The sequence below is a fragment of the Zalophus californianus genome, chromosome 4 (assembly GCF_009762305.2).
Source record: "Zalophus californianus isolate mZalCal1 chromosome 4, mZalCal1.pri.v2, whole genome shotgun sequence".
Taxonomy (NCBI): domain Eukaryota; kingdom Metazoa; phylum Chordata; class Mammalia; order Carnivora; family Otariidae; genus Zalophus; species Zalophus californianus.
Genome location: NC_045598.1, coordinates 93,187,628 through 93,259,716, shown reverse-complemented (window position 1 = coordinate 93,259,716; position 72,089 = coordinate 93,187,628). Strand labels below are relative to the sequence as shown.

General features: G+C 40.4%; 2 pseudogenes; both read left to right on the top strand.

Moving 5' to 3' along the window:
- Positions 1-252: 252 nt before the first annotated feature.
- On the top strand, positions 253-1,047 carry LOC113916730 (annotated as a pseudogene).
- A 24,989-nt stretch (positions 1,048-26,036) lies between these two features.
- Positions 26,037-49,665, top strand: LOC113926423 (annotated as a pseudogene).
- Positions 49,666-72,089: the final 22,424 nt, after the last annotated feature.

The following is a 72,089-nucleotide window of genomic DNA, read 5'->3' as shown; positions in this document are numbered from 1 at the left end:
TATGTCACTGATATGACTATAGCTACACCAGCTTTTGTTTTATTTTCATTTGCATGGAATATCTATCTCCATCCCATCACTTTCAGTATGTGTGTGTCCTCACTTCTGGAGTGAGTCTCTTGTAGGCAGTATATATATGTATCTTTTTTTTTATCCATCCAGCCACTCTACATCTTTTAATTGGAAAATTTAGTCTATTTACATTTAAAGGAATTATTGATGGTATGGGTTGGAGCCACCTCTGCCAGCAACATGTTCAAGGTAATTCAGAGGTCTGTGGGGCAGCCAGCCTGAGTCTGCACACCTTCAAAGTCTATGCATCACCGGAGACAGACTCACCTCACAAAACTGTCATGAAAGTTAATGGGTTTTCACTCTATTCCGTTTCTTTTTTAAAAAGATTTTTTATTTATTTTAGAGAGAGAGAAAATGAGCAGAGGGAAGAGGCAGAGGGAGAGGGAGAAGCAGGCTTTCCACTGAGTAGGGAGCCTGATGCAGTACTCAATCTCAGGACCCTGGGATCATGACCTGAGCTGAAGGCAAACAACTGACTGAGCCACCCAGGCACCCCAAGCCACCCAAGCGCCCCACTCTACTCCATTCCTGAAGGTCAATCAAAACATGGAGAGGAGCCAAGGACCCAATTTGAAGAAAGCATCTCACATCTCCAACATTACTGCAAGCCATATACAAATTGGTGTCAAGAAGAAAGCACAAGATGCAGAGCTTAGTTCACTGGGGGTTAGACTGGTGTGATATTCCTAAAATATACCTCCTGGATTTTTTCCAAGACTTGGTGTCATTAGTTTTGCTGGCATTGTTGGACTTCTTTTGACTAGACATTCAAAAATAAAGAAGGTTGTATATACACCTGGGTTCATGAGATTATCTGCCTCTTTATTATCCATAACAAGCCATAGTATTTGTCCAGTGAGTGGGGAGAAGTTATATGACTGGGGTTTATGAGTATACATAGTCATAGAAAATTTATGGAAGGAGAACTTTCAAAAGTGAGGAAATGTGAAGAATTCACCTGGAAATAAGTAGCATGCTCCATGCTCTGCCCATTTTAATCAGTTATGGGTAAACATGGTAACTCCATGTAGTAAATCAGTATTTCTACAGAAAAATGGCAGAGAAGTCAGTACTGAATGTACTAAATTGACTTCCTTCTTCAGGAAAAGCTGTACTAGGCCTCTTTGTTATCTGGGTGATGCCATACTTCAAGTGGTCTAAGACTTCTGATACATGTTGATAAATTTTGACCACATAAGGTTGTCTACATTAGATTTTCACTAATAATATATGAGAGCTTTAGCATATCTCAGACAATATTATTATTAAATTCTCATTTAAGTAGAAAACATATGTTATAGTTTAACTATAGTTTGGCTATTTAGTCTGCACTTAAAAATTAATAATAGACATAAGTAGAGTTAAGATGGTGGATTAGTAGGGGAACCCTATGCTTACCTAATCCTGTGAACACAGCTAGATAAATATCAAATCATTCTGAACACCCAAGAAATCAATCTGAGGACTGAGGGAACAAAATGCACAAATAGAGGAAGAAAAGAGGTCACATCATGGAAGGTAGGAGGTGCAGAGATGTGATGTTGGAGGAGAAAAGAATTGTGAGTGCTGTGTGGAGGGGAGGGAGCCTTGATCATAGAGGAGAGAAAGGGAGAGAGAAGAGCATGCAGGGTATTGCACAAGAAAAACATTTCCCCAAAATCATTTACTGGGAAAACAAGAGGGGCTGATTATAACAAATTTTTATATGCAGTGGAGCTCAAAGTCTGAAGTTATAGAAGTCTGCACCATCACTGGGGTGGAGCCTAGCAGGCCTAACAGTATTCCTGTGGAGAAGAAGGGTAGACGCCTAGAAGAGGACAGTGCAGTCTGAGGATCCCCTGGGCCACACTAGGAGAGATAGTTCTCCTTCTTGGAGAGCATTTGGGAGAGGTGGCAATGCCTCTCATGGTACAAAAGGGCCAGCGCACACCATTGAGCTGCCCTGTTCATTAGCATAGGCATGGGGGCACCTGCTGAGGGCAGCTAACCTGGACATTGGCTTTTTGCTACACATTACCATAAACTCCAAGCCCCTGCTCATTCATGTGACTGCCCTTCTGGGACAAACGGCAGCAGCCACAGTGCAGTGAGACCAAGAGGATTGGTGCGGGTCTGTATCGAACCAGGCCCCTAAAATTTGGAGTTTTGAAACCCAATTGGTACACCTGAAATAAAAGACAGGACCTGCACTGCACCACTGGGTGGTCAGTTGGCTCAGACACAGGGTGAAGGCAGGAATCTGAGGAACCCTGGGACACAAGAAGGGAGATTGTTTGCTTTTCTTTGAAGGCTTCCTGAACAGCAGTGTGCATGAACTCCCCTCTCCAGGAAAAAGAGTAGGCTGATGCCATTCTTATCCTCCCACCCATCAGCACGAGCAGACTTCAGTGAGCAGCACAACACTCCTCCACAGTGGAGGCTTGAGCCACTTACACCAAGCCCTGCCCTGCCCCTGCACTCTGCAGGTGCTTTTTAAACTAGGGCAAGTGTGCCTGAGAAGGAGTGCAGCAGCAGGCTCCTCCCCGAGAAGACCAACACAAACCACATGCACCACCAAGACGACTGACCATAGAGAGCTGCAAAACTTGAACTATAGTGGAAATTGGATGTAGTCTCTTTTAACAAGGAGACCAAAACACACCCATTTAACACTCACAGCACAGTGGAACAGGTCCAAAAATTCCCCAGTGTAGGCAAGGAGAAACTCTGCAGAGGACTGACCTGAGGGAAAGAGCAGCTGAAAAACAACAGAGGAGTTGTTTTGGTACACAGCATACACCAGAAACACTTCCTGAAGTGCTAGACTGTGGTAGTATATGATCTCTTCTTAATGTAGCCATTACTGTCAGGAACAGGAAACATACCACGCTTTTTGAACACACGGAAGACAAAGACCTGGGCAAAATGACAAGACAGAGGAATTCATCTCAAAAGAGAGAACAAGAAAAAGTTATGGTCAGGGATCTAATTGAAAAAGATGTAAGTAATATGCCGGAACCAGAATTTAAAAACAATCATAAGAACACTAGCTGGGCTAGAGAAAAGCATAGAAGATACCAGGGAATCACTTAGTACAGAGATAAACGACTTGAAAACTAGTCAGGCTGAAATAAAAAAATGCTATAATGGAGATGCAAAAACAATTGGATATAATGACCACAAGGACGGAAGCAACAGAGGAATAAATAAGTGATATAGAAGATAAGATTATGGTAAATAATGAAGTGGAAAAGAAGAGGGAAAGAAAAATATTGGATCACAAATGTAGACTTAGGGAATTCAGTGACTCCATGAAGTGTAATAACATTCATATCATAGGTGTCCCAGAAGAAGAAAAGAGGGGGAAAAAGGCAGAAGGTTTATTTGAGCAAATTATGGCAGAAAACTTCACTAATCTGGGGAAAAAAACAAACATCCAAATCCAGGAGGCCCAGAGAACTCCCATCAAAATCAAAAGCAGGCTTGAGGCCCCTGGGTGGCTCAGTGGGTTAGCATTCAACTCTTGATTTCAGCTCAAGTCATAATCTCAGGGTCATGAGATCGAGCCCCTTATCAGGCTCTATGCTCAGTGGAGTCTGCTTTTCTCCCTCTGCCTCTCCCCCTGCTCTCTTTCTCTGTCAAAATAAATAAATAATCTTTAGAAAGAAAAAAAATCAAAAGCAAGTCACACCAAAACATATCCACATTGTAGTACAATTTGCAATATACAGAAATAAAACATCCTGAGAGCAGCAAGGGAAAAGAAATCCTTAACTTACAAGGAAGACCCATAAGGCTAGCTGCAGACTTAGCAACAGGAACTTGGCAGGCCAGAAGGGAGTGGCATGATATATTCAACATGCTGAATGGGAAAAATCTGCAGCCAAGAATACTCTCTCCAGCAAGGCTGTCATTCAGAGTAGAAGGAGAGATAAAGATTTTCCCAACAAACAAAAACTAAAGGAGTTTGTGACCACTAAGCCAACCCTGCAAGAAATATTAAAGGGGACTCTTTGAGTGGGAAAGCAAGACCAAAAACAACAAAGACTAGAAAGGAACAAAGAAAATGTCCAGAAACAATGACTGTCAATAATCTATCAATTATCTATCAATAATCACTCTGAATGTGAATGGACTAAATGCTCTAATCAATAGACAAGGGTATCAGAATGGATTAAAAAAAAAAAACAAGACCCATCTATATGCTGCCTACAAGAGACTCATGTTAAACCTAAAGACACCTTCAGATTGAAAGTGAAGGAATGGAGAACCATTTATCATGCTAATGGACATCAAAAGAAAGCTGGGCTAGCCATCCTTATATCAGACAAAATAGATTTTAAACCAAACACTGTAGTGAGATGAATATGCACTATATCATAATAAAAGGGACTCTCCAACAAGAAGATCTAACAATTATAAATATGCCTCCAGCATGGGAGTACCCAAATATATAAATCAATTAATAACAAACATAAGCTCATTTATAATAATATATAATAGTAGGGAACTTTAACAGCCCACTTACAGCAATGGACAGGTCATTAAACAGAAAATCAACAAGGAAACAATGGCTGTGAATGACATATGGAACAATATGAACTTAACAGATATATTCAGAACATTTCATCCTAAAGCAGCAGAAAACACACTCTTTTCAAGTGCCCATGGAACATTCTCCAGAACAGATCACATACTAGGTCACAAATCAGGCTTCAACCAGTACCAAAGGACTGAGATCATACTATGCATATTTTCAGACCACAATGCCATGAAACCTGAAACCAACCACAAGTAGAAATTTGAAGACCACAAATATATGAAAGTTAAAGAACATCCTACTAAAGAATGAATGGGTTAACCAGGAAATTAAAGCAGAAATAAAGAAATCCATGGGAACAAATGAAAATGAAAACATGACAGTCCAAAACTTTAGAGATGCAGTAAAAGCAGTCATAAGAAGGAAGTATATAGCAATACAGGCCTTCCTCAAGAAGGAAGAAAAATTGCGAATACACAGCCTAACCTTACACCCAAAGGAGCTAGAAAAGGAACAGCAGGTAAAGCCTAAAGCCAGCAGCAGAAGGGAAATAATAAAGATTAGAGCAGAAATAAATAATATGGAAACAAACAACAACAAAAAAAGTAGAAAAATTCAGTGAAGCTAGGAACCTTTGAAACAAAGAACAACAACAAAAAAATTAAAAAAATTCAGTGGACCTTTGAAAGAACTAATAAAATTGATAAACCCCTAGCCAGACTAACAAAAAGAAAAGTGAAAGGACCAAAATAAATAAAATCATGAGTAAAGGGGAGAGACCACAACCAACACTGCAGAAATACAAACAACTATAAAAGAATATAATGAAAAATTATATGCCAAAAAACTGGGTAATCTGGAAGAAATGGATAAATTCCTAGAAACATACAAACTACCAAAACTGAAACAGGAAAAAATAGAAAATTTGAACAGGCCCATTAGAAATTTAATGAATAATCAAAAATCTTCCACCAAACAAAAACCCAAGGCTGGAGGGCTTGCTAGGAGAATTCTATCAGACATTTAAAGAAGAGTTGGTACCTATTCTTGTCAAACTGTTCAAAAAGAAAGAAAGAAAGAAGAAAGAAAGAAAGAAAGAAAGAAAGAAAGAAAGAAAGAAAGAAAGAAAGAAAGAAAGAAAGAAAGAAAGAGAAGAAAAGAAAGGAAAGGAAAGGAAAAGAAAGGAAAGGAAAGGAAAGGAAAGGAAAGGAAAGGAAAGGAAAGGAAGGAAAACTTCCAAACTCATTGTACAAAGCCAGCATTACCTTGATTCCAAAACCAGACAAAGACCCCATTAAAAAGGAGAATTACAGGCCAATATCCCTGATGAAGATGGATGCAAAAGTCCTCAACAAGATATTAGCAAGTCAAATCCAACAGTACATTAAAAGAATTATTCACCACTATCAAGTGGGATTTATTCCTGGGCTGCAGGGGTGGTTCAACATCTGAAAATCAGTCAACATCATACACCTCATCAATAAAAGAAAGGATAAGGACCATATGATCCTCTCAATAGATGCAGAAGAAGCATTTGACAAAATACAGCATCCATTCTTGATATAAAAAAAAAAGTCCTCAACAAAGTAGGTGTAGAGGGAACACACCTCAACATCATAAAAGCTATATATGAAAGACCCACAGCTAATATCATCCTCAATGGGGAAAAAACTGAAAGCTTTTTCTTTATGGTCAGGAATAAGACAGGGATATATACTCTCACCATTATTATTAAACATAGTACTGGAAGTCTTAGCCTTAGCAATCAATAACAAGAAATAAAAGGTGTCCCAATCAGCAAGGAAGAAGTAAAATTTTCACTGTTCACAGACGACATGATACTCTATGTAGAAAATCCAAAATACTCCACTAAAAAGTTGCTAGAACTGATGCATGAATTCAGCAAAGTCACAGGATATAAAATCAATGTACAGAAATCTGTTACTTTCTATACACTAATAATGAAGCAGCAGAAAAAGAAATCAATGAATGGATCCCATTTACAATTGCACCAAAAACCATAAGATACCTTGGAATAAACTTTACCAAAGACATGAAAGATCTGGACTCTGAAAACTATAGAACACTTATGAAAGAAATTAAAGATGACAGAAAGAAATGGAAAAAATCCTGTGCTCATGAATTGGAAGAACAAATATTGTTAAAATGTCTATACTACCCAAAGCACTCTACACTTAATACAATCTCTACCAAAATACTACCAGTATTTTTTACAGAATTAGAACAAATAATCCTAAAATTTGTACGGAACCACAAAAGACCCCAAATAGCCAAAGCAGTCTTGCAAAGGAAAAGCATAGCTGGAGGCATCACAATTCTGGACTTCAAGTTATATTACAAAGCTGTGGTGATCAAGACAGTATGGTACTGGCAAAAAAATAGACACATGGATCAATGGAACAGAATAGAAAACCCAGAAATGCACCCACAATTGTATGGTCAACTAATCTTCAACAAAGCAGGAAAGAATATCCAGTGGAAAAAAGACAGTCTCTTCAACAAGTGGTGTTGGAAAACTGGACAACAACATGGAAAAGAATGAAACTGGATGACTTTTTTTTACACCATACACAAAAATAAATTCAAAATTGATGAAATACCTCAATATGAGACAGGAAACCATCAAAATCCTAGAGAACACAGGCAGCAACCTCTTTGACATCCAGCTGTAGCAGCTTCTTACTGGGTATGTCTCTGGAGGCAAGAGAAATGAAAGCAAGAATGAATTCTTGGGACTTCATAAAGATAAAAAGCTTCTGCACAGCAAAGGAAACAATCAAAATAAAAGGCAGCTTTTGGAATAGGAAAAGATATTTGCAAATGGGAAAAGATATCTGATAAAAGGTTAGTATCATCAAACTCAACAACTGAAAAACAAATAATCCAGTCAAGAAATGGGCATAGGACATGAATAGGCATTTTTCCAAAGAACACATCCAGATGGCTAACAAACACATGAGAAGATACTCAATATCACTCATCATCAGGGAAATACGACTCAAAAGCATGATGAGGTACCACCTCATACCTGTCAGAATGGCTAAAATGAACAGCACAGGAAACAACAGATGTTGGCAAGGATGAGGAGAAAGGAGAACCCTCTTGCACTGTTGGTGGGAATGCAAACTGGAGCAGCCACTCTGGAAAACAATATAGAGAGTTCTCAAAAAGTTAAAAATAGCACTACCCTACAACCCAGCAATTGCACTTCTCAGTATTTACCCAAAGGTTAAAAAAATACTGATTTGAAGGGCGACACGCTCCCCAATGTTTATAGCAGCATAGTCACATTATCTATAATAGCCAAATAATGGAAAGAGCCCAAATGTTCATTGACTGATGAGTGGATAAAGATGTGGTGTGTGTGTTTGTGTGTGTGTGTGTGTGTTTGTGTGTGTGTGTGTGTGTGTGTGTGTACATTTATATATACTCAATCTTTTTACTCCTTATACTTCCCTACTTTGTTATTTTTAAGTTTTTATTTACATTCCACTTAGTTACCATACCTGCAATATTAGTGTCGGGTGTACAAAATAGTGATTCAACACTTATATATGACACTCGGTGCTCATCACAAGTGCACTCCTTAATCCCCATCACTTATTTAACCTATCCCCCCACCTACCTCCCCTCCAGTAACCATCACTTTGTTCTTTATAGATAAGAGTTGTTTCTTGGTTTTCCTTTCTTTTCTACCCTATGATTGTTAAATTCCACATATGCATGAAATTATATAGTATTTGTCTTTCTTTGACTGACTTATTTTGCTTAGCATAATACACTCTACCTCCATCAACATTGTTGCAAATGGCAAGATTTCATTCTTTTTATGGCTGAGTAATATTCCATTGTGTATATCTATCTATCATCTATTTATCTATCTATCATCTATCTACCTATCTATCATCTATCTAAACCCATCTTCTTTATCCATTCATCAGTTGATGGACATTTGGGCTCTTTCCATAATTTGGCTATTGTTGATAATGCTGCTATAAGCATCTATTTCTCATGTCCACTTGAAAAGAATGTGTATTTTGCTGCTTTAGGATAGAATGTTCTGAATATATCTGTTAAGTCCATCTGGTCCAGTGTGTCATTCAAAGCCATTGTTTCCTTGTTAACTTTCTGCTTAGATGTTCTGTCCATACATGTGGATGGGGTGTCAAGGTCCCCTACTATTATTGTATTATTATCATTATTTCCTTTATATTTGTTATTAATTGTTTTATATATTTGGGTGCTCCCTAGTTGGAAGCATAAATACTTACAATTGTTAAATCTTCTTGTTGGTTAGTCCCCTATATCATGATATAGTGTCCTTCTTCATCTCTTATTACAGTCTTTAAAGTCTAGTTTACCCAACATAAGTATTGTTACACTGGTTTTCTTTTGACTTCCATTTGCATGATAACTATTTCTCCATCTCCTCACTTTCAATCTGGAGGTGTCTTTAGGTTTAACATGAGTCTCTTGTAGGCAGCATGTAGATGGGTCTTGTTTTTTAATCTGGTCGATGTCTTTTGACTGGATCATTTATTCTATTTACACTCTAAGTAATGATTGTTTTGTTGTTTCTGGAGATTTTCTCTGTTCCTTTCTTGTCTTTGTCACTTTGGTCTTCCCTTTCCACTCAAATAGTTTCCTTTAATATTTCTTGCAGGGCTGCCTTAGTGGTCATGAACTTCTGTAGTTTTTGTTTGTTGGGAAAGACTTTATCTCCTCTTCTAATGTGAATGATAGCCTTGTTGGATTGAGTATTCTTGGCTGCAGATTTTTCCCATTCAGCACTTTGAATACATCTTGCCATTCTCTTCTGGCTTGCTGAGTTTCTATTGAGAGACTTGCAGCTAGCCTTATAGGTCTTCCCCTCTAAGTTAAGGACTCTTTTTGTCTTGCTGCTTTTAGGATTTTTTCTTTATGCGTATATTTTGCAAATTTAATTACAATATGTCTTGGTGTGGGCCAGCTTTTGTTGATTTTGATGGGAGTTCTCTGTGCCTCCTGGATCTGTATGTCTGTTTCCTTCCCCAGTTTAGGGAAGTTTTCAGCTGTTATTTCCTCAAATAAATTTTCTGCACCCTTTTCTCTCTTCTTCTTCTGGGATTCATATAATACAGTGTTATTATGTTTGATGGTGTTTGAGTTCCCTAAGTCTATCCTCATGTTCCATAATTCTATCTTTTATTCAGCTTCATTATTTTCCATTAATTTTTCCTCTGTCTCACTTATTCATTCCTCAATTTCTTCCAGACTTGTGTTCATTGCATCACGTCTGTGTCCAATTTCAGTTATTGCATTTTTCATTTCTGAGTGGTTATTTTTTAACTCTTTTATCTCTACAGTAAGGGCCTCCCTTATGTCTTCCATTCTTTTTATAAGCCCGGGGAGTATTCTCATGATTGTTGCTTTAAAACTCCAGGCTCTGGGGATGTCATGTGGGCAGGGGCCTGTGCTGGTCTTCTGGCGGAGGGCCCCACCATGCTAGGACTGAGGCAAGCTTGACCAAGAAAGGCAGTTGCATGAGAGCACAGGGGCATGCAACTTGGTGTAAGCAAGTTAGGCTGCCAGGGTCAGGGCCCGTGTCAGTGCCAAGCTTCTTTCCACAGGTGGCTCTGTGTTTATGCTGTGGGGCAAGGGAAGGAAATGGGACTGGCTGCCTCCTTTGTCCCCAGAGAGGTATCTCTCTGAATTTTGCCACTCAGAGATGCTTGCCAAGAAAAGTGAATAATGTGTCCCAAGCGTTTTTCAGATCGCTGTTTCCATGCTGTCTGCTCTCAGGTTGTTTGCCTGCCTTCTCTACAGGAGTAGGGAAGCACCCTCAGGGTTCTATCCTAGCCAAGCCCACCAACCTTTAAAATTCTAGCCTTTAAATTCCACTAGTTGCAAGAACTCATGAGAATCAGTCCCTCTCATTCTCCCAGCCCATAGCTTTGGGGAAATGTTCTCCTTGTGTGTTCCCTTGTGTGCTCCTCTCTTTCAACTCTTCTCCAAGACCACTGCACCCTTCCTACCACAGCACCCATGATCCATTTCTCTTCCAAACCATGTGTCTGCACTTACTACCTTCCTCAATGTGCCTTCTTCTCTCTCTTCAGTTGTGGAGTTTTCCTGTCAGTATTCAGGTTGATTTCTGGTGTTTTTAGAATGATTTGATTGTTACCTAGTTGTGTTGGAGGAATAAGATGAGCCAAAAGTCTTCCTACTCCACTGCCATCTTAAGGATATACCCTTTTAAGTTTTTGATGTCACCATTTACATCTTCTTATATTTGTATCCATTAAGAAATTGTTGAATCTATAGCTATTTTTAATACTTTTGTCCTTTAACCTTGATATTAAGATTAAATAGTTAATACTTAACATCATAACAATACTGTATTAGGGTATTCTGAATCTGACTATATGCTTACCTTTAACAGTGTGTTGCAAATTTTCATATGTTTTAAAGTTACTAAGTAGCAGTATTTTTGTTTTAGCTTGAAGAAGACCTCCTTTCAGCATTTCTTTTTTTTTAAATTTTTTATTGTTATGTTAATCAACATACATTACATCATTAGTTTTGGAAGTAGTGTTCCATGATTCATTGTTTGTGCATAACACCCAGTGCTCCACGCAGAATGTGCCCTCTTTAATACCCATCACCAGGCTAACCCTTCCCCCCACCCCCCTCCCCTCTAGAACCCTCAGTTTGTTTTTCAGAGTCCATCGTCTCTCATGGTTGGTCTTCCCCTCCGATTCCCCCCCCTTCATTCTTCCCCTCCTGCTATCTTCTTCTTCTTCTTTTTTTCTTAACATATATTGCAATATTTGTTTCAGAAGTACAGATCCGTGATTCATCAGTCTTGTACAATTCACAGTGCTCACCATAGCACATACCCTCCCCAATGTCTATCACGCAGCCACCCCATCCCTCCCACCCCCCACCACTCCAGCAACCCTCAGTTTGTTTCCTGAGATTAAGAATTCCTCATATCAGCTTTTTTTTAATCTTTTTATTGTTATGTTAATCACCATACATTACATCATTAGTTTTGGATGTAGTGTTCCATGATTCATTGTTTGTGCATAACACCTCCTTTCAGCATTTCTTATAAGGCAGGTTTATTGGTATTGAATTCCTTCAGCTTTTGTTTACTAAGGAGTCTTTTTATGCAAATTTTTTTAAAGATTTTATTTATTTATTTGATAGAGAGAAACACAGTGAGAGAGGGAACACAAGCAGGGGGAGTGGGGGAGGGAGAAGAAGGCTCTCTACAGAGCAGGGAGCCTGATGTGGGGCTTGATCCCAGGACCCCGGGATCATGACCTGAGCCGAAGGCAGACACTTAATGACTGAGCCACCCAGGTGTCCCTATGCAAATGTTTTATTTATTTAATTTTTTTACTTTTTAAGTAAGCTCCACACTCTATATGGAGCTTGAACTCATGATCCTGAGATCAAAAGTCGCATGCTCTACCAACTGAACCAGCCAAGCACCCCTATTAAGGAGTCTTTTTGTCTTTTTTCTACCTTCATTGAAGGACGGCTTTACTGGGTAGAGTATTCTTGGTTGGCAGTTTCTTTCAGCACTTTGAATACATCATTTCATTCTACCTTCACAAGGTCTCTGCTGAGAATCCACTAGTAGCTTTATGCAGGTTCCTTTGTGTAAGAGAATATTTTTCTCTTGCTGCTTTTAGAATGCTCTCTTTGTCTTTGATTTTTAGACAGTTTTATTTTTGTCTTGACTATTACTTTGGATTGAAAGTGTGAGGTGACCTATTAGCCTCATGACCTCAGATGTCCAAATCTCTCCCCAGGTTTAGAAAGCTGCCAGCCATTATTTCTTTATATAAGCTTTTTCCCCCCTTCTCTCTCTCTCTCTTTCTGGGATTCCAGTGATGAATAATTATTTCTTTTGATGGTGTTCCATAGACTTTCTTCATTCTTTTTCATTATTTTCAGTTGATCTGTCTGCTAGTTTATGGATACTTTTTTTCTGCTTCATGCAGTCTGTCATTGAAGCTCTCTATTGAATTTTTCAGTTAGGTCATTGTATTCTTCAGCTCGGAAATTTCTGTTTGGTTCTTTTTTATGTTTTCTGTCTCTGTTGAACTTCTAATTTTGTTCTTGAAATTTTTTTCTGATATTATTAAATTATTCATTTTATTATTAATTACTATTTAAAATAATTATTAATTATTAAATTATATATCTGTGCTCTTTTATAGCTCTCTGCCCACATTTAGAACAATTATCTTGAATTTTTTGTAGGGTAATTTCTGGATCTTCGTTTCTTTGGGGATCTGGAGATATACTGTAATTCCATTGATGGAGTCATGTTTCCCTGATTCTTCATGATTCTTATAATCTTGCACATATTTGCACATTTGAAAAAGCAACCACCTCTTTCAAACTTTAATGGAATTCCAAACTTTAAAGGGAACCTGTTACCCATGTGTGGGGGCATGCTGAATCATAGGCCTAGTGGTACAGGATGCCAAGTGTGTGGTTATGTGGTGGTACTAGGTTCTGGGGGACATGATGTCTCTTTGGCTCAGGCCAGTGGACTTCACAGCATTGACAACTGTGTGGTCCTTCACTAGCACTGCAGGGGGTTGGCAGGGGCTGTAAGGGCTGTTGGGGTCCTCAGCAACACCTCCAGGTCTGGTAGCTAGGGACCAGGGTAAGCAGCAGTGGTGGCCAGGGCCAGGGGTGTGCACACACTTGGCTGGAGGGGCCAGCTGCAGGAATCTATGTAGTGGCAGGGGCCAGTTGCAGACACACATAGTGATGGAAACCAAAGCAGGTGGCAAGGGCCAAGCTCAACTATGGTTGACCAAGACTTATTGGTAGCTGCAGAGGCCCTGGTGCTCCCATGCTCTCTTGTGGCTATATACTCTCCCCCTGGGTGTGCATACTGTAGCAGAGGTTGATGATGGGGGAGCTGGTCTGGGGGCATGCAAATGCACAATGGGAGGGACCAGTGACAGGTGGGCACAGTGATACTGGCTAGTGACAAAAGGCAAAACTGATCTGGGCCCACAGGCAGCTGTGAGGGCCCTAGATGTTGGTGTGCTCACCTGTGGCTGTATGTACACTTTCCTCTGGGGCATGTGTGCTGTCATGGAGGTGGGTGACAGGCCAGTGGGCAGAGGTGCACAGCTGGAGGGGCTGTGAGCATGAGCATAAGCATAAGCATGGCAGTGAGGGTCCGTGGGGGGAAATCTCAGGTGGCATCTTCCACTCATACAGCTATAGAGGACTTAGATGACTGCTGGTGTGGTTCCTGGGGTCTGGTGAGGAAGGGGGGCGGAGCAAGGAGGGACTCAGGTGGCTGGTTTTAACAAACATGAATACCTATGGGGCAGAAAGCTGGCAAAATCTGCAGGGGGTCTGTGGTGGTTGTGCTGGCCATTGGCTTTGTTGGTGGCAAAATGTGCTGAGTTTATCTGCAGAGCAAGTCTCTCTGAACGGCAATTATTCTCACTGTGCATTTGTTAATAATAGCCTCTGATTTTCTTCCTTCTTCCTAACCAGCTCTCTTTGTCTCAGCTTTACCAGTCTGGCTGGGATGAAAACAAAGTGGAGCCTTTGCACAGTGCCCTGAGAGACTGGAGAAGCTGGTTCCTCACTTCGGTATTGCTTTCCTGGTGAGAAGAAGTCCTTCTAGCTGGGAAGTTAGTTCTTGGTGCTGAACAATGGTAGCTTGTGGGATGGGATGATGAAGACAGAATGAAGCTGTCTTCTTTCTCTTTTAAAGATTTTTTTGTTTCACTGTGTTGCTTAAACTTCTTAAGTGGCCTCTGGAGGTCTCCCAGAGATGTTAATATTTTTTTAATGGATAGGTAGCTGTCCAGTTGTTGATCCTTATGGGAGAGCAGGGAAGCTGGGTTCTTCAACACTGACATTTTTCTACCACCATATTCTTTGTCTTAATGCAAGTGTGTGTGTGTGTGTGTGTGTGTGTGTGTGTCTCTGTGTTTCCTCTCTTCTTCTATGAGTTTATTTCTTTATGTATTAGCCAATATCAGTACCTTATTGGTAGTAGTTTTTATACCTTATTGGCATATGTTCAATAGAGCAAATCTTCCACCTTGTCTCTTTTTAAAAGTAGAGTCTTGAGTCCTAGCTATTCTTGACCATTTCATTTTTGTAAAAATATTAGAATCAAATTGTTTTAGTCCACATATATGTGTGTGCATACACACACACACAAGGAGTTAAGATTTTTAACTGAGTTTTATGAACGATGACTATGATCTCTTGCCATTTATTTAGATCTTTATTAATTATTAATTTATCTCACTAATGTCTTATAGTTTTCTAGAATCTAAATTCTCCCAGTAAATATTTTAAAAAAACTATAATGGCCTACAGACACATCTCCCCAAGCCTTGTTGCGATGAGAGCAACCTTATGCTAAGTTTAGTGGATTGAAGAGATACAAACAAGCCTGGGTTCTTGTGCTGTCTATAATCCATGGTATTGTCTCTGGATTGCTTACTTCTGAATATTTCAGTATTAGAACAAACCTAGAACTTACATTTTTAGAGATATGTTCCTAGATGCTATATGTTTAAGCTATTTCAAGTATAACATATTATTATTTTCTTTGCTGCTGATATACAGATATACAGTTGATTTGATGTATTTACGGTATCCAGAAATTTTTTCTGAGCTCATTTTTTAGTTCTAGTAATTTAACTATAGGTTCTTTTGAAATTCCTACATAGAAAATGATATCATCTATGAAAAATTACAGACTTGTTTTTTTCTAAATATACACTCCAAAATAAATTTAATCTCTTTTTAAAATAGTTATGGCTAGAGTTTTATCTTAAGAGCATTAAGAGTTTTATTTTGTTTTAAATAGAACTCAATACTGTATTCATAACTAGGACAGGCACAAAGACAGAAGATTCTGCTTTACTGAATCAAAGAGAATTAAAGGTGGAGGAAGTTCAGTACCTGGGACAGCTCACTGGAACTGCAGCTTGTTTGGCAGTGTGGAAAACCCCTTTTATCCTAAGAATGTGAGATTTATGTAGCTATATCTAATTATAACACTATTATTGGAGAATTCTTGCCATTTTTTTGCCATCTTTTTCCTATGGAAAAAAGCTATGGAATCAACTTCATAATTTCAGATTTTTCTTTGAAACAGGGGTCAATTTTGTAGACTGAAGGTCAGAGGCAAGGAAGTTAAACAAAAGGAAGATGTTGGTAAATATCAACGAGCATCTTGGAGAGTAGAGAAACTGCAGAATTTTATCCACTTGACTTTGTCCAAACACAGCATTCAGATTGGCATTTTTAATCAGAGACTATTCTAGATGTTACTAGCTGTTTTGTTTAACCCCTGAGTATATGTGATCTTAGCATGTCATTCAGACTTCAATAGCAACCTTGTTAAAAAGTTGTTTTCTTTCTTCCTCCCTTCCTTTCATTCCTTTCTTTTTTCTTCTATAGTTACTTTCCATTCTCTGAGGGCATGTGAGAAAAATACTGATGAAGCAGAGGAAGATGAACTTTTCATGGATTTGGACAGGAACTGCCCTAATGATGACGTTATGTTTCAATCACACTAAAGGAAACCAAAGTAAGCAAGAATAGAGTTTTACATTAACTAGTGTTTTAAAAGATTAAATATCTTTTGGGAACTATTTAAATAGTTTCTTCTTGTAAAATAAGTTGGCTAATCATAATTATCATAATTAACAAGAGAGAAATCTAAGTTCTCCCAGGAAATATTTAAAAAAACTATAATGGCCTACATACACATCTCCCCAAGCCATGTTGCAATGAGAACAACCTTATGCTAAGTTTAGTGGATTGAAGAGATACAAACAAGCCTGGGTCCTTGTGCTGTCTATAATCCATTGTATTGTCTCTGGATTGCTTACTTCTGAATATTTCAGTATTAGGAGAAATAAACCTAGAACTTTTTTTAAGGCACTTTAGAAGGTTTCTTAAACTCACAACTGAATATTTTCCTCTAAGAACTTAGGGTAGTGTTCAAGAAAATGGCAGCAGAGTAGGAGTATCCTATGCTCATCTCACCCCACGAACACAACTAGCTATCAAATCATCCTAAATACCCCCCAGAAATTGACCTGAAGACTGACAGAACAAACTCCACAACTAAAGGGAGAGAAGAGGCTACATCAAAGAAAGCAGGAAGTGTGAAGATGTATTTTAGGGGAGAAATGGACTGTGGGTGCTGTGGAGGGGAGGAACCATGGTCACAGAGAAGGGCAAGAGTGAGAGGAACACCCAGGGGAATGCACAAAGGAGAATGTTTCCCCAAAGCTATTGGCTTGGTTATGAGAGGGGCTGCATTTTGTGAGTTCTTGCAACCAACTAGGCTTAAAGCCTAGAGTTTTAAAGGTCAGTGAGCTTGGCTGGTATAGAGCCTAGAGACTTCTCTTCTCTTAAAAAGAAGGCAGGCAAACAACCCAAGGGTAGACAGACTGGAAACCCATGATCTGAAGACCACTTGGGGCACATAGTGGGAGATTATTCTCTGTCTTGAAGCTGGTCCCTGAGAGACAGCATTCACAGAGAGCTTCTCTGGGAACAAAGGAACTAGCTGGCACCATTTCCCTCTCCCACCCCTCAGCATAAACAGAGCCACCTGAGGGAAGCAACACAGCACTGACACTGGCTGCCTAACTTGCTTACGCTAAGCTCTATCCCCATGCACTCTGATGGGACTGCCCTTCTCAGTCAAGCTTGCCTCAGTCCTGGAGTGGTGGTCTCCTCCCTAAGAAGACCAGCACAAACCCCTGCCCACACCACATCTCCCAACCAGAGAGTTCTTGCAGGGCCTTGGTTCTGGTGGAAGGGGTATCAGGTCTCATTTCACAAGCAGACCAAAGCACACCTAGTTAAAACTCACCACATTCAGGCCAGGGACCAAACACAGATGACGAAAGGACAGAGCAAACAAAATACAGAGTGCATGCAGCACACACTGGAGACAGTCCCTGAGGCACCAGGCCCTCAACACTACATGATCTGTTTGTCAAAAAGCCATTGCTTTCAGGACCAGGAAACATAATGTTTCTAACCCAGAGAAGAAGACAGAAACTTAGGCAAAATGCAAAGATGGAGGAATTTATCCCAAATGAAAAAACAAGACAAGGCCATAGCCAGAGATCTAAGTGAAACAGATATAAGTAACATTCCTGATGGAAAATTTAAAACAACAATCATAAGGATACTTACTGGGCTTGAGAAAAAAAATGGAAGGCTTTAGTGAGACCCTTACCACAGAGATAAGAGTTGAAAAAGAATCAATCAGAGATGAAGAATGCAATAAACAAGATTGGAAACACATTTAATGCAATGAAAAAAACAGTCTGGAAGAAGCAAAGGAATGAATTAGTGATATAGAAGACAAAACAATGGAAAATAATAAATCTGAACAAAAGAGAGAAAGCAGATTATGCAACATGAGCATAGATTTAGGGAACTCAGTGCCTCATTCAAATGTAAAAACCTTCATATTATAGGAGTCTCAGAAGAAGAAGAGAGAGAAAGGGCGGAAGAAAATTTATATGAAGAAATAATAGCTGAAAACTTCCCTAAACTGGGGAGGGAAACAGACATCCAGACAAGGAAGCACAGAGAACTCCCATCAAAATCAATAAAAGCAGGCCAACACCAAGACATATCATAGTAGAATTTGGAAAATACAGTCATAGAGAAAAAAATCTTAAAAGCAGCAAGACAAAAGAAGCCCTTAACTTACAATGGAAGACCTATAAGGCTAGCTGCAGTTCTCTCAACAGAAACTTGTCAGGCAAGAAGGAAGTGGCAAGATGTGTTCAAAGTGCTGAATGGGAAAAATCTGTAGCCAAGAATACTCTCTCCAGAAAGGCTACCATTCAGAATAGAAGGGGAGACAAAGAGTTTCCCTACAAACAAAAACTAAAGCAGCTTATGACCGCTAAGCCAGCCCTGCAAGAAATATTAAAGGGGACTCTGTGAGTGGAAAGGAAAGACCAAAAGTGACAAAGACAAGAAAGGATCAGAGAAAATCTCCATGAACAATAAAAACATGTAATAAAGTGACAATGAATACATATCTATCGATCATTACTTTGAATGTAAATGGAATAAAATGCTCCAATCAAAAGACATAGGACATTAGACTGGATAAAAAAAACAAGACCCATCTATACGCTGCCTACAAGAGACTCATGAAAGTGAGGAGATGGAGAAACATTAGTATGCAAATGGATGTCAAAAGAAAGCCAGAGTAGCAATACTTCTATCAGACAAATTATATTTTAAACCAAAGAGTGTAACAAGAGATGAAGAAAGGAATTATATCATAATAAGAAGGGACCATTTAACAAGAATATCTAACAATTATAAATATTTATGCACCCAATATGGGAGCATCCAAATATATAAAACAATTAATAACAAATATATAGTAACTCTTGGTAATAATACAATGATAGTAAAGGACTTTAACACCCCACTCACACGGATGGGCAAATCATCTGAACAGAAAAACAACAAGGAAACAATGGCTTTGGATGACCCTGTGGACCAGATGGACTAACAGATATATTCAGAACATTCTATCATAAAGCAGCAAAATACACATTCTTTTTAAGTGCACATGAGACATTCTCCAGAATAGATCACATACTAGATCAGGGATCAACAAATACAAAAAGACTGAGATCATACCATGCATATTTTCTAACCACAGCACTATGAAACTTGAAGTGAACCACAAGGAAACATTTGGAAAGACCACAAATACCTGGAGGTTACACAGCATTCTACTAAACAATGAATGGGTCAACCAGGAAATTAAAAATTACATGAAAACGAATGAAAATGAAAACACAACAGTCCAAAGCCTTTGGGATTCAGCAAAAGTGATCCTACCAAGAGCATTTTTCACAGAGCTAGAACACACAATTCTAAAATTTGCATGGAACCACAAACGATCTTGAATAGCCAAAGTAACCTTGAAAAAGAAAAGCAAAGCTGGAGGCATCAGAATTCCAGACTTCAAGTTACATTACAAAGTTGTAGTGATCAAGACAGTATGGTACTGGCACAAAAACAAACATAGATCAGTAGAACAGAATAGAAAACTCAGAAATGAACCCACCACTGTATGGCCAATTAACCTTTGACAAAGCAGGTAATGGGAAAACGACAGTCTCTTCAACAAATGGTGTTGGGAAACTGGACAGCAACATGCAAAAGAATGAAACTGGACCACTTTCTTACACCATACACAAAAATTCAAAATGGATGGAAGACCTCAGTGTGAGACAGGAAACCATCAAAATCCTAAAGGAAAAGACAGGCAGTAACCTCTTTGATATGGGCTATAGCAGCTTCTTTCTAGATATGTTTCCTGAAGCAAGGGAAACAATAACAAAATAAACTACTGAGACTTCATCAAAATAAAAAAGCTCTGCACAGTGAAGGAAATAATCAACAAAACTAAAAGGCATCCTATAGAATGGGAGAATATATTTGCAAATGACATAGCTGATAAAGGGTTAGTATCCAAAATCTATAAAGAACTTATACAACTCAATACCCAAAAAACAAATAATCCAGTTAAGAAATGGGCAGAAGGAATGAATAGACATTTTTCCAAAGAAGACATCCAGATGGCCAGCAGACACATGAAAAGATGCTCAACACCATTCGTCACGAGGGAAATATAAATAAAAACTATAATGAAATAACACTTCACACCTGTCAGAATGGCTAAAATCAACAACACAAGAAACAAGTGTTGGTGAGGATGTGGAGAAAGGAGAACCTTCTTACGCTGTTGTTGGGAATGCAAACTGGTGCAGCCACTGTGGAAAACAGGATGGAGTTTCCTCAAAAAGTTAAAAATAGAACTACCCTATGACCCAGCAATTGCACTAGGTATTTACACAAAGAATAAAAAATACTTAATCAAAGGGATACATGCACCCCGATGTTTATAGCAGCATTATCTACAATGGTCAAATTATGGAAACAGCCCAAGTGTCTCTTGCCTGATGAATGAATAAGGAAGATGTAGTGTGTATATATAGATAGATATACACACAAAAGAATATTATTCAGCCAACAAAAAGAGTGAAATCTTGCCATTTGCAATGATATGGATGGAGCTAGAGAGTATTATGCTAAGCAAAATAAGTCAGAGAAAGACAAATACCATATGATTTCACTCATGTGAAATTTAAGAGACAAAACAACTGTGCAAAGGGCAAAAAGAGAGAGAGAAAAATGAAGAGGCTGACTATTCAGTCAAAAGAACAAACTGATGGTTACCAGAGGGGAAGTGTGCATGGGGATGCATTAAATAGGTGATGGGGATTAAGGAGGGCACTTGTTGTGATGAGCACCGGGTGATGTATGGAAGTGTTGAATCACTGTATTGTACACCTGAAATTAATATTACACTGTATATTAACTAAGTGGAATTTAAATAAAAAGTTTTTTTAAAAGGATTGTAGTCAGTATTGCATAACTGTGTTCATTAAGTATTTATTTATTTATGTACTTTCTATATGCTGGGCACTGTGTAACACCTGTGGATACAAAGAAGGTTGTTCTGAGTTTCTGAAGTGCACCTGCCTTATCTCTTTAACCTTTCAGAGGCTGTGATGGAAGAGATATTCCTTTGTCTTATCAGTCTTTGTGTGGTTGCAGAGAAAAACAGTACAATGAGTTTGGGGACTTTAAGAGATGTTACTTATTCTGATCACAGGTATTCTTTAGTGTAATAACCAGGAATTGACATAACATAGTGGTGAGGGGTATGGACTCTGGACCCATAGTAGGAGGTGCAAATTCTGGCTTTACCACATATGAATTGAAAGACCTTGAGTTAGTAAGTTGACCTGCTAAACCTCAGTTTATTCATCTATAAAATGAGAGTAACTATAGTACCTACCTCATGGATCTATTGTGTGGATTAAATGATCTAATATATACAAAGCACTCAACAGTGTCTCCCTGCGAGCTAAGTGCTCAAAATATGAGGCATTACTACTATTATTATTGTTACTTAGAAACATAAATAAAAATGTAGTTGTTGTCTACATGCATTAGAGAAGGGATGGATCATGGATTGTTCTAGAAAATGGAACAGTTGGGGTGGGTCAGGGAAAACTTCATGGAACACCTGTACTTCAGCAGCACCAATCTAATATTGGGCCAATTTGACCAAGAGCATCAGGGATCTAAACAAAAACCTGTTTACCCCCATTGCATGCTAGCCATCAACTAAGCTATTGGCTGTAGTGAGGGGTGCACATCCCAGACAGCTGGAGACCAACCCTGAGACTCATGATGTAGTGTCCTCATTGCCATCCAGCATCAGTATCAGAGGGATCAGTCAGCAGGCTTTCTGCCACGTGTCTACGTTTTGTACTTCCTGAGGGTGTCCATTCAAAATGTGAGTAACACACTGTCTCTTCAAAGAAGGAAAGCCTTAACTGGAACTGCTCCATCATTCACAGTCCCTCGGGAACCCACAGTTTTATGATTTTAAGAATCTGCCCATAAAAGATTACATTTAATAACTCCAGTAGTGTGTTGGAGAGGAGTTGATTCCTAAATCTTAATTACATATACATAATCATTGGGCCACATTTTCTCATTAAAAGCAGATTAAGTCAAAACAAAGCTACATTCCCTTGGTGTTTAACACTCTTGACTTTTAATGAAGTCCCTCAGGCTTTCAGGTCAATTTAAACAAAGAGAAAAACATGAAACTTTTGAACAATGATTCATGGAACTCATTGTAATTAATTATCTAATTCCAACCCCATCCAGTTTACCAGTGTGTTCTGAGATAATCAGTTGTTAAAAGCTGTCAATCCTGCTCTCTTCTTAGATTAAGGTATTCCAGGTTGTGGGGTAGAAATGTCTGAAAAGATCCCCCCCACAATCTGTGCTCTTTGTACCGATCTTCCCTCGCTGTTCCATAAGCGTGGCGTAGGAAGGTTCTGGATGATTACGGACGTTATCTCCTTAGGGTAGAGGTAGGTAGTTGTGGAGTTTCTTTGGCAGCTCAGCCTGTCAGAGCTCTGAGATGCCTTCTCAGCAAGTCTTTAGATCTTTCTCATTGGTTGCAAGACAGCTGCAGTAACTCCACACATTAAAAAAAAAAAAAATCCCTTGAGCAACTATATACAAAAGGAGGAATGGAGAGGGAAGGTCTGGCCACATCACTTATCAGGGAGGAAAATCTTCCTAGAATTCTTCCAGGAACCCCCTCCTCCCACTGTCCCAGCCACAAGTAAGTCTATCCCACATACACAACTTTGGCACATGACTCATCTATGTAATTTTAACTTTTATCATTTTATAAAAACTTCCTAAGTTCTTGACCTCCTTTTTCCTTTGGCCACTGCATTCCTGACCACATCTTATTCTTCATCATGCTCCATCTCTGAAATGATGAATGATAATTAAGGTCTAATGAATGCCTAGTGCTCTCCCTCTTACTATCGTCACACCTACAGGCTGATCACTACATCCGATCACTGTGCCTTTGTCCTCAAGGTTTAACAGAGCCTTGCAATTTTTACTTTTGCTCCTTTCCAGCTGAGACACCTGCTGTGTCACTATGAACACTCTCTCTGGAGCATCTTCAACCGTCTTGTCTCATAGTCTTCCTGTGACATCTTCCCAACGTGGATTAGTCTGACCATCTGGCCCTTCTACTCCCATTTGGACTGATGGAGAACATAACACAAACATGCAGATTGGTGCCACTTCAAAAATATGGTGTCAGTTCTTCACTGCACTGCTTGGCAATTCTCTTAACCACCAGAAGTCAGCTTTTACTCATATTTCAGTGGCTATTCAAAATATTTACTTCTCTCCTTAGCCCCCAAACATCATAACTATTTCCTATCTCTTGGCAGATAAGTTTGCTTCCATTTTACAGAAAAATTGGGAACATCTTGTGTACTGAATAACAGTAATTATTCAAACACAAAATTAATAAGATAATGTATCCAAGAGAGTCTTCAGTTGGTTATAGGGAAATTTTTGACACTTTTCTAAAAGAAGGTAATATATATTATATTTCTATCTGATCTCTATAGCTGTTGGCAATTTACCATGAAATGCATGAAGAATGAGAAAGATTGCTAAATAAATAGATGAATAGACATGTGATAAAGCAAATATTATTACTGATAGAATCTAGGTGGTAGGGGCGCCTGGGTGGCTTAGTCAGTTAAGCGTCTGCCTTCGGCTCAGGTCATGATCCCAGGATCCTGGGATTGAGCCCCGAGTCAGGCTCCCTGCTCAGCGGGAAACCTGCTTCTTCCTCTCCCTCTGCTGCTCCCCCTGCTTGTGCTCTCTCTCTCTCTTTGTCAAATAATAAATAAATAGAATTTTTAAAAAAGAATCTATGTGGTAGATACACAGATGTTCACTGTAGAAATTATTTCAACTTTTCTGTACATTTGAAAATTTTCCTTATAAAATGTTGGAACCAATTTGTATCTTCAGAAATCAGAAATACCCATTTGAATATTATCCAGGGGCTACCGATTATTGAACAGCATGCAAAAGCAGATTTTAGGTTACATTTTATAGGGCATATAGCACTCATTTCTGAAGTAGGCTGTCACAAAAATATCTCCTTTGGCACATGCACAATGGAAGACCCACTTTTATTTGTTGGTTAGTTACTAGTTAGTTTTCTAACAAGAAAGGGAACAGAATGGTTGCAAATTTAAAATGTTAACACAAGTCCCCATACTGGACAAAGTAGTGGGTTCAATATTATTTTTAAGGTTTTTGGCCCTCAACTTCTATTTAAAAATTTTTTCCTAGGGCGCCTGGGTGGCTCAGTCGGTTGAGCGTCCAAATCTTGATTTTGGCTCAGGTCATGATCTCAGGGTGGTGAGATCGAGCCCTACATTGGGCTCCACGCTGGGCACAGAGAGTCTGCTTCAGATTCTCTCTCTTTCCCTCTGCCCTTCCCTCCACTCACATGCTCTCTTTCTCTCTCTCTTTCCATAAAATAAAATAATAAATACATAAATAAATAATAAATTTTTCCTAAATGGCTTTACTGTTTGGAATTCCACTTTATTTTATATCTTCATCAATAGTTCTTCCCTTCCTCTTATCTTTTCGGAATTTCCTTCATGAGGAGTGCTAATTAGATAGCTTATTTTCTCAAAGTTATGCCCAGGAGTTCAATTTGTTAGCCCTGGATGAAAGAGATCAGGTTTAAGGAAAACCAACTGAGAAATAAAAGGAAGAAAATGGGATTTTAACAAATGGGCAGGGGGGCAAATACTATTCTATCTTCACCAGTAGGGTCAGGTATGGAAACAATGAGAGAGCAAAGAGGTTTCTGGGAGAGGGTGGAAGAAGGGACAAGTTTGGAGAAGGTGAAGACAGACAAATAACACTTTACCAGATGGGTCTAGAACGGTAGCTAAGCCACCCTAAATTATTTGGGGAATAAGAGCACATATAAATAGTTGAACTTCATGTCTGGTTTTGCTCTTGAGAATCTGATTCTATGAGACATTGTGCTCCAGCTGTGAGATGGGCCCGGCATTAGGAGTTGTGGGTCATGCTTAGACAAAAAGGGACCAAGAATAGTCAGGAGGCTGCCCAGGCAACAGCAACCTGTCATTTCTCTCCCACAGGTGAACTTTTTGTGGAATGGAATAATTAGCCATTAGATCAAACTCCTTAATCTGTATCCTTGAGTTTTCTCCTCTCTCATCAAGCTGTGTACTTAAGAAAACCTAAGTTTTAATATGGTGAGAAAAGCAGAAATGGCTTAACTTTTCTTGAACAACAGGTCTAGGTATTTGCAGGATATTCGGGCCCCCTTTTGACTCTAACAAAGGCTCCAGGCAGTACAGCGCAGTGGTTAGGAGCCCAGGGCTGAGAGCCAGACCAGCTGGATTCAAATTCTGGCTCTACCACCTATTGGCTGGGTGACTGTAGCAAGTTACTTAACCTCTCTATGCCTCAGTTTGCTCTGCAAAATGGCAATGATAGTAGGACTGACCACATTAAGGAGCTCTGAGATTTAAAAGCACTCAGTTCAACAGCTGGCCGGCATATAAAAGTTATCTGCTGTTGTCTTTCTCCCCAGAAAATGTACTTTGCATCCCTGAATCCCATCACTGTTCCTCTAGGGAAGAACTGGTCCAGAGTGAGCAGCCTGAGGAACTTTTTATTCCTATTATCTGAATTCTTCTCTTCCTTCTAACCCAGAAAGACAGCAAGCATGGTGGTTAGGGGACCAGACACTGGAGACCCATTACCTGGGTTAAAAGCCTCACTTCATCCTCTGGGTGACCAACCGTAGGAAAATTACTTAACCTTCAATGCTTCAGTTTCCTTACCTGTGAAATGAGAATGGCAATGATAATGAGGATATTGCATAAGGATGTAGCAAATGTTACAGGAGATCATCCCTGTAAAGCCCTTAAAAGGCTACCGGGCATATTGTAAGTGTTTATTTTTTATTTATTTATTTTTTAAGATTTTGTTTATTTGTTTGACAGAGAGATCAGGAGGAAGGGCAGAAGGAGAGGGAGAGAGAATCTCAAGCAGACACCCCGCTGAGCAGGGCCCGATCCCATGACCCATGAGATCATGACCTGAGCAAAAATCAAGAGTTGGACGCTCAACTGACTGAGCCACCCAGGCACTCCTATTGTAATTATTCATTAAATATTAGTCCTGAGAACATGAACGATGTATCTGCCAAGTGCAAAGCACTGCTAGACACTGGTCATTATTAAAAGATTCCTATACCCAAGGAGCTTAACAGTTTCTTTTTTTTTTTTTTGAAAGATTTTATTTATTTTAGAGAGAGAGAGCACAAGTGGGGAGGAGAAGGAGAAGCAGGCTCCCCTCCGAGCAGGGAGCCTAACGCGGGGCTGGATCCCAGGACCCTGGGATCATGACCTGGGCCAAAGGCAGACACTTAACCAACCGAGCCACCCAGGCACCCCAGGAGCTTAACAGTTTCTAAGTTAATATTTGTCAACCCTTGATTCATCTTGTGGAAGCCACTGATTTCAGTCTCATTTGGAGACGACCCTCAGGGACGTCCAGCTCAGATAACACTTTGTTGCAATGTCTGCTTCAGAGAGATAACCCAGCCTTGACTTTTTCCCTTGGTGGGATCCAGGAATCCTGCTGTTGCCTCAGGCGTTCCCAGCCTCTAGCTCTAATTACTTCTGTGCATCCAGGCTCTCGGCCTCCACTGATCTCCTAGTTTGAGTTATGATGAGTAATGAAAGCAGGATAGCAGGAGAATTAAGAGATGGTCTAGGTTTGAACTCCAGCTCTGCTGCTTCTACCTGACAATTTATTTAACCTCTCTGAGCCTGTGTCCTCATCTGTAACATGGGAGTAAAACCCCACCTACCTTATAAGGTGTTGTGAGTATTAAATGTGTAAACACAGGACAGTAGCCTAAAAAAATTGCCTGGACAGAGCAAGTAAGCACTATGGAAGACTTTGCTCTTAATGGTTTTTATTCACTATAAAGAGGGTCAACATAGCATGGAATCTACCTGATCAACCTGGAGTGGAATTCCTCCCGCAAGTGTGGCTAATGATCATGTTCTTCCAATCCACCAATAGCTTTCTTTGACACTGTCTTGGCAAACAGGAGAAACCTAAGGGCCAAGAGAAATAAGGGGAGGTAGAAAAAAAAACATATTAACACCATTAGTTAGGGACATTCACTGTCCCACTGTGGCACCACAGGGATTAGGGAGACTACTTCTTTATAGAAAGCCCGCCATTGTTTATAGAACAGTAGAGCTGTGTGACCAGGTGCCCACTTTTTCCTCGCTATCCCCCTGCGTGCTTCTTCTGTCTTGCCTGTCTGCAGGAAGCCAGTGGAAAGAGGGCCCTTTTCTGAAGGCTTTCAAGAGAAGCCAGCTCAGTTTTGGGGCTCAAGTCACCGATGCTCTGGGAATGAGGCTGTCAACGAGACATGATCATTTCCACAGATTCACCACTAGAGGGCAGAGCGCCACCACAGGATATCTAAGGTCAGCAACCAATAAGCCCCCGCCAAGCGGGAGTGGGAGAATCCTCCAGAATGCCTGGTTGCAGCTCTTCCCAATTTGGTTTTCCTGCAGCTGGCCCAGGATCTTGGAGATCACTCTATGATTACAAACATTGCACCTGCACAGGCCTCTTGGGCCAGGGACTCACTCCTGGGCCCTCTGGGTAATGAGGATGAAGGGAATGGAAGGCAAATCAAAATGAGGGGCTGGTTGGCTCCTCTCTGTTGCTGCTGCAGTCTCACAACATACACTTCTGAGTCTTGGCTCTAGTTGGCAGATTTCGTTGCAGTACATGTGAGCAGTCCCTGATTAGCCGGGATAAAGTGGCATAATTCCTAAAACAACAGCCCCCATGTCCCTGATCCTCCCCACTTGACATTTTAGGTCACGTTGATCATGAAAACAAAGGTCGGGATGGGGTTTGGGGTGGAAGGCGACAGAAGTCTTTGTACCCCAGCCCCTCTGTAGGGATTTAATAGATGGGGTTACCCATGGCCGCACAGAAAAGTCCAGGGTGGTCCCACACGGGATATAACTTTCTGTTTCCCCATCACCTCTGGCATAGCGGTGTAAAACAAACATCACCCCGGGCAGGCGCAGGGCAGCGTGTCTTGGGACAAGACACAGGGAGCGGGGTTCCAGCCTCAGCTTCCCCTTGCCTCGCTGCTTTCTTCTGGGGGGAATTACTAAGCTGCTCTGGGTTTTCCTTTCTCACATTTGACAATGACAATTCCTCCTGCAGGGCAGTATTGCTGGGGAGAGGAGTGCTTTTTGTTTTGTTTTGTTTTGTTTTGTTTTGTTTTGTTTTGTTTTGTTTTGTTTAATCTGGCATTTTCCTGTCCCATTTCTAAATAATGGGCTCAAGCCCAAGGAAGTATGAGTGAAGAATGAAGAATCTTAATTGGCTGAATAAAGGTTATCTGCCAAGGTCACGGCAAGAGTGTGAAATGTCAGATTAGACTGATTTTGTGCTTTTGTCTCCTAGGCCTGTGCGCGCAGAGGCGCGCGCGCACGCGCGCGCACACACACACACACACACACACACACACACACACACATTTCCTGTCTCTGGAGTATAGTTCCTTCTGACACAGGAAATGTGGCACATCTGGAATATTGTTGACTGTTCTGCAAATGCCTCATATTCAATATATTATTCACCTGCTAAGCAGCTCCTCTTGTGATAATCACCTTTCGCAATGTCTCATGGCAAAATCTCCAGCAGATAGTCTGGGGAGCAGTGTTTTAGCCATTTTAGCAGTGTTTGCGTGCCCACTTCGCCTCCAACATGCTTCTGGGTCATTTTTTTCCAACACAGTCTTGGACAAATCACTCACCCTCACTGATTGCCATGGAATTTACAGTATTTTATATTGGAAGTCAGAAGAAAGTTCTGTTCTGCTCCCTTGCTTCTCTTGGTGCTCCCTTCTCTCTCCTTCCCCCACACCCCCCCATGGTAGGATTCTACACTCCAGCCATTCCCAACTACTTGTCTTCCTTGATGCAGCTTTTTTTTTTTTTTTTTTTTTTTAAGAGAGAAAGGGAGAGAGAATCTTAAGCAGACTCCACGCCCAGCCTGGAGCATTTCAATCTCACGACCCTGAGATCGTGACCTGAGCCAAAATCAAGAAGCTTAAGCAACTGAACCACCAGGCACCCCTGAGACCGCCATTCTTTTGTGTCCTTGATACATGCAATGGCAACTACTTTGAATTCCTTTTCTTAAAACATCTACTTTCCCTCTTACCCCTATTGACCCTTCAAGTGTCACCTTGGACATCATCTTCTCCAGGAAGAACCCCTGCTTTCTGCACACCACCACCTCACCTGGGTCAGACGTCCTTGTTCTATGCACCCATGGCACCTGCACGGCCTCCACCATACACCGCCCTTGTGCAACCAATTTGCCTTCCCTCTGGACCATCAGCTTATCTTTGCCCAGCCAACACCAAGCACAGTGCTCTGGTCTTCATCACACTGTCTCTCCTGCTGGGTTCAGTCTTTAGTATAGATTTACATGCTCCTCACCCAGACCCCGCTTTGGATGTTAAGTAGAAAGTCATGGCTATGCTCTTAGATACTCTTGCCACCATGGCAGAACTATATTCCCGAGAAACCGATGCTTTTAGTCTTCATTCCAAAGGCTGGAGGGATTTGTAAATGGTTTCTGTCCAGCACTGGGAACTTCCCATGGAAAGGAAGACCACACCCACCTCCTGAAGTTGACAATGTGCAAGGAGCTTCCATGTACCTTCTAATACTCTAAGCTAGTCACAGATAGGATTGTCTTCTTTGATAGATTAGGAAGCTGAGGTCCTGAGAGGGACTGACTTGGGGTTCCAGAGGCCAGAGAAAACAGTGCTTTCTAATTCTTCCGTCCACATCGCCCCCCCACCCCAAACCCCATCGGCCCTCTGGACAACGGTGACAGCACTGTGCTGTAGATGCCCCGGGGAGAGTCACAAAGGCAGGCTACTGAGGCAGACGGCTCTGCAAGGGCCTGCCCTCTGTGGTTTCAGGAAAGAACACCATGTACTCTTCCTCTCTCCATCTCAGCAATGCATCAATCCCACATTTGGAAAAATCAATGTTGGCAAGGACAGGAGAAATTTGCCCAGACACATTTGTCATTTGAGGTGCCTTCAAACATACCCACACAGCAGTAGCCCTCAGCCTCTTGCACCCCCAACATAACCACCTCCTGGACCAGAGTACCTGCTATGGGCAGGGCTGCTTATGGGGAGTCTGGACGCTGGAACGTCAGGGTCAGAGGATTGTGAAGTGGGGGCAACTTCCCACTGCACAGGTGACGAGATTGAGGCCAGGAGGTGAGCGATCTGCTCGAGGTTACACAGCTGGGAGGTGACAGGGCCTGGATAAGAATTCAGGTCTCCAGATGGCATTCATATGCCCTCAAACCTGAATCGCATAATGTGCGATGATAAGTGCCAGGAGGCCTTGCTCCCTTCCCCACAGACAGAGGGTCAACCTGCCCCTGCCTCCTGCTGCCCAGCATGCCTCTATCAGGAATCATGCCTCATAGAGGAAGCAGAGAGTAGTGGTTAAGAACACAGGATTGGGGTCAGATGGACTTGAGATTGTGACCTATTCCTACAAGAAGATTATTTAACTTTACCTGTCTCATAGTTTCCATAGCTGTAAAAATCATGTCATATGCCAGGACTGTTTTAATTACATGTATTAACCTCCAAAATCATTACAAGAGTCCCATGAGATTGGTTCTGTTGCCTATGGTATTTTACACACAGAGAGATTCAGAAACTTGCCCAAAGTCAGACACCTGGGAAGCAGAGGCTTCAGCAAGGGCTTTGAACTGGGGAGTGCCTGCTGTAACTGCTGTATTCATGCGTCTTCTCCTGCACACCCACCCCAATAAACTGGCAAGTGCAGCACCTGCCTGCAGATGACCACGGAACTCGGTCACGGTCACGTCTACTCAGCTGCAAGCCAGATGGTTGATCAGTATGTCCCATCATTGGCCAATAGGCACAGAAAGGGAAAACCATTAGTCAACTTGGCTTCTTTGGGGTGGCACAGACTATGTTGCTGGGTTCCTCTATAAATGCACATTGCTGAGACATTCTTTTCTCACCAGAGCCTGGTTTGCTTTGGGCTGGCTCATTTCTGAGGCCAAGGGATACGGTAGCATTTGGGCATATCCAGGAAAGGCCTGACAAGCAGATGGCTTTGGACCCCATGGTGACTTGGTTCCACAGTGAGGATACTCTAGATACTCTCAAACAACTCTCCACTCAGCATATTAATTATTCATTTTGTCCTTAAATACTCTTCTGTGACAAAATGCTAAGTGACACATTAAATATTCATCATGATGCACCTAGCGCAGGGCCAAGGGTAGAATTAAGCGGAACAAATGTGATTTCTGATTACATCTCTTTAATTCTAGACACTGAACACCCCCAGGCAGCTAGGACTCCATCCCATTCTGAAAGCAAGCCAGGAAAGTAGATTCCACAACATCCCTTTATGTGCTGCCAAACTGTCTTTAGAATCTTGGCAAGAAGTTCTTTCCTTTTTATTTCTTTTTTTTAAAACTTTTAAAAACTGAGGTATAACATATGCACGTATGTGTGCACCCACATAACCACCACCCAGATCAAGATATAGAACATTTCTAGCAGCCCAGAAGCTTCCCTCATACTTTTTCCCAGTCAATACCACCCCCCCAACACACACAAGAATTCACTATTTCGGTAAGAAATTATTTTTATATTTAAGTCTACTTTAGACCCTTCCTTCTGTCCTTTCTGTTCGCTTCCTCCCATTTTTAATTTGAAGGCAAAAACCAAGTGGCTATCTGTTGCCCACTGATTTGACGTCTTCTGGAGAGGAAGCATAGACAACAGGAAGTTCTTGGGGCAGTCCAGGGAGATGACGTTGGCCTGGTTTAGAGCACAAGGAGGGAAGCTGGGAGAGAGGACACACTTGTGGGATGTATTTTGGAAATAGAGGTGATGGGATTGGATGTGACAGGGAAAGGGTAGACTCAGTTGACTTGAGTTTCTTGTTGGAGGGTGCTACCATTTGTTGAAGTAGGGAAGATGACAAAGGAGCAGATTTGGGGCCAGGACGAGATCAAGAGCTCTGTTTTGACTTGTTAACTTGAGATACCTGCTACGTAGTGCCAAGCCATCTAGAGCTTGGGGAAGATGTCAGGACTGGAGAGAGAGATGTATTTGGGAGCCATCAGCCCATAGATAGAATTCAAATCCTGAGGATGTCATGGAATTAGGGTAAACAGAGCAGAGGACGGGACCCAAGACAGAGCCCTGTAATTGTTCTTGCTGATGCCAATACTTGCCTTCAGTGAGCTCTAATTAACATTAGAGAGCATTGTCTAATATATAATTCAGTCCAAAGACTTAACAGATTTGCTTTCAAACTGGAAAAAATATTTTTAAGGGTTTTGCAGCCTTTCATGTTGATACAAGGGGATTCTGATGATGAATTTTGGTCAGATCAGTCATCCTTTTAGGGTCCCAGTGGTCCTTGGCCCAGCGAACACAAACTTCTAGATGGTCTCACAGGGGCTTTTCATTATTTCAAAAAGCTTGATTGAAATTGTATGTTTACCTACCATAAAGATTTATAAGCTAACCGCAACTTCAGATGTTTCTGCTTTGACTAGAATTGTATCAACTGGCAACACTGGGTATTTTGAGACAATCAGAAGTTTTGTTAGACAGTAACACATCTCCAGTTTTGTTCTCTTTTTTAACTGAGCAAATGTACAAGTGTCTAATCAATGCACTTTTGAAGGAAGACCATGATTTCAAAGACTTGGTTTATTAATCTGTAAAAATGTGAATAATGATAGTTTCTATCTCTTTGGGTTATTCTATAAAATTAAATGAGATTATGTACTTGAAGGGCACATTGTAAGTGCTCAGTACAAAGAAGTGGTGGTTGTTGTTATTGTGAATATCCTTGATATAACACAGACTCCAAAGGTGACAAATAATAAAAGCTGTCCTCTGTGTGAAAAATGTGGGGGCCACACTACCATTCTGTTCTCTGACACATCCTTTCATGCCCGTCAGAATAATCCATTGCATAGAGTTACGGGCACTTGTCACTAGTGTACATATTTCTGTTCATGTCTGATGGCATGGCCGCATCTCTACTCAAAGAATCTTCCTTCAGGAAAACTGGCCAATTAGCATGACCACATCTCAGCTTGGCCCCCAACTGTAGGAACAAATCGGTAGCCATAATAAGGAAAAGGATAATCCAATCTTTCCCCAGCTGGCTCAGATGGTTAGTCAGAGACAGTGCTAAGCTAAAGTCATCTGGCCTTTGGAAGTAATTTCAGCTGATTGGTTATTTTGTTTGCCGACACTGTGGCTTTCGATACTCAGAAATAACAACACTAATAATAATACAAGATGGGGCTTTTCTACTTCTGTTGTCAGGGCCATGCATCAAACCCTGCACAGATGGAAACATCACCCACAAAGTCTGAGAAATGGTGTGGTAGGATTTAATTATGCAGCAGCAAGAAGGGAGGTGGGTGTGTCCAGCCCCAAGGTGACAGGAATGGCATTTTAACAAGGATATCTGCTTAATGCTTTAAAGTGTTTGAGGCACTTTCACATAGATCATCCCATTTGATCTTCAGAATGGCCTTGCCAGGTTGGTAGTATTACACTCATTTCAGAGATAAGGATTCTGATTCTCAGAGAAATTAAGAAACTTGTCCAGATGCTGGAGGCATGTCTCAAACTTCTGTTCCTGCCCTCTACAGAAGTTCTCCCCAAAGACCCAGTGGCCTATGGATCTGCCTGGCTCCATCAGAAATGGGTCTGCATAGTCTGTTTCTATCCTGATCAGAACAGTGCTTCCATAATCAAAACAGGGGCATGGCCTTCAACAGCCCCTTGTAATCATTGAAGCCATGCTTTCAATGTTTTTAAGGACTTGTATGAATGAAAACGTTTAGTCAGACACCTGGTTATGTTACTCTAACTGAAGTTAGCTACCTGGATACCTTTAAAAAATATACTTATATAGCCATCTCTATTTTTGTTCTGTTCCAAATATTTTGGTGTTTAGAACTAGAATAATTCTGTCTCATTTTTATTTTGGCAAAAATGTAAGTGGAAAATTATGTCTGTTCACAGAGTTGGATTTGAACTATTGAATGGCTGTGTGAGCTGCAGCAATTCACCCAACTCCTTAGACCACCATGGCCCAACAAAATCCTTGGAAATGTTCTAGATCTGCACTGTCCACTATGGTAGTCAATAGTCATGAGTCTATTGACAAATTGAAATGTGACTCATACAACTCAGAAGCTGACTTTTTAGTCTTAATTTAAATCGAAATAGCCACATGTATCTAGTAGCTATCATATAAGATATCAGATAAAGCATATCAGATAAAGCAAATTCTAGGCTTATAGCCTCTCCTCTAAAATGGCAGTATTTGTGCTAAAATCAATGCCATGAAGATTCCTACCACAACCCTAGCATAGTGTCACATATGAGGCACTTAATTTTTATACTTCTGGAATAGATATTTGTAGAATGAAAGAATAGCCAAATGAGCAAATACATGACTGAATCTTCAGGGAACATCATAAATGGAATTACTTTAGGATGCATTCCTGGAAAATCTGGAGTTCTGAGGGATGAGGAGAAACACTGGCATTGGCCGCAGCTGGGTGGGAATTCTTGGCAGCTGTTCATACGGGAGCAGAAGCAGGTACAATCCAGGTCACATTTGCCTTTCAACTTCCTCCATACCTGGAAAAGCAGCTTCCTCCTTGGGAGTATTTTCATAGCCTAAGTCGCCCGGTGAGACAGAGTCTCTGTGCTGTAACTACAGGCTTGGAAGAATGTCAGGAAAGAGGGGACGATTGTCAGGAAACCCCAGGGACAGCTGCCAAGACTTCCCTTCCAACCCATAGGAAAGACTTCCTTCAGACACAGCTTAAAATAGCCCCTGCCCCCAAAAGTGCTGGTGAAAATAAGTGGGTGAGTCCCAAGGATCCATCTTGGCTTTGATGCTCCCCTCCCCATTTCTGTTCTGAGGAGTTTCTCCTTGCTCTCAGGCTCACTTCCTCTTCTCAACGTGGATTATAGTGACTGCCCTCGAAGTTTCCAGCGGGTTGCATGTTCCGTGTTGCTGGAAGACCCAGACTCATGTCTGGAACATGACTGTGACGTGGGGTGAGAGCAAGGGTATTGCGTGGCACCCCACCTCCTCTGTGAAGGGCGCTGCACCTGCTGCTCTCACCGAGCTCCGCTCTGAGCCAGCGCTTGCCCCCTTGGCCAGGATCTCTCTCTCTCTCTTCCTTTTGGCTAACTACAAGTTTCTCTGATTTATAAACTTTTTGCTTTAATTTGGGGGGGGACTTTTTTATTGTGGCAAAATATACACAAGACTTCCCATTTTAATAATTTTTAAGTATATAATTCAGTGGTGTTAAGTACAACATTCACATTATTGTGCAACCATCATCACTGTCCATCTCAAAAACTTTCTTTTACCATTCCAAACCAAAACCCTACCATTAGACAGCTCCCCATGCCTTCTCCCTCCAGCCCCTGTAACGACCATTCGGCTTTCTGACTCTGTGAATTTAACTACCCTGGGTACCTCCTGTAACCAGAGTCATACAGTATGTCCTTTGGTGACTGTACACACATACCACATTCTGTTTATCCACAGTTGTGTTGTTTCCACTGGGGGGCTACTGTGAATACTGCTCTTGCAAACTTGGGTGTACAAAGTATCTGTTTGCGACCCTGCTTTCAGTTCTTTGGGGTCTATGCTTGGGAGTGGAATTGCTGGACCATATGGTACTACTATGTTTAACCTTTTGAGGAGGTGCTTTTATTTTTAAACCATCTTAAATTCTCTTTCTTTCTTTTACCTTTTAGCTCTTGAATATTATTCCTAATCAGCAAGTCTCATCTGTGTGTGTTTTGAGCTTTTCATATCCTGAGTTTTTAGCTTCTCATTTGAAATCTTAATCTCTCATTTCTTTTTACTTTTGAAGAATCTCAGCCTCTAGGCTTTTATCTTTTATTTTGAACCTTGTCTATCTCATCCAGTCTAACATGTGTTTCTTTCATCTCTAAGCTTCTTCTTTAGTTTAGTTGAGTTTAAAACCATCTCCATGTAGTCCTTTTTATTTCTATCATTTAATCTGTTTTACCTAGGGATTCATATGGCTGACTTCATAGATCTGTGCTGTATCTGTCACAACTTGATCTTATTTCTTATAGCTGTACATGCTCTCTTCTAGGATGCAGCCTAAGGGGTGTTGGGAAGGGCACAGGGGAGGCAAGTGCAATTGAGGTCTGTCATGGGTCAGTTTCCCCAGGAAATAGACTTTGAGGCAGAGATTTGCAGTCAGGAGGTTTATGGGGGAGGACAGTTAGGAACAGTATTTGTTAAGAAGTGAAGGAAGCAGGACAGGGGGGAGAGAGAGAGAAGTTGAACTGGGAGGCAGTTGAGTCTGGAGACTGGACCTTCATTCACTAGAAACCTGCATGCACCCAGAGGGGTAATCTTGGGTGGGAAGTTTCTTCTGTCGAGGGAAACACTGGGGGGCGGGGTGAGGGGAGGGGGGGCTTGGTATGTGCTCTCAACAGGTGACAGTCCCAGGGGTGGAGGGCGGATCTGAGTGTACACTACAGCATCCATGCAGGTTCTCAAGAGAAAACAAATCATATCCTAGGAGGTAGGACCCCTATAATCCAGTCTAGAGCTGGTCAGCCAATTTGTCAGTGTATTAAAATTATCTGGAGAGAAAACTTGAGAAGCCTCTTCCCACCAAGTGTGGGTCACTTGAGAAAGCAAACCTGATCACTCTAACAGGTTTACAGCACCCCTCCAAAGTGGAGAACCATAGGCTTAGGCCAAAATGACAATACACCAACTCCTTATAAATGGCTTTTATAAGGGTTGTGTTGAATCCATTTATAGGACCTCTAAAAAATGTGTTTTCTTCCCTTAACTAGTCCTATGTAGGAATGGATTCAGTTCAGTAGGACATAAAGATTATATAATTTGGGGGATCTCTTTCAGAAAAATAATTTAAAAAAATGATTATTATAAAATTAGCAGGCCTTTCCCAGGGTCTTGGAAGGGTCTCATGTAGGTGAGGGGCCCCAGAGCTAAGTTTCGTAGCTTCATTGTAAATCTCCTCTGGTCTTAGGTGATTACTGCACAGGCTGACTGAGGGGCCACCGCATAGTTTCAGGGAGTGACACTTCCCAGCTGTGGAATTACCATCTCACTTTAGGGGGCTCCTGAGGATTTTTTTCCTTGGCTGAGTCCCCAGTAAGTCTTACCTCAGGGCAGGTGACCTCATCTGGACACCCTGAAGATACCCCATTTCCAGGAACTGGTTGGACCCACTCTACCTTAGACCAAAGGAATGGGGCCAGGCAGAGGTAGGCCATGATAACTTACTGGAAGGAAGTGGTAAATCATATAATAATAAAATTCATAATGATCATAACAGATAACAGTTATTAAACATTTAGCATGTACCACCAGCCCTGGTTCTAAGCACTTTATATGAATAATCACATTTAATCCTCATAAGCACATTAGTTGACATAGGATATTTCTATTGCCATTTTACAGATGACAGAATTGAAGTTTAGAGAGTTTCAGTAACATGCCCAAAGACACAGCTAGGAGGCAGTGCAGTCAGGATGCCAATCCCAGCTCTGACTCCTGAGTATTAGTCCTGTAGATCCCCCATCCCCTGTACTATGCTATTCTATGAGAAAGCTAGGGGTAGTGGTGGTAGCCTGTGTGTGCGTGTCTGTCTGTCTGTCTGTCTGCCTGTCTGTCTGTGTCTGTCTTGTTCCTTATTAACTAAAGTCCTTATTTGCAACATGGCCAGTTGAGGTCCTATGGGAAGCACTCTGGTATAATAGGTTTTCTGAGGGTTTTAAAGTCCTTTTCTGGAGGATTTTAAATGCGCAAGCAGAGTAAAGCAATCAGAACCACTCAAAGGATACTTAAGAGGGCAGATGCTATATTTTTATATACTTTATATACTTAAAAGGGCAGATGCTATATGCTATTTTTAGTGTATGGACCCCTCTGTGGATCCAGAATATAGTCTAAATCATGTTTTTTTTATTAATATATCATGTATTATTTGTTTCAGGGGTACAGGTCTGTGATTCATCAGTCTTACCCAATTCACAGCGCTCACCATAGCACATACCCTCCCCAATGTCCATCACCCAGCCACCCCATCCCTCCCACTCCCCTCCACTCCAGGAACCCTCAGGTTGTTTCCTGACATTGAGTCTCTTATGGTTTGTCTCCCTCTCTGGTTTTGTCTTATTTCATTTTTCCCTCCTTTCCCCTATCATCCTCTGTCTTATTTCTCAAATTCCTCATATCAGTGAGATCATATGATACTTGTTTTTCTCTGATTGACTTATTTTGCTTAGCATAATACCCTCTTGTTCCATGTACATCATTGCAAATGGCAAGATTTCATTTTTTGATGGCTGCATAATATTCCATTGTATATATATACCACATCTTCTTTATCCATTCATCTGTTGATGGGCATCTAGGCTCTTTCCATAGTTTGGCTATTGTGGACATTGCTATAAAGCATACTTTAAAAGGTCAGCCCTTTGGGGGCACCTAGATGCCTCAGTCAGTTGATTTTGGCTCAGGTCATGATCTCAGGGTCATGATCTCAGGGTTGTAGGATCGAGCCCCATGTCAGGCTCCATGCTCAGCAGGATGTCTGATCAAGATTCTCTCTCTCTCCCTCTGCCTCTGCTCCTCTTCAATCCCCCCCTCTAAAATAAATAAATAAATCTTTAAAAAAAATAAAAGGTCAACCCTTTGTTCCCCACAAACTAACATGCCTACAGGCACTTTTCATTTAGAATACCCTTTTTCTATGGGTGTGGGCCATTTATTTTTGTGACTGTCAAGAAAAAGTGTGTGGGGGTGATTTTGATAGCCGTTATAATGGATGGGCCATCCTTATCTCAGTCAAGCTTTGCTCTGCAACATGGTGAACGGAATTCCTTTCATCTGGCCTTGATTCATTTCCCTGAGAGGATGAAGACACTCTGTCTTCCTGTCCACACTGCCCTGTCTCTTCAAACAGTCTTCTCTTGCTGATAATATGTATTTTTTTTCCTCCAGGCTCAAATAACATCTCTAGAGACCTAAACACCAGGATTGGCAGGGCCTCCAGTGAGCCCTTGTTTCAAGATTTTAGAGAATGCAAGGATTCCTCTAGACAGTTCTTTCAGAGATAGATTTATTAATCTAAATTAAAAAAAAAATCCTTGCCAAACTGACTTTCCTTGAGAAACGGTGGTACTAAATGGTAGTTCACGGAATACATCTCAGGGGAACTTATATTTCTATCTCTAGTGTATATTCTATGTTGTGATTAGCCCTTTTTTGCTGTGGCCTGAGTAAAAAGTGTACATGTTACCCCTCACTTACCTTTGCATAGCTTCCCTGGAGCCCATCTGTGCTTATGATTATGCTGGGGAGGTCAGGGGACTGGCATAAATGCACTAAGTTTTTCCTATCTCCATTTCAGCTATTACTACCAAAGAATCTTTTAAACCTTGGATGCCTCAGAGGAAAGGTTTCTCCTCTCATCTGCTCTGAATGGATTGCGATTACCTTAAAATGATTTTATTCACACTCTGTTCTAGCAAATATAGGACTTACCCTCCTGGTGCCTTGCTTGACAGGGAAAAAAACATGTAAAGCAGAAATCAGAAAAGGCCACCCAGGAATTTTTCAAATGAATTTATGTTAGACTTCTCATTGCCTAAAAAAACTCAAAGCCATAGAAGAGCATCTAAGTGGGCCTCCATGAACAGGAATTGGTTATGAGAAAAGTTACATGATCTTGACATTGACCCCTGGTTATTGATGCTTGTGCAAAACAAGCCTTTCACTGCTCTAAGAGTTGGAGGAGTTAGATGTGATTTTGATGGATCTAATAGCATCATCCAAGTGGAGTGAGATAAACAGGGATGTGTTTGGACTTTAAAAAAAAATTGCATGCCAGTGATTTGATAACACTGGTGTGATTACTCACACATCCTTATTACAAAAAAGAGAATGTAAAGATAATGCTTTCTTCTGTTAAAATGGCAAAAAGATACTCAACATCACTAGTTCCTGGGAAATTCAAATCAAAATGATATCACCTTATACTCATTAGGATGACTGTTATTAAAATGAAAGAAAGGGAAGGACGAGAAGGAGGGAAGGAGGGAGGGAGAATAACCAGTGTTGGGGAGGATTTGAAGAAACCGGAGCCCTGTGCCATGTTGGTGGGAATGTAAAATGGTGCAGACATTATAGAAAACAGTATGACGGTTCTTCAAGAAACTAAAGTTAGAATTACCATATGATCTAGAGATTCCACTTCTCAGTGTATATCCAGAAAAATTGAAAGCAGTTTCTCAAAGAGTTACTGTACACCATGTTCTTAACAGCATTATTCACAATAAGTTAAAACTTGGAAGCAACCCACGTGTCCATCAAAGGATGAACGGATAAACAAAATGTGGTCTATACAGATGAGGGAACCTTATTCAGCCTTAAGGAAGGGAATTCTGATACATGCTACAATATTGATGAACCTTGAGGACATTATGTGAAGTACAATAAGCCAGTCTCAAAAGGACAAACACTGTGCTTGACACCATTTGTCTGTGGTACCAGGTGATCAAATTCTGAGACAAAAAGTAGAATGGTGGTTGCCAGGGGCTGGGAGGTTATTTCTTAATGGGTACAGATTTCAGGTTCGAAAGATAAAAAGAGTTCTGGAAATGGATAGCGGTGATGTTTGCACAACAGCATGAATGTACTTAATACTACTGCAGTGAACACTTAGAAATGGTGAAGGAGGCACATTTTATGTTATGCAGATTTTACCACAATTAAAACATTTTAAATGGCATTAATATCATGAGTTAGGCATACCCTTCCTAGATGATTATCTCTAACATCTAATTACAGACTAAAAGAAGGTCACCTGTGTTACAGCAAAAGTCACTAGTTTTGGCAGCAATCCTCTAGCATTTAACTGCAACTACTTAACAACCACACGCAGCAAGCTAGTTCTTCAGTTCCCGAGGCACGTAGGTTTTGCAGGAGTTCCCCCTTATCTGTGGTTAAGCAGATGATCCTCCTGCCTGTGGTCAGGTCAGTGGTAGCCTAACTGTGTCACAGCACCTACGTCACTCTGCTCACTTCATCTCATCATGCAGGCATTTTATCATCTCACATTATCACGGACAAAAAGAAGGATGAGTATGGGAGAGAGACCACATTCATGTGACTTCTATCACAGTATATTGTGAGAATTGTTCTATTTTATTATTAATTTGGTTGTTAATCTTTTACTGTGCCTAATTCATAAATTATACTTTATCATAGGTTTGTATGTATAAGACAAAGCATAGTATATGTAAGGTTCAGTACCACCTGCAGTTTCAGGCACCTTCTGGGGGTCTTGGAATCTATGCCCCACGGATAAGGTGGGACCACTGTAATCAGTTTATCTTGAAGGATGCTTCAAGAAGAGTTCACTGAGCGAAGTTAAAGGTTCTCTGAATGTCCTATTGAGAATGATTAAGGCTAGGGCTGGAGTTACACCTGCTTTATTTTTTTTCCTCTCTGTTAAATTATCATTGGCCATGCTCAATGGCACTGAGTCCTTGATCATTCAGTTGGTGGCTCATTTGGACCCCAGCTTGCTTCTTTTTAGCATGGGGGTATTGTGACCATCTCCACAGATGTTCCCTTGGCTCATCTTCTAGATAACTTAGAGCAACTTTCTCTTCAGACACATAGCTAAGAAGGTTACTTGCTTTCATGACAAGATGCCAATCTTGCCTCCATATGGTTTATTGTCTAACTGGGCCAAAAAATGCTTCTCAGAGAAGGTGACATTTAAGCTGAATCTTTAAGGAAAGAGCAGAAGTTTGTCAAGCAAACCAGGAATAGGGGGCACTTCAGTCAAAGGAAGAAATTGACATGAGACATTGAATTTTGAAAGTGCTTGGAACCTTTAAAAAGAGCAAGTGGGGGCGCCTGGTTATCTGATTCTTGATTTCAGCTCAGGTCATGGTCTTAGGGTTATGGGATCGAGCCCCACATCAGGCTCCGTGCTGGTGGTGGAGCCTGCCTGGGGTTCTCTCTCTGCCCTTTCCCCACCCCCCTAAAAAAAGAGCAAGTGATCTACTATGGCTAAACCCCAAAGAGGTCTGTTTAACCAGTTCAAGTTCAGCCTGTTTAGAAATTCTTGAGCCCACCATCCCTAAGATCCTCACTCTGCTTCATTCCTTTGCTATCTCTTACATCCCTCTCTTAGTCCTGCAGAGAGAGAGGCAGAGACAGGAACAAAGAGAAGACAAAGAGAGAGAGAAGCAGGGGAGAAGAAAGAGAGATGGAAAGGCTATATATGCAGATCTATGATGGCTGGAAATTTCCTAGGGAGAATTGGCATGGTCTTCAAGTGGTATCTAAAGAAAGGGAGCCATATTCCACCAGGATTGTCCATAGACATGGACAAGAATAAATGTAGAGAGACTTTTGCTTTATTTAAATTTTGGATGGCCCCCAAAGGTCACCTGTCCACTGACTCCTTACTAAAGCATTAAGCCACCCAATGACTGGGTGAAGTATAACTCAGGGGGCTTGGCTTAGGGAAGTATGTAGGAACAGCTGTGGCATGACTTGCTCAATGCTGAAATGCTCCCCTTCCCAAAAATATCTCTCCCAGCCTGCCAGCAAATATAGCATTTTTTCATGTTAGGTCATTTATTTTCCACCATTACCAAGTGGTATAAGTATAATTCTCTCCATTTCACTGCAGAGGTTTAGACCCAGAAAGGTAAGTGTTGCTACCTAGTATATTACTTAAGGGTAGGATTAACTACCAATAACAAATATCTGAAAAATAGAAGCTTAAATGAGATAGAAGTCCAAAGGCAGGTAATTCAGGGCTGACCCTGACCAATAGACCCAGGATTTTTTAGGCTCTCTGCCCCAGCATTCCTGGTATGTGGACCTCATCTCTGTGGTGCAAGATGGCTGCTGGAGCTCCAGATATCACACCTGTGCTCTAAGGAGCAGGATGGAGGAAAGGGGAAGAAACCGCAACTATTCCAATATACAAAACCTCCAGAAACTCCACACAACATTTTCACCTAGCTATCATTGGCTAAAAGTCACATGATCAAACAGTCTTAGATTATAATGTGTTGGGTGTTATATGCAAGTAATGAATCGTTGAACACTCCATCAAAAACTAATGATGTACTATATATTGGCTAACTGAACATAATAAAAAAAAGATAATAATGTGTCCATCAAAAATCAGATTCTGTTATTTCTAGATACAAGGAGAGTGGATATCCAGAAGATAACTAGCAATCTCTGCCACAACTGAAAAGAGACTAAACAGATACAGATCAGTTTAATTCCAAATCCCATCTATTTGCCCTCACTCTACTATTCTGCACTTTAGGATGAAGGAATGGCCAAAGCCCAAAGGTGTGAGAATTCAGGGCAGTTCAGAAGAGTGAGAAGCTCCGTGTAGCAGGCACATCGGTTTGTGGCTAGATAGTGTAGCTGACATTAGAAAGGTAGGAAGGCATTATGAAGAACCTTGAATACCAAGAACCCTGGATACTCTATCCAAAAGTCAGTGGGAATCATTGCAGGTTTTTGAGGAGGGGAGGAACCTCTGCTTCTCAACTGGTTGCTGAGGATCGTGAGGCTATGCTAGAGAGTCTAGTGTTCCTGGGGGCTTGCCTCTAATATTTGGCCTGTCTGTAGTATCAGACTAGTTGTTTAACCTCTTTGTGCCTCATTGTCCTCCTCTGTACAAAAGTTAAAAGTAAGAAAGTGCTGAAAACAGTACCTGGCATAGGGTATGCTCTGTAAAACTGTCTTTTTTTTTTTTTTTTTATGCTGCTTTTGAATTCCATGAAGCCCAACAGCAGGTGAAGCAGAAGACATTCCCTTGGGGCTGACAGATGCCAGAAGAGAGTCAGGTTGGGGCTTCCTCAACAGCCCCATGTGGTTTTACAGGGTCTGGTCATGGTAAGGGGGCCTCCTTTGTGAAGCTAGAAGAAGATAGGGATTTTGGTGATTTGGGAACAGCCCTCCACTCCAGCTTCTTCATCCTCCCAGATATTTCTCACTCCTTCCTGGTTTCAGGCTCTAGGCTCAATGTCTCCAGGCTCAAGATCCAATCTGTCTTCTCTGAAAGCCAGGTCCAGACTGAGTTGAGACAGTACCACATGCATGCCCCTGTTCTATGTCTAGTTCCAGGAGAGGGGAAGCTAATCTTGCAGCTGGAGTCCTGCAGCGAGAAGGAAATTGGTTTGCCTACCTGGTCCCTTATACTTAGTCCTCAGGGTCGGAGAGTTTCCATGGCATTTTCCAGGAGCCTCAGAAATCCCAACTTCAAGGAAGTAGAGCCTGACCTGTCAAATTTAAAAGAAAAATATCTTCCCAGGGGCCTTGGAAATAATTCATATAACTTTGAAAATAAAATTAATTTTCAATAGAATAGCCCTTTCCCCCAGATAATACTTCAATTAGTTTGAAGAGGGTAGTGCCAAGATGTAAAACTGGGTGCTGGAAAGGATTTCTTACTCCAGCAAGCTTGTCACTCTGTATTTCATGAAAGCAGCAGCAGAAGGGTACTGTGAGGTTATTATCGTCATCACCTTTTTTTAGGTGAGGATACAACCACTTGGAGGTTGGTGGAGCTGGGTTAGACTCAGGGCCAGGACCTCTGATTTCAGAGACCTTGTAATTCCCCCTCACCAGCATGTGGCGCTGTTGGCCATTACCTCCTCTGGTAACTCTTTGAGGGCTAGGATACTAAGTTCCTTTCTTTTTTCTCCTCCCTATTTGATTATTCTCCACAATCTTTACTGTCTCCTCTTCATCTGTCTATCCTTCAGAGGCTGCCAAATCACAATGAGCTTTTAAAGATGTATGTCTCAAATCTGTACTCGCCTCTCTTTTTTATTTCATTTCATTTTGTTTTATTTTTTATTATGAAGACAATTTTAAATTTATTTAAATTTTTGTATTAAGATTTAATTTAGGCAGATTAAAATTTAACCTGTTTAATGTACAGCTCTGTCCTTTCTACTTTAGATTTTTAAAAATCAAACACACAATTTTAAAAGGCAAATAGGGTTAACATGTTTGTAACTGGATAGAGCAGTCCCCTTCTCACATCAGCCTGCCCCCGCGCTGGTCCTGGCCCCAGGAGGCAGAACTGCTGCATAAGGCCGTGCAGGTTGTGCAAAAGTCAACTTTGGGGATACACTTAAACACTCTGTGTTGTGAAATGCACAACCACCATATATGGTAGCCTAGTCTAGTTGTAACCAGTCAATTCTTCTAGCCATTTCTACTAGTATTTACTTTTATGAATCTAAATAAGATTGTACTGCTTTTTCTTGATTCTCCAATATCAGTTATAATGTATTGATGTCCTCTGATAATGCATGATTACTTAGCTCTCTCAAACTCCTTCAACCCCTCTATATGACCTCTCCACTTTTATCTTTTTATCTGTACAGTTATATCACAATTTCATTTTGATCAGTATTCAATATCTACCTTATTGGAACCACATGAAAGCTGTTTACTGCTGTGTCAAGTAGTCATATTATATTGGCTATTATAATGGCTGCTTCCTTGTTCAACTTTGTTTTTTCACATGGTTAATAGTTGTCTTCTTTTTTTTCCCACTTCCTTGTTCAACTTTAGTTTCTCACATGGTTAATGGCTGCTTTCTTTTTTTCCCATTTTCTTAGTATTTTATGTATTGATGACTGGCTTAATCTCCCCATTTCCTCCAACAACTTCTTAAATGCAGTTTGCTATCATTTATATCCCTCCTCTGCATCCCTCCAACAGAGTTGTCTCCTGGAGTCTGAAGTCTTCCTGTTCTATGAACTGTGTGTGTGTGTGTGTGTGTGTGTGTGTGTGTGTGTGTGTGTGTGTGTGTGTGTTTAAGATTTTATTTATTTATTTGACAGAGACACAGCGAGAGAGGGAACACAAGCAGGGGCAGTGGGAGAGGGAGAAGCAGGCTTCCCGCCGAGCAGGGAGCCCGATGCGGGGCTCGATCCCAGGACCATGGGATCATGACCTGAGCCGAAGGCAGACGCTTAATGACTGAGCCGCCCAGGCGCCCCTGTTCTATGAACTGTTTACTGTCCAGGTCAGCTACACACTTCTTATTCTGAGACTTCCCTTTACCACTAACCTGGGCATTCCCTTCACTCCTTTCCTTTCTTGGACCTCATGGTTCCTCTTGTTTGGTAGAACATATTGCCTAGCAGTTTCTTTAGACATGATACAGTGGAGTTAGGTTTGTTGAGATTTTTGTAATTATAAAAAATCTTTGTCCTATCATCATACATTATGATAGTTTGACTAACAGTATATTCCTAGAATACAGGAAATAATTTTTCTTCATAATACTGAATGTAGTTCTCCCTTCTCTTCTAGCTTCCAGGGTAGCTAGCTGTTAATTACTAAACTTTTTGTATGTAACCTCTTGTTTGTTTGTTTGTTTGTTTGTTTTTGGTCTGGAACATTTTTCTATTAATTCTTTATCCTTGGTATACTGAAATTTCATGAGGATGTGTCTTGGTGCAGCCTTTTAAAAGGTTTGTTTTGGCAGGAACACTTTTTGGACTTTTAATCTAGATACCTTGGTACTTGGGTTTTCCAAAATATCATCAAATTATTTCTTTGTTTTATCCATTTTATCTGTTCCATATTTCTATGACCTCAACTGGTTTGCTATCAGAGGAAAATCTTCCAATTTCCTTATCTTTTCCATATAATTATTCATATCTTTGTCTGTATTCTACTTACAGTGGGATTTCTCCAACTTAATCTTCCAATTCTTCTTTTGAATTTTTAATTTTAGTTATATTGCTAATTTCCAAAAGCTTTTTCTTATTCTCTTATTGTACCTTTTTTATAGCATCCTTGTTTCTCTGAGGATGCTAATTATTGCTTTCTTTAAAATTAGTTTTCTTCTCTTAGTTTTTTCTTTTCTGTTTTTTATGTTGTAGGCCTTTCTCAAAAATCTAGACCATTTTCCTTCTGTTCATTTTTTTAGAAGACTTATTTATTTATTTGAGAGAAAGAGAGCAGGGGGAGGGGCTGAGGAAGAGGAAGAATCTCAAGTAGACTTCCCTCTGGGCACAGGGACCGATGTGGGTCTCACTCTTATGACCCTGAGATCATGACCTGAGCTGAAATCAAGTGTCAGATGCTTAACAGACTGAGCCACCCAGGAACCCTTACCTTCTGTTCATTTTTTTAAAGATTATATTTATTTACTTGAGAGAGAGTAAGAGAAAGAGAGAGAGCACAGAGGGAGAGGAAGAAGGAGACTCCCCACTGAGCAGAGATCCTGATAGGGCTCAATCCCAGAACCCTGGGATTATGACCTGAACTGAAGGCAAATGCTTAACCAACTGAGGCACCTAGGCACCCCGCTTCTGTTCGGTTTTAAGACTAAAATGATTGGAAGACTGATTGGAAGTCTTCCGTGATTGGGCAAGCTTGATGACTACTGGAGTTCAACCTATGGACAGGATGTTTTTTCAGTGGGGAAATTACGTGTGTGTGTGTGTGTGTGTGTGTGTGTTTCTCTACCCCCTCTGCCAGGGCCATTGAGATTCTCCAGAGGACAATCCATTCTCCTCTCCTGAGGGTGTAAGTGTGGAAGCTGGTATTCTGGGGGTAGGGGAAGGGGACTGAGTGCCTCACTATTCAGGATGTAGCCTTTCATGTATTTCCTGCCTTTTCAGTTGGCCACCTCCCCCAAGCCCTCTGCCAAGCCTGCTGTCTCTGAACTCAAAGACCCTGGGTTCAATTGCTCTCAAGAATAAATCTCTTCTCTCCCACCAAAGTGAGAAAGGGGTAGTCACCTGGCTGGGCAGGGTTGGGTCCTAGAGCTTGAACTGATCCTTTTACAGATGTTCTGTGTATTAGCCTGTTCAATTATAGCACATGTCCACCTTTTTTGCACCTGATACCTGTGGGCTTTTCATCTCTTCTGGGTTCTTCAGAGTGAATAGGATTGCTTCTCACTAATATACCCATCCACAGACACTTAAGTTTATTTGTTTTAAGCTTTCTCTGCTCTGCTAAATCAATTCCCAACATCCCATATAGTTTTTGTCTTATTTATATGTTGTGGCTTGGGATTATGTATGTTTTCCTAGTTTTACCAGTGATGGAATGCATATTTTATTCTAGTCCTTCTTAGTGCTTCAGTGATATTTTTAAAGAAAGTAAGCAGAAATGTCAATTTGAAACCAGAAGATCCTGCCCTTTCCTGTTGCAGGTTGCATGGAGTCAGCTCCTGGGTCTCTGACACCTGAAAATTGAGAGCTTCTTCACGTCCCATCCTACACCTGGCGGCTGTCACCGTGCCACAAAATGAATATATTGAATTACACCATAAATGCTATGGATATTGTTTTGATTACCATGAGAAAAAGGTAAAGAAAGAAGGTCAGAGAGGTTCATGAATGTTCAAGGAAGGCAAAAAAGATGGTCAAAAAGCTAAGCTCTGCCATAAACAGCACCATGCTGAGAAAAGACAAATGAAAAAGATTATCAAGGTGCATGAAGAGAGGGGCACCTGGGTGGCTCAATCATTAAGTGTCTGCCTTCAGCTCAGGTCATGATCCCAGGGTCCTGGGATCAAGTCCTGAGTCCTGCATCGGGCTCCCTGCTCAGCTGGAAAGCCTGCTTCTCCCTCTCCTTCTGCCTGCTGCTCTGCCTACTTGTGCTCTCTCTCTGTCAAATAAATAGATAAAATCTTAAAAAAAATGCATGAAGAGAGAACCCCCAAACAAAAGAATGATGAAAAGACTCCACAAGGAGTAGTGCCTGCATATCTGCTGTAGAGAGAGGGACAGTCCACGCTAAAGTGCTTTCCAATATGATTGACAAAAATAAAAATAGATAGCGGGAAAATGGGAAGTCCCTCCGCCAAGAGCTCATGCCCAGGGAGAAACAGAAGTGTTCAAAGTTATTTGAACAGGAAAGAGAAAGAAGAAAGCGTGGAAGAGGGTGGTTACTAAGTAGGCTACACTGGAAATGGCTTAACTCAAAAACCACCTAAATATGAAAGATTCATTAGGCCAATGGACTTACTTTTCGAAAAGGCCCACAACACATCCTGCACTGGAAGCCACCTTTGCCTGCCAATACTTAGTGTCAAGAAGAATCTCTCATTCCCACTATGTACAACTTTGGGTGTTATTACTAAAGGTCTGGCCATTGAGGTGAATGTGAGTGAGCTGCGTGTTGTTAACACAAGGAGGCAAGGTCACTAGGGGAAAATATGCCCAGGTCACCAACAGTCCTGAAAATGATGGATGCATAAATGCAGTCTTACTGCTTTGACAACAGTTTCATACAAGTAACTCCTTAGGATTATTGAAGACAGTACACCCAGTACACCAATCAGGAAAACCGCCATTACTGTGATGTTTCTGAACACTACCAAGCAGTTTTACGTGTCTGCAATCATTGAGAGAACTATTTATTCTATTGTAAAAAAAAAATTGAAATAGACAAATTTTACAAAAAACAAAAAAACAGAAGATCCTCATCCTTCCTTACCCCTTCCACTTCCACTGCTTAATTCACATCTTCATTGATTCTCACCTGTACCTTTTAAATATCCTCTAGCTGCTTTCCTGGCCTCCAATTTCTTTCCCCTCTAATTCATCCTTCACAGATAATCTGATCTGGTTGCATCCCTCCCCAACTCAAAAACGGTTGGCTACTCACAACAAAAAGAACTGAGTCCTTCCCAGTTTGGTTTCAACCATCCTTTCCAGTCTTTCATTTACCATTAGACTCATAAACTCTGTGTTCCAACAAGCACCTATTGTAAAAGTTACTATATGCCAGGTCCATACTAGGCATTTGTGGATACAAAGATGAAAATACAGTTCGGGCGCCTGGGTGGCTCAGATGGTTAAGCATCTGCCTTTGGCTCAGGTAACGATCCCAGAGTCCTGGGATCGAGTCCCACATCGGGAGCCTGCTTCTCCCTCTGCCTCTCTCTCTCTCTCTGTCTCTCATGAATAAATAAATATCTTTAAAAAAAAGAAAATACAATTCATGCTCTCAGAAACCTCAGAGGCACAGACAGGTAAAAGCTGTTTCTCATCCCCATATCTGTCTTTTAAAATTCTGTCCATTCAAAGTCAACTTCAAGCAACAAGCCTCCTTTATCTTCATTTTGGAATTAATCTCTTTCACCTCCAGGCTCCCCTGAGCATTTTCCCTGTATTGCTATTAGAATACTGAATCCAGATTGCCTTGAATATGCCTGTAGATATGTCTGTCTCCCTCAGCTGATGTAGGACTCCTTAGTAGTAGGGACAACAGAGATCTCTGTTACATCAGGAAAGTGTTTTGCATAAAGCAGGAACTCAATAAAAATGTATTGAAAACATCAAGTTTTCCTGTCACTGAATTCAAGGAAGAAATGCTCAGTTGGTGTGTATATAAGGGGCACTGAACTGCTTTATTTATTCTTTTGACATTCAAACATTTATTAACCTGCTGTGGACCAGGCCCTGTGCCCTACACTGTGGTGATGAAAAAGGAACAGTTGTGTCCTGAAGTGGCTCACAGTCCAGCAAGGAGACAGTAGTGCAAACAATTGCAAAAGCCTGAGGCAGGGGCTCTAATAGAGGTGGGGCAGGGCAGAAAGAACTTAGAGCCCTGCCTGGGAAGGGGGCAGGCACCAGAAAGGAGGTGACATCCAGCCAAGATGTGAAGGATGGAGAGCAGTTCCCTACATAGAAAAGGAATAAAAAGGAAATCCTAACGGATGTTATTTTCACTTTTGGCTATAGTGAAGAGTTGGGGGGAACCATAGATTTTGTTCAAACAGATTCATCCTTTGAATATTCAAATGCTTGTGAAGGACCTACTGTGGGCCAGGTCCCATGCTAGGCAGATATTTTTAATATAAATTATCTAAAAAGTGGGTGAAAAAAAGGAGAAGCACATTTTAATTTAAAGGGTTTTATAAAAAACTGCAATAATGTAGTCCAGATAAGTGTTCTGATGATTTCTTAATTCAGAGAAAAAGCTTAGGAGAATGCATGGAGATAATGTATCCATTACTCAGTTTCTTTCAAATATCTGCTGTCCCCCACAAGCGTTTGGCAAGAGCTGCTTTGCAATCAATTCCTGGTTGAATTCTCTGATGAGGGTCGGAAATGCCATTTTTCTGAGTTGTTGATTAAAGAGGGATTCACATGCTGTATATACCAGATGTGCAGGAGGTGGTGTGCTGAAATGATTAGGAGCCTGATTTATATTCTCTCTCAGAGGCAGAGGCAGTAAACTTCTCATAGTGGCTGAGGAAGGAAGTGTGTGTGTGTAATACCGACTTCATGCCAGGCACCATGCTAGACACATTATCTTCTTAAATTTTCACTCTAATCCTTTTGAGATAGATGTGTTATGGAGATGTCTAGTGACACAGGAAGTATGTATTTTCTTTTATCTGTTATTACTGTGAGTATTTATTTTACAATTTTAGCAGGGCAACTGCCAGCCAGTTCTCAGTATAAGTAGACACAGTCACCTTGGGGCATATCTTTCTGTCTATGGAATGGTTACTTGAATAGTCTGTCTTGCTTGTATAAAATGTAAGGACAAGTAAGCACTCCATGCCCCAAGGAAGGTTATGTAACAACACCAGTTTTGTGATTGACTCTGCTTTTCCCTCCTAATCTCTCTGAATCTGTGGAGCTTGTTGGTAGAAAGGGACTGTGAATATCCAGGAAGCTAAGGGGTAAAGACCCTTCTTTTTGAGGTTCAACATTATTAGAACTTCTTTGAATGAATTTTCCCCTGACTTAAATGTTAACTTCACAAGAGCAGGGTTGACCTCTGTGTCTACAGGACCTAGATGGTGGCTAGCACTAGTGGGTGCTCAATAAATATTGTTGAGTGATTCTTATCCCTCAATTCTTTATTCCATACCCTTGCTCCCAAATTTTCCAGACTAAAATTGTTTTGAGGGAGAGGTAGAGGGAGGGGCAGAGGGACAGAGAGAATCTTAAGTAGGCTCCATGCCCAGTGCAAAGCTCGACACAGGGCTCAATCCCATGACCCTGAGATCATGACCAAAATCAAGAGTTGGATGCTTAACTGAATGAGCCACCCAGGCACCCCCAGACTAAACTTCTACTCTTCCTTTTTTATTAACTCTGTTCACGCATATTCCTGAAATTATTAACCAAAAATTTCAGCAGCTTCTACAATTTCTTTATACATTCACACTCAATTAAAAACAACAAAATCGTGTCCTCAAATAGAAGAGAATGTTTGTCTTATTTGTTATAACCAGAGAATGTGCAACCAGATAATCTAACATCTATGCCAAGTTGTTTAAGTAAGCTAAAAAGAGGTGGTAGGTAATAAGAGGGTATATTAGGCAGTTCCTACTTCTGAATTTAGTAGTAATTTTTCTTCACAGAATCAAATAAATTTATTGTTTTGAAATGGCATTTTGTTTATAAAAAGTTTTAAACCTAAGCCTTCAAATTGCTTTAGTTGAATTCCATTCAAAGTGTTTTTAAATTACTTTGCCATCATTATTTTGATGTTTTTAGAACTCTTTATAAAACCACAAGATGATGGAATTAGAAAAATTTGATTTTAGCCTGTCAATAATCTGTTTGCTATGATTTGAGAGGAAGTCAATGTCTTTTCAATTCAATTCAACAAACACATAATGAAAACCAACTGTGTGCCAGGCTAAATGACATAAAAAAAAGATAGAAAAATGTAAAACAAAGTCCCTGCCTCTAAGCTTATAGTCTAGTGGGGAGAGACAAATGACTTAGGCAATGGTTCTAGTGCAGAGAGAAGAGATGGAACCAGATCTAAGGACTGCTCTTTTATAGGTTGGAGGCAGTGTCTATTCACTGAAACAGGAGAGAAGACAGAGCACACATTTACAAATATAGATCGTTTCTATTCTTTTTTTTAATATAGTTTCTGTTCTGAATTGATGAGAGGTTCATTCCATCTTAATCTTCTTTATTCACTTAATCCCTCTATTACTATTATGTGTAGGATCAGATTCAGGGCTATACTATTTAGGTTTAGAATAGGCTTAAAGGAGAAATGCTGGCCTTCAATCTTGCCTAGAATATCTATCTGAAGAATTGAGACAAATGATGATGGGCAGACAATTAAACATCCAATTATGCTGCTTCCTTGATTAAAGATGTAAATGAAGTTTCTTCCAATTTATTCTATACACTATCATAAATATTTTTAAATTGCTATAATAAGAGGTCTTAGCTGGAAAAAAAATGCTCTTAGCTGTATTTCATCTTTTGGTCAGGTAGCTGTCTTTGGAAAAGAGACCAAGGAAGAGCAAACTTCAGACCAGATATTCTAGAAATCACTACTATTCTGACAGGCACCTCTCCTGTTATGTCAATCAGAGATGTCTGAAAAATATCAAATTCAGGAAAGTTTTCACATTTTCCCTGACACTGTCATTTTTTAAATATGTTCCAGCTATGCTATGCTAAGCACCTTCCCTACATTATCCCAGTTAATCTCACAACAATGCTTTAAAGAAGGTTTTACTTTCTTACCTCATTTTAAATGAAAAAAAATTGAGTCATAAATCCACCAGAGTGTGAGGCCCATGTGGTGGATGTCATTTTTGTTTGTTTGTTTGTTTTATTCCTTGATTTGTCCCCAATGCCTAAAACAGAGCCTGGAATTACACAGATGTTCATAAATACTTGTTGAATGAATGAAAGGATGGATGACTAAATGGTAAAGAATTTTCTCAAAGTCACATAGATAGCAAAGGGTAGAGTCAGGACTTCAACTCGGGTCTGTTTCATTGCAAATACTCTGTTTCTATCTCTTATACCCTATTATGCCCACATGGCTTGAAACTGCCTTTTCAATCCAGACAGGTGAAAGATCAGAGTATCCAACATTTCCAGAGGCACCAACTGGCAGGCTGACCCAGTTAGTCTGGCCAAGACGCTAGATTAGGAGTGGAGGGAGCAGTCCCAGTTTTAAGGGGACCCAGAAGCAGGGATAGTGATGGCTAATTCACTCTTAGATTCCATCAAAGTTGAAGTCTTTAAAGATGTTGTGAAGGTTAAATAATATCCTATATGTCATGGGTTTGGCCTGTATTTGAGACATAGTAAGCACTTAATACATAGTTGCAAGAACTAAGGAGATGACTATAAATTTTGTAGAACATACTGGGTGCTACTATGATTTTGAAAGCAAGTGATGGTAGAGCTTTAGACTAAAACCAGTACCTGACATGGTTGACTCACACAATAAACAATCATTTGAAAGACTGAATGTGCTTCCTATTTGCCTTCCTATTTTAATATAACAAGGATATTGGGAAATATATTTTTTAAAATTCTATTCTAAGCACTTTACAAATCCAAACCCACCCCTTGGGAAAACCTTTGAGATATAGAGATTGTCATCACAGATGATTCCATAGATTTGATTTCAGTCTGCTAGGAATTGATTTGAGAGGTAACTGCAGCACAGAAATGCTAAGAAACTTGCCAAGATCCCACAGCTGGTTGGTGCAGAGTTAGGATGGAAACCCAGACAGTCTGGCATCCAGTCCATGCTCTTAGCCAGTATGCTCCAGCAAAGGGAGAAGTGTGGTCAGGCCTCATTCCTCCGCTGCCTGCGACCCAGAACTGGCTTTCTCTATGACTTTAGGGTACAGACTGTATAACAAATAGACAACAGAGTACAGATTTGTAATGCTCCTGATGGAGCCAAGGTGGGCTCATGGGCCCACCTTAAGCCTTTTTGCACACCTGGAGTAACAATGCCTGTACCACCTACTACTCAGAGTAGTTAAGAGCAGTATAGGACACCGATATATACAGAAGTCTATAGTAAACTTTATTTTATTATTTATTTATTTCAAGTATAATTATCATATAGTATTATATTAGCTTCAGGTGTGCAATATAAAGATTCAGTAATCCTATATATTTCTCAGTGCTCAACAAGATAAGTGTTTTATCTCTTTTGCCCAAGCCCCATCCACTTCCCCTTTGGCAACCATCAGTTTGTTCTCTGTATTTAAGAGGCTGTCTTTTGTTTGTCTCTTTTCTTTGTTTTGTTTCTTAAATTCCACATATGACTGAAATCATATGGTATTTGTCTTTCTCTGACTGACTTATTTCACTTAGCATGATACCCTCTAGATCCATCCATGTTGCAAATGGCAAGATTTCATTCTTTTTTATGGCTGAGTAATATTCCATTGTGTGTGTGTATACACTTTATATATATAAACTTTAAAGTTCCATGCACAAGTAGAAAACTGTTTTTCATTATCCTTCTTTAAAATTTTTCTCTTAGCGGTTTTAGATTACTCAACCTGAGTATAAACTCTGTAAGGGCAGGGTCTGAATTCAGGTTTCCTTTTAGGTCTCTCTCAGGGGCAAGCACAGGGCTCTGCACTCACAGGAGAGCCTCATAAATGTTCATCAGCCATCCTCACATGGCTCTTTAGGAAGAATACCTGGAGCATCAGCGTTTTGTTTTGTTTTTGTTGTTGTTGTTGTATTTATTTCATTTTATTTTATTTTATTATTAACATATAATGTATTATTTGTTCATGGGTACATGTCTGTGATTCATCAGTCTTACACAATACACAGCGCTCACTCACATACCCTCCCCGATGTCCATCCCAGCCACCCCATCCTCCACTCCCACCCCCCGCCCCTCCAGCAACCCTCAGTCTGTTTCCTGAGATTAAGAGTCTCTTATGGTTGGTCTCTTTCTCTGGTTTCATCTTGTTTCATTTTTTTCCTCTTTTCCCCTATGATCCTCTGCCTTGTTTCTCAAATTCCACACATCAGTGAGATCATATGATACTTGTCTTTCTCTGATTGACTTATTTTGCTTAGCATAATACCCTCTAGTTCCATCCATGTCATTGCAAATGGTAAGATTTCATTTGTTGATGGCTGCATAATATTCCATTGTATATATATACCACATCTTCTTTATCCATTCATCTGTCGATGGACATCTGGGCTCTTTCCATAGTTCGGCTATTGTGGATAGTGTTACTATAAACATTGGGGTGCAGGTGCCCCTTCGGATCACTACATTTGTATCTTTGGGGTAAATACCCAGTAGTGCAATTGCTAGGTTGTACAGTAGCTCTATTTTCAACTTTTTGAGGAACCTCCATACTGTTTTCCAGAGTGGCTGCACCAGCTTGTATTCCCACCTACAGTGTAGAAGGGTTCCCCTTTCTCTGCATCCTCACCAACATCTGTCGTTTCCTGACTTGTTAATTTTAGCCATTCTGACTGGTGTGAGGTGGTATCTCATTGTGGTTTTGATTTGTATTTCCTTGATGCCGAGTGATGTTGAGCATTTTTTCATGTGTCAGCCGTTTGGATGTCTTCTTTGCAGAAATGTCTGTTCATGTCTTCTGCCCATTTCTCAATTGGATTATTTGTTCTTTGGGTGTTGAGTTTGATAAGTTCTTTATAGATTTTGGATACTAGCCCTTTATCTGATATGTCATTTGCAAATATCTTCTCCCATTCTGTCAGTTGTCTTTTGGTTTTGTTGACTCTTTCTTTGGCTGTGCAAAAGTTTTTATCTTAATGAAGTCCCAATAGTTCATTTTTGCCTTTGTTTCCCTTGCCTTTTGCCAATGTGTCTAGGAAGAAGTTGCTTCAACCGAGGTCAAAGAGGTTGCTGCCTGTGTTCTCTTCAAGGATTTTGATGGATTCCTGTCTCACATTTAGGTCTTTCATCCATTCTGAGTTTATTTTTGTATGGTGTAAGGAGGAGCATCAGCAGTTTTGATTAATGTCCCTCCCATCTGTTTGATTTGATTATATTTAAATGAAACCCCAAGACTCTACTCTCTAATAAGGTGAGAAAGAATTAGTTGCTGTCCATCAGCTTCCTAGAAGCATGTTCATGGGACAGGGTCTGGATATTATCTTAGTTCCTTGTTGAGGCCTTTAGAGTTTATGTCTTTGGGAGATAAATGACTAATTAAAGCAAACAAATAAATACAAAAAACCAACCAGTCCCTTCACTGAAGTGCAGTCAGCTTTTGCTATCTTTCTTTTCCTTATTGAAATGGTGACAAAGGATGTTTAGGATCATCAGCAAACATATCTTATTTCAAGGAATCCTCCATCATCCTGCTGACATCTTCCAATTCCTTGAAAAACACATAAGTAGCTCCTAATATCAAAACCTCAAAATAAATGAAGCAAAAGTTGAGAGAATTAAAGGAAGAAAGGGACAAATCCTCAATCCTAGTTGGATATTTTAAAACTCATCACACAGTAATTGATAGAATCAAGTAGACAAAATAAGTAAAGATATAAGAGGCTTGATCACTATCAACAGGGCCTAATTGACATTTATAGAATGTTATACTATATCCAAAACCACATAATACACATCATTTTGAAGTGCACATAGAATATTTATTAATATAGACCATATTTATTGAAAATAAATTTCAAAGGATCAAAATTATACAGAGTATGTTTTTTATCCATGGCTAAATTTAATTCTAGAAAAGCTCCAAATATTTAGAAATTAAGCAATAATAACCAAAGGTCAATGAAGTAATCACAAGAGAAATAAGAAAATATTTCTAACTGAATGACGATAATTTCACAACATATTAAAAGCTGTGGGATGTAAGCAAAGCTGTGTATATAGGGGAATTTATTGTTTTAAATTCTTTATTAGAAAAAGAAGAAAGTCCTAAAAATCAGTGATCTAAGCTTACTTCCACCTTAATAAGCTGGAAAAAGAAGAACAAATTAAATCCAAAATAAGTAGAAGAAAATAAATAATAAAAGTCAGAACAGAAATCAATAAATTTTTTAAAAGGACAAACAGCAAATAAAATCAACAGAATCAGATATTGATTATTTGAAGAGATTAACAAAATTGATAAAATCCACCTACACTGATTGTGAAGGTTATAAAATATGGTTGAAATTGTATACCCTTTCCATCAAGAGCTGTAATCTGTATTCCCTTCCCTTCATCTGAGTTGGCCTTGGTGACTTTGCTTGTAACCAGTAGAAGTTGATAGAAGTAGCACTGCTGGGAGAGGAGCAAGATGGCGGAGGAGTAGGTGACCTAAATTTCATCTGGTCCCAGGAATTCAGCTAGATAGGTATTAAACCATTCTGAACACCTACGAACTCAACAGGAGATCAAGGAAAAGAATAGCAGCAATGCTCTGAACAGAAAAGCAACCACTTTCTGGAAGATAGGACGTGTGGAGAAGTGAATCCTAGGTGATATATGGGAAGAGAGGTGGCGGGGGAGGGGGCCCCTGTCAGCCGCTACCGGCAAGTGATAGAGCAGCAGAGCACAAAATCGGAACTTTTGGAAGTCTGCTCCACTGAGGGATGTTGCTCCAGTGGCTAAGCAGGGGGTGAAACCCTTGCTGGGACAGTGTGGTCTCAGGACCCTCAGGGTCACAGAAAGACCAGGGGTGCCTGAGTGTGGCGGAGTTCCCAGGTATTGGAGCCAGGAAGCCAGCTGCAGAGACAGAGCCGAGGAGTGGGCTTACGGCTTGGGGTTGCCATAAACTGGGATCCGTGGCACAGTCAGGCCACTACTCCTCCAGCAGGGACCCAACAAGTGGCAGATCCAGAGAGACTCTCCTTCCTCCCCCGGGAGGAGCGGCGCGGGAACACACCACAGGAATCTGCTGGGTTTGGAGACTCCAGGTGGAGTCGTGGGCCAGAGATAGAAACGCTCGGTCACAGGCCACAGAGTGTGGCCAGAGACCAGGGAGATGGGAGTGATTGACTGCTTTACTCTGGGGGTGCACTGAGGAGTGGGGCCCCGAGTTCTCAGCTCCTCTGGAGCAGAGATTGGAAGGCCGCCATTTTGATTCTAGTCCTCCAAAGCTGTATGGAAAGCTTGCAGGGAACAAGAGCTACCAAGAGCAAACCCGAGCAGATTCCTTAGCCCGGCCCTGGCAAGGGCAAGGCAACTCCGCCTCTGGCAAAGACATTTGAGAATCACTGCAACAGTCCCCTCCCCCAGAATATCAGCAAGAACAGCCCGCCAAGAACAAGTGTACCAATCAATGAGGATGGCAGAACTCCAGCGCTAGGGGAATATAGCATATAGAAGTCATGGCTTTTTTCCCCATGATTCTTTAGTCTTTCAAAGTTAGTTTTTTTAATTTTCTTTTTTTCTTTTTCTATTTTCTTTTTGAATTTTTCTTTTTCCCTTTTTCAACCAACATCTTATCAATCTCTTTTTTAAAAATCTTTTTTATTTTTCGTTTTTAGAGTCATATTCTATCCCTTCATTGTAGTTAACTTTATTTTTGGTATATATAGAAGTTGTTCTCTCTTTAAAATTTTGGGATACACTTTCTTCTAACAAACTATACCCTAAATCTCTAGTGTATGGCTTTGTTCTAGTCTCCTGCTTGATTACATTCGCTCCCTGGTTTTTTTTTTTTTTTTTAATTTCTCTTCTTTCTTTTTTCAACCAACTTCTTATCTTAACAATTCCTTTTATAAAATCTTTTATAATTTTCATCTTTACAGTCATATTCAATCCCTTCATTGTATTTACCCTTATTTTTGTGCATATGTTTTTCTTTCTTTAAAACCTTGGAAGGCAGTTTCTTCTAACAGACCAAAATATGCCCAGAATCTAGTGTGTGGCACTGATCTATTCACCAGCCTGATCATATATGAACATATTCTTTTTTTCTCTTTTTCTTTTTTCTTTCTTTTTCTTTTCCCCCGGTTTCAGGTCTCTTCTGATTTGTTTAGTGTATACTTTTCTGGGGTCATTGTTACCCTGTTAGCATTTTGTTCTCTCATTCATCTATTCTCCTCTGGACAAAATGAAAAGATGGAAAAAATCACCTCAACAAAAAGAACAAGAGGCAGTACTGACTGCCAGGGACCTAATCAATATGGACATTACTAAGATGTCGGAACTAGAGTTCAGAATGACGATTATAAAGATACTAGCTGGACTTGAAAAAAGCATGGAAGATACTAGAGAAACCCTTTCTGGAGAAATAAAAGAACTAAAATCTAACCAAGTCAAAATCAAAAAGTGTATTAATGAGGTGCAATCAAAAAAGGATGTTCTAACTGCTAGGATAAATGAGACAGAAGAGAGAATTAGTGATATAGAAGACCAAATGATGGAAAATAAAGAAGCTGAGAAAAAGAGAGATAAACAACTACTAGATCAGGAGGGCAGAATTCGAGATATAAGTGATACCATAAGACAAAACAATATTAGAATAATTGGGATCCCTGAAGAAGAAGAAAGAGAGAGAGGGGCAGAAGGTGTATTGGAGCAAATTATAGCAGAGAACTTCCCTAATTTGGGGAAGGAAACGGGCATCGAAATCCAGGAGGCACAGAGAACCCCCCCTCAAAAGCAATAAAAATAGGTCAACACCCTGACATCTAATAGTAAAACTTACAAATCTCAGAGACAAAGGGAAAATCCTGAAAGCGGCTCAGCACAAGAGGTCTGTAACCTACAGTGGTAGAAACATTAGATTGGCAGCAGACCTAGCCACAGAGACCTGGCAGGCCAGAACAAGAAAAATGCACAGCCAAGAATACTATATCCAGCTAGGCCATCATTAAAAATAGAAGGAGGATAAAAAGCTTCCAGGACAAACAAAAACTAAAAGAATTTGCGAAAATGAAACCAGCCTTAAAAGAAATATTGAAAGGGGTCCTCTAAGCAAAGAGAAAGCCTAAAAGGAACATACACCAGAAAGGAACAGAAACAATATACAGTAACAGTCACCTTACGGGCAATACAGTGGCACTAAATTCATATATTTCAATAGTTACCCTGAATATAAATGGGCTCAATGCCCCAGTCAAAAGACACAGGGTATTAGATGGGATTAAAAAAACAAGACCCATTGATATGCTGTCTGCAAGAGACTCATTTTAGATCCAAAGACATCTCCAGATTGAAAGTGAGGGGGTGGAAAACTATTTACCATGTTAATGGACATCAAAAGAAAGCTGGGGTGGCAATCCTTATATCAGACAAATTAGATTTTAAACCAAAGACTATAATAAGAGATGAGGAAGGACACTATATCCTACTTAAAGGGTCTATCCAACAAGAAGATTTAATCATTATAAATATCTATGCCCCTAACATGGGAGCAGCCAATTTTATAAACCAATTAATAACAAAAGCAAAGAAACACATTGACAACACCACAATAATGGTGGGGGACTTTAACAGCCCTTCACTGAAATGGACAGATCATCTAAGCAAAAGATCAACAAGGAAATAAACACTTTAAATGATACACTGGACCAAATGGACTTCACAGATATATTCAGAACTTTCCATCCCAAAACAACAGAATACACATTCTTCTCTAGTGCCCATGGAACATTCTCCAGAATAGATCACATCCTAGGTCACAAATCAGGTCTCAGCCAGTACCAAAAGATTGGAATCATTCCCTGCATATTTTCAGACCACAATGCTTTGAAACTAGAACTCAATCACAAGGGGAAAGTCGGAAAGAACTCAAATACATGGAGGCTAAAGAGCATCCTACTAAAGAACAAATGGGTCAGCTAGGAAATTAAAGAAGAATTTAAAAAATTCATGGAAACAAATGAAAATGAAAACACAACTGTTCAAAATCTTTGGGATGCAGCAAAGGCAGTCCTAAGAGGAAAGTATAGAGCAACACAAGCCTTTCTCAAGAAACAAAAAAGGTCTCAAATACACAACCTAACCCTACACCAAAAGGAGCTGGAGAAAGAACAGCAAATAAAGCCTAAACCCAGCAGGAGAAGAGAAATAATAAAAATCAGAGCAGAAATCAATGAAATAGAAACCAAAAGAACAGTAGAACTGATCAACGAAACTAAGAGCTGGTTCTTTGAAAGAATTAATAAGATTGATAAACCCCTGGCCAGACTTATCAAAAAGAAAAGAGAAATGACCCAAATAAATAAAATCATGAATGAAAGAGGAGAGATCACAACCCAACACCAAAGAAATACAAACAATTATAAGAACATATTATGAGCATCTATATGCCAGCAAATTAGATAATCTGAAAGACATGGATGCATTCCTAGAGACTTATAAACTACCAAAACTGAACCAGGAAGAAATAGAAAACCTGAACAGACCTATAACCGCTAAGGAAATTGAAGCACTAATCAAAAATCTCCCAACAAACAAGAGCTCAAGGCCACATGGCTTCCCAGGGGAATTCTACCACACATTTAAAGAAGAATTAATACCTATTCTTCTGAAACTGTTCCAAAAAATAGAAATGGAAGGAAAACTTCCAAACTCACTTTATGAGGCCAGCATTACCTTGATCCCAAAATCAGTAAAAGATCCAATCAAAAAAGACATTACAGACCAATATCCTTGATGAAAGGATGCAAAAATTCTCACCAAAATACTAGCCAATAGGATCCAACAGTGCATTAAAAGGGTTACTTACCACTACTAAGTGGGATTTATCCCTGGGCTGCAAGTTTGGTTCAACATCTGCAAATCAATCAATGTGCTACAACACATTAATAAAAGAAAGAACAAGAACCATATGATCCTCTCAATAGATGCAGAATAGCATTTGACAAAGTACAGCATCCTTTCCTGATTAAAACTCTTCAGAGTATAGAGATAGAGGATGCATACCTCAATATCATAAAAGCCATCTATGAAAAATCCACAGTGAATATCATTCTCAATGGGGAAAAACTGAGAGCTTCCCCCTAAGGTCAGGAACATGGCAGGGATGTCCACTATCACCACTGCTATTCAACATAGTATTAGAAGTCCCAGCCACAGCAATCAGACAACAAAAAGAAATAAAAGGCATCCAAATTGGCAAAGAAGAAGTCAAACTCTCACTCTTTGCAGATGATATGATACTGTATGTGGAAAACCCAAAAGACTCCCCCCAAAACTGCTAGAATTCATATAGGAATTCAGTAAAGTGGCAAGATATAAAATCAATGCACAGAAATCAGTGGCATTCCTATACACCAACAAGACAGAAGAAAGAGAAATTAAGGAGTCGATCCCATTTACAATTGCACCCCAAAGCATAAGATACTTAGAAATAAATCTAACCAAAGAGGCAAAGAATCTGTACTCAGAAAACTATAAAATACTCATGAAAGAAATTGAGGAGGACACAAAGAAATGGAAAAACATTCCATGCTCATGGATTGGAAGAACAAACATTGTGAAGATGTCAATGCTACCTAGAGAAATCTACACATTTAATGCAATCCCTAACAAAATACCATCCACTTTTTTCAAAGAAATGGAACAAATAATCCTAAAATTTGTATGGAACCAGAAGAGACCCCGAATAGCCAGAGGAATGTTGAAAAAGAAAAGCAAAGCTGATGGCATCACAATTCCAGACTTCCAGCTCTATTACAAAGCTGTCATCATCAAGACAGTATGGTACTGGCACAAAAACAGACATATAGATCAAAGGAGCAGAATAGAGAGCCCAGAAATGGATCCTCAACTCTATGGTCAACTCATCTTCGACAAAGCAGGAAAGAAGGTCCAATGGAAAAAAGACAGTCTCTTCAACAAATGGTGTTGGGAAAATTGGACAGCCACATGCAGAAGAATGAAACTGGACCATTTCCTTACACCACACACAAAAATAGACTCAAAATGGATGAAAGACCTAAATGTGAGACAGAAGTCCATCAAAATCCTAAAGGAGAACACAGGCAGCAACCTCTTTGACCTCAGCCGCAGCAAGTTCTTCCTAGAAACATCACGAAAGGCAAGGGAAGCAAGGGCAAAAATGAACTATTGCGACTTTATCAAGATAAAAAGCTTTTGCACAGCGAAGGAAACAGTCAACAAAACCAAAAGACAACCAAAAGAATGGGAGAAGATATTTGCAAATGACATATCAGATAAAGGGTTAGTATCCAAGATCTATAAAGAACTTATCAAACTCAACACCCAAAGAACAAATGATCCAATCAGAAATGGGCAGACATTTCTGCAAAGAAGACATCCAAATGGCCAACAGACACATGAAAAAGTGCTCAACATCGCTCGGCATCAAGGAAATAGGAATCAAAACCAGAATGAGATACCACCTTACACCAGTCAGAATGGCTAAAATTAATGAGTCAGGAAATGACAGATGTTGGCAAGGATGTGGAGAAAGGGGAACCGTCCTACATGTAGGTGGGAATGCAAGCTGTTGCAGCCACTCTGGAAAACAGTATGGAGGTTCCTCAAAAAGTTGAAAATAGAGCTACCGTACAACCCAGCAATTGCACTACTGGGTATTTACCCCAAAGTTACAAATGCAGTGATCCGAAGGGGCACCTCCACCCCAATGTTTATAGTAGCAATGTCCACAATAACAAAACTATGGAAAGAGCCAAGATGTCCATCAACAGATGAATGGATAAAGAAGATGTGGTATATATATACAATGGAATATTATGCAGCCATCAAAAGGAATGATATCTTGCCATTTGCAATGACGTGGTTGGAACTGGAGGGTATTATGCTGAGTGAAATAAGTCAATCAGAGAAAGACAAGTATCATATGATCTCACTGATATGAGGAATTCTTAATCTCAGGAAACATACTGAGGATTGCTGGAGTGGTGGGGGGTGGTAGGGTTGGGGTGGCTGGATAATAGACATTGGGGAAGTTATGTGCTATGGTGAGCACTGTGAATTGTGTAAGACTGATGAATCACAGATCTGTACCTCTGAAACAAATAATACATTATATGTTAAAAAAAAAGAAAAGAAAAAGAAGAAGATGGGATGGAAAAATGAAGGGGGGGATTCGGAGGGGGAGACGAACCATGAGAGACTATGGACTCTGAGAAACACACTGAGGGTTCTATATGGGAGGGGGTGGGGAGATGGTTTAGCTTGGTAATGGGTATTAAAGAGGGCACATACTGAATGGAGCACTGGGTGTTAAATGCAAACAATGAATCATGGAACACTATATCAAAAATTAATAATGTAATGTATGGTGATTAACATAACATAATAAAATAAAATTAAAAAAAAAGAAGTAGTACTGCTTTACTTCCAAGGTACATCATAAAAATGTCAAACAACTTACACCTGGTTTTCTTGGGGTGATCGTTCTGAAGGAAGATTACTATGCTGTAGGGACCACATGGAGGCACTTCATCAACAGTCCCACCCCAGATTCCAGCCAATAGCCAGCACCAACTTCCAGCCTGTGAGGAAGCCATCTTGGGGTCCAATGGAGTCTTAGTTACTGAAGACCCAGCTGACAACTCAATTCAACTGCATTGAAGACTCCAAGCAAGAACTGTTCAGGTGAGGTCTTCTCGAATTTCTGAACCATAAAATCATTAGTAAATTAAATTAATGTAGGGACCAGTTGTTATGCAGCAATAGTAACCCACATACTGATTAAAAACCAAAAAGAGAAAATATAAATTTCCAATATCAGGAATGAAGAAGACAACACTAAAGGTATTACACACATTAAAAGGAAAATACATTATGGAAAACTCCATGCCAATATATTTGGCAATTTAGATTGACTACATTTCTTTGATGACACAAATTACCAAAACTGATACAAGACAGAAAATCTAAAGCCATATATCCAAATGATAATGAAAAGAAATTAAATTCAAGTCTTCCCATAAAGGAAACCCCAATTCCAGACAGTTCAACAATAAATTCAATCAAATATTTAAGGAAGGAATAATACTAATATTTACATAAACTCAGAAAATATAGAAGCTAAATAGGTACACTTTCTAACTCACCTTAAGAGGCCAGCACAATCTTGATATCAAAGGCAAAGATATTATTAAAAAATAAACTTCAGACCATTAGACCTTCATCAACCTAGATGCAAATATTACTTTTTTTCTAAATGCAAATATTATTAACAAAATGTTAGCAAATAATATTGAGGAATCTATGAAAAGGTCACACTACCTAAGTGAGTTTATCCCAGAAACACAAAGTTCGTTAAACATTGAAAGGTAAATTAAGTTCAATATATAAAAACCAATTGGTATAGTAGCCATTCATGTATCAACTGATATAGATACCATTTATAATAGTATCAGAAAGATAAACTATCTAGGATTAAGTCTAATGAAAAATGTGCAAGATGCATTCACTGAAAACTACAAAACATTGCCAAGAGAAACTGAAAAAAACTTAGTGAGTGGAGATATATGCCATATCCATGATTGCAGGACTCAATATTAACACAGACTTTTTTTCCAAATTAATCTATAGATGAAATGAAATACCAATCAAAATGTCACAGACTCTTTTTTTTCCCCAGACTTTTTAAAAGAATGTTTTGGCTGATTCTAAGAGTTTTATGGAAATATGAAGGATCTAGAATGGTTAAAAGAACCTTTAAAAAGTTAAGAAAAGTTGGAAGACTTATGCTACTTGATTTCAAGAACTACAGTAAGAATGTGGTAAGCAAGTTGTGTGATGGCTGGAATAAGGATAGGCAAATAGACCCAAAGGAACAGAATACAGAGTCCAAAAATAGTTCCACGCAAATGAAGGCATTTGACTTTTGACCAAAGCCCAACGTTCTTCTATGGGGAAGAAAATTCTTTTCAGCAAGTAGTACTGGAAAAATGATGTCTACCTGGAATAAAACAAACCTGACTCTCTGTTTCACACTTTACACAAACAAAATTTGGGATGGATCATAGACCTAAATACAAAATCTAGAACCATAAAACTTCAAGAAGAAAGCAGAGGAGAATACCTTTGTATTCTTCTATACCTTGAGGAAAGCATAGATTATTGTGGACCCAAAAATCACTAGGAATATAAGAAAAAAATATTTCATAAATATTAAAAAATCAATGTACTTCATAAATATTAAAATTTCTGCTCATCAAAAATCACTACTAAGAAAACGAATAGGAAAATGACTGGGAAAAAATATTTGAAATCCATATGTGTGACAAAGGACTTATATCCAAAACATATAAAGAATTCCTACAAATCAAGAATAAAGGATAACAATTTGGTTTAAACAAGCAATATCTGCTTCACAGAAGGAGATATATAAGTGTCCAATAAGCACATGAAAAAGTGCTCAACATCATGAGTCATCAGAGAAACATAAATTAAAACCACAGTGAGGTACCATTTCACATCTACTAGAATGGCTAAAAATCATAAAGATTGATAACACCAACTCAAGAGGTGAAGAATGAAACAGCTAGAATTGCCATGCAGTGCTCATGAGAGAAGCTAAAATGTTACAACCACTTTGGATAACTGGCTGTCCTTATAAATTTAAACATGAATCTACCTGTGACCCAAATATTACACTCCTAGATATTTATCCCCAAGAAACAGAAAAACAAAAAATGCCCTCAAACGGCTTCTACAAGAATGTTGAGAGGAATCATACTTATAAGAGCCAAAAATTATAAGCAGCCATAATGTGACAGGGGAATGGATAAGCAAATTGAATTATCTTCATCCAGTGGACTACTATTTAACAGTAAAGAGGAATGTACTACCGGCATATGCGGTACTACTGGCATGGCAGTTCTCAACGATATGCTGAGTGAAAGAAGTGAAGCACAAAAGAGTACATACTTCCTGATTATACTGTATGATTTCATTTATGAAGTTCAAGAACAGGCACAACTCATCTGTGGGTATGATGATCAGAAACTGCCTCTGGTGGTTGGGGAGATAGGGGATTGAATATAAACGGGCACGTGGAAAGTCTCTGGAGTAAGGGAAACATGTATCTGGTTTGGTAAATACATAGGTATGCATAAACTGTTGTCAGAACTCATCAAACTGAACACTTAAGGTCTGTGCCTTGTGTTAGATGTAAACGGTACCACAACTGAAGATGTGCACATGCGTGTAGACACACAAGAGCGCGCGTGTGCGCGCGCGCACATACACACGCACATACGCATTTTGTATCCCAGAATTCCCCAACATTTGGTGCGGGGGGAGAGGATTCAGTCTAACACTCCAGCTAAATGAAAACAAGAGAATTCTTTGTGAAACAGAACCAGAACACCCTGATCCCCACTCCCCTACCGCCCTCACTCCTGGCTCACGGGTGTGTCTGGCTGTGGTGGGTGAGTGGGCAGGTCTGGGGACAGACACCACAGATCAGACAGGGCCGGGCTAGCAGAGCTGTCTTCTCTCCTCCAAGGTCTGTTAAGGCTCCCCTCATTGTCTAGGCCGGGTGCACTGTTTTGGTCTGGGCTCGCACACTGCTGTTTTCCTCTTCTCTATCAACTCCCGGATTAATGCTGCCGCTAAATAAAAGCCTTCCTTCTTTTCTCCCATCACCCCATCACAGTGTTTTTCTATTTAATTTCATGAGAAAATTCATTCCATTTCACTATATCTTGACAGACAAAATACCTTTTTAAATGCCCTCTGCATCTATTCTTCCCTGTTTCTCATTTCATGTTCACAAATGTTTTTTAAGACTATTCTATGCCTGTGTTTCTCAAATTGAAATGCATATGAGTCAACTATGGATCTTTTTAAAATTCCAGATCTGAGTCAGTAGATCTGGGTGGGGCCTGAGTGTCTGCAATGGGGGGGGGGGTATTTTATTTTTTAATTTTTAAATTTTGCTTTAAATTCAAATTAATTTAACATATAGTGTATTGTTGGTTTCAGGGATAGAATTTAATGATTCATCAGTTGCATATAACACCCAGTGCTCATTCCATCAAGTGCCCTCCTTAATGCCCATCACCCAGCTACCCCGTCCCTCCACACACCTCCCCTCCAGCATTTGATTTCATTCATATGTGGAATTTAAAAGAGTCTTCATTTTTAAGAAATTCCCAGGTGGTGCAGATGTGTTGGTCTGAGGATCCCACTTTAAGTAGAAGGCTGTCTGTAATATGCTAGCAGTGCAATGAATCCTGTTCTCTTCTATTTGCAAGGAGGGTAAGTTAATGCAGAGTGTGGTGTCAGAGAAAGATGAGGGAGAAAAAGCAATTCTGATTCTCCTTAGCTCTCATTTCCTGCATCTCAAAGCCTGCCCTTCATGCTTCTTGCTACATGTAACAAATGGCTCTGTTTTCCTAAGAGCTATACACACCCGCCCCCAGTGACAGCTGTCTTCTTCTAAAGATGTATCAAAGAAGGAGGGGTGGCAGGGTACTCATTATAATCATGATTTGCTCTGTCCCACATTGCAGATGGAAAAACTGAGGCATGAAGAGGTGAATTGTATGAACTATAAACTAGAACAACATAAAGCACTACCATTCACAACTAAGATCTGATGACATTAGAACTATGTATGTTAGCCAGGATTTTCTTAGTGGCTTATGTATGGAAATTGAAACAACTCCTTCCATACGGTTCTTAGAGTAAATCTTAGATAACTCCAGCATTCTAGGAACGCTGTGGCTGCCATAGCAAGTCATATCTTTCCACCTCATATCTTCCAGTCTCTGACTGATACTTACTTACTGTTTTCATTCACAAACATTTACTGAGCACCTACTAGTCCAGGCTTTGCATTGTTATTAAAAATACCAATAAGAACAAGCTCATTCCTTATCCCGAAGGAGAGACAGACCACAAATTTTTTTTAAAATGTGATAAAGAAAGAATAGTTATCAAGCAGCTACAACCTGCCAGAGAAATTGCAGCCTTTTTCCACTGGCTTTGATAGAGGTGGGCATGGTGTGCTTAATTCTGCCAGAGGGAACAGAGAGCCTAGAGCAGTTCCATTTGCACTCAGCCTCGAGAAGAGAGTGGGAGTTCAGAGGTGGAGAAGGCACAGAAGGACATTCTGGGCAGGGGGAGGACAGCAGGAGCATCAGTGTGAGTGATGTGGTGTGCTCAGGCCTCTGGGTGGTCCTGGGTATCAGGAGTGTGAACCGAGTGGGAAACAGGAGCAGTCCCTTCTGTGTGCAGTCTTTGCAGTGTCTTCACGTGCATTATGTTCATTGATCTGAGCAGCCTGCTCCTCCATCCTAGCCAGAGCACTAATTACCTGTCAGCTGGAGTGAGGGAGGCTTAGGACGCACCTAGGAAGGGCTAGAGAGAATGTTAATCAAAGCCATTCTGAGAAAGTGATTAAAATTTCCCATGTGTTCTACAAGGCTCTGCTTCTCTGGAATTTTCAGTGCAATTATTATCTCATTCTTTGGGAGCGAGCGGCTCTCCAGAGAGGCTTCTTGAGCCGCTCTGACATTTCAGAAACAGAGCCTGTGCTCCTGGCTGGCTGAGATGGTCTGACAGTTTCTTCTGCATCTTCAACACAGTCCTGGCAGAGCCTGGCCAGACCCTTTGTTTTGGACCTGAGGCTCCCACCCATCCCCGCCCTCGCCCTCGCCCAGGCGGGAGCCCTCAAACACCTCTGAGCTGGCGCACACCCACGCTCTGAGGCCTCTGGTATGCCTGAGGAATGCAAAGTTCTCAAGAACAGCTGTTTAAAGGCAACGTGCTCAAATGTCTATGTGTGTTTCATGCCCCCAAAGAGCTTGTTAAAGGTACAGGTGGTCTCCTCTTCCCACCCTGGAGATTCAGATTCAGAGACTCTGAAGCCAACCCTGAAAATCTACTTTTTAAAAGCAAATGTTCCCAGTGACCAGAATAGAAACCGAAGTTTGAGAATATTGGTGTGAGAGGTTGGAAATCTTTATAATTAGAGACTCTAGACTCCCTCTGTCCACCTAAATGGGTTTCCCCTCACACAGACCTGGGCTCAGTCTCTGACGTGAGAAAAAAGGTAAGGTTCTAAACGTTATCAAGTTCCCAGCCCACAACAGGCCTCAAAAGTGGAAGAGAGAATGATCTTTGTTATTCTTCCTGAAGCTTTATTGTCAGGTGGAACCCTAGAGTCTAGGCTGTGACACACCCTTGTCCCATCAATTTTGTGACCTACTAAGTGACCCAGGAGATACCGAGAGCCTCTGTTCCACCCCTTGCGAATTCTGGGAACACTGCAGCCACAAGAGGATAGTCTGAGCCTTCCCATAGGACACAATGCCTCCAAGGGCTGTCCTCTGTTCACCTACAGCAGTCTCTGTGCATCGCCTGCTTGAGCCAAGGAATCCTTGAAAGCCATTTCCAGCCTGGCTAATGATGCTGTGCTTCAAACAGTGCCACCAAGATGAAAAGCAGCTCACAAATGGGGAGCCCTCCTTATTTCCGCCACCACAGCCAGCAAGAAGCTCCTGCCAAGCAGGATCAAACTCCTTGGGAACATGTTGAAACACTGTTGGAAACAAGGGTCTCTGTCACACTTCTGTCACACCTCACCTCAGTGAGAGGGGAAAGCTCTCTTGGAACGGATGTTCGTTGGTCTCAGAGACACACAAAATTGATGTCTCCGGTAGTACTGCTATTTTCACTGCAGACTTAAAGCTATATCCTCTGGTTTCTACTGCAGAAAGGAAAGGGTTGGAGGAACCATCCTGGCTTTTTCTAAAAATAATTGGAGCAGGTTGAAGATGTCTGCCAAAGCTCCCTCCCACTCTTACCCACCTGAGCCTGAGCTGAGCACTGCCTAATTACCTAAATAATTTCCTTGGCTCCTGTGTTGGGGTCCAGGTGCCCTTTTTGTCCCCTGGAAGCTGAGCCATCTGTCAGACACCTCTCTCCGGCCTCCCCTGGGTTCCCTTTCACGTACACAACACTATTAGCTTGGGGACTGACAGTTCTTCTCTGATATTTGTTTTGCCTCTGACAGGTTTTTCAGCTAAGTAACAAGG